Source organism: Danio rerio, chromosome 6 (assembly GCF_049306965.1).
Source record: "Danio rerio strain Tuebingen ecotype United States chromosome 6, GRCz12tu, whole genome shotgun sequence".
Classification (NCBI taxonomy): Eukaryota; Metazoa; Chordata; class Actinopteri; order Cypriniformes; family Danionidae; genus Danio; species Danio rerio.
In genome coordinates this window covers 24,525,728-24,586,675 of record NC_133181.1, presented here as the reverse complement: position 1 = coordinate 24,586,675, position 60,948 = coordinate 24,525,728, and the positions used below count along the sequence as shown (strand labels likewise).

The 60,948-nt window shown below is 35.6% G+C and overlaps 5 protein-coding genes, 1 long non-coding RNA gene and 2 other non-coding genes across 29 annotated transcripts; 4 read left to right on the top strand and 4 right to left on the bottom strand.

The window, feature by feature from the left end:
• Positions 1-572: 572 nt before the first annotated feature.
• Positions 573-4,868, bottom strand: rnf135 (ring finger protein 135). Of its 2 annotated transcripts, XM_073954072.1 has the most exons (6): positions 4,503-4,868; positions 4,242-4,322; positions 2,482-2,577; positions 2,277-2,387; positions 1,644-1,752; positions 573-1,556 (listed from the first exon to the last, which is right to left on the bottom strand). In XM_073954072.1, exons 3-6 carry the CDS (start codon positions 2,518-2,520, stop codon positions 1,027-1,029), a joined length of 789 nt encoding a protein of 262 aa, XP_073810173.1. In that variant the 5' UTR covers positions 2,521-2,577; positions 4,242-4,322; positions 4,503-4,868; the 3' UTR covers positions 573-1,026. The 2 variants fall into 2 exon arrangements, with proteins under 2 accessions (XP_073810173.1, XP_021327436.3); XM_021471761.3 differs by lacking the exon at positions 4,242-4,322.
• Positions 4,869-4,923: 55 nt separating this feature from the next.
• tefm (transcription elongation factor, mitochondrial) lies at positions 4,924-12,619 on the top strand. Of its 10 annotated transcripts, none has more exons than XM_073953107.1 (6): positions 4,924-5,041; positions 6,851-7,323; positions 7,406-7,523; positions 9,445-11,521; positions 11,861-12,226; positions 12,334-12,619. In XM_073953107.1, the coding sequence occupies exons 1-4, from the start codon at positions 5,026-5,028 to the stop codon at positions 9,477-9,479; spliced, it is 642 nt and encodes a 213-aa protein (XP_073809208.1). In that variant the 5' UTR covers positions 4,924-5,025; the 3' UTR covers positions 9,480-11,521; positions 11,861-12,226; positions 12,334-12,619.
• atad5b (ATPase family AAA domain containing 5b) lies at positions 9,964-20,446 on the bottom strand. Of its 7 annotated transcripts, none has more exons than XR_012407174.1 (15): positions 19,648-20,446; positions 19,106-19,256; positions 18,612-18,990; positions 16,593-16,678; positions 16,344-16,489; positions 16,100-16,265; positions 15,841-16,023; positions 15,510-15,631; positions 15,304-15,397; positions 15,170-15,234; positions 14,909-15,094; positions 11,719-12,487; positions 11,575-11,609; positions 11,312-11,464; positions 9,964-10,988 (listed from the first exon to the last, which is right to left on the bottom strand). XR_012407174.1 is itself a non-coding variant. In XM_073952582.1 (14 exons), exons 1-14 carry the CDS (start codon positions 20,296-20,298, stop codon positions 10,916-10,918), a joined length of 3,183 nt encoding a protein of 1,060 aa, XP_073808683.1. In that variant the 5' UTR covers positions 20,299-20,446; the 3' UTR covers positions 9,964-10,915.
• A 212-nt stretch (positions 20,447-20,658) lies between these two features.
• Positions 20,659-33,290, bottom strand: suz12b (SUZ12 polycomb repressive complex 2 subunit b). Of its 4 annotated transcripts, XR_012407381.1 has the most exons (17): positions 32,669-33,290; positions 32,283-32,329; positions 32,131-32,195; positions 31,946-32,014; positions 29,134-29,183; positions 28,945-29,030; positions 28,446-28,677; positions 27,122-27,230; positions 26,938-27,043; positions 26,591-26,765; positions 26,184-26,220; positions 26,018-26,103; positions 25,746-25,889; positions 25,409-25,566; positions 24,197-24,395; positions 22,144-22,223; positions 20,659-21,981 (listed from the first exon to the last, which is right to left on the bottom strand). XR_012407381.1 is itself a non-coding variant. In XM_068221748.1 (16 exons), exons 1-16 carry the CDS (start codon positions 32,811-32,813, stop codon positions 21,687-21,689), a joined length of 2,046 nt encoding a protein of 681 aa, XP_068077849.1. In that variant the 5' UTR covers positions 32,814-33,290; the 3' UTR covers positions 20,659-21,686. The 4 variants fall into 4 exon arrangements, 3 of the variants coding, with proteins under 3 accessions (XP_068077849.1, XP_073809159.1, NP_001076293.2); XM_068221748.1 differs by lacking the exon at positions 26,184-26,220; NM_001082824.2 differs by lacking the exon at positions 26,184-26,220 and having other exon boundaries at positions 21,198-21,981; positions 26,018-26,106; positions 32,669-33,268.
• A 511-nt stretch (positions 33,291-33,801) lies between these two features.
• Positions 33,802-40,757, top strand: utp6 (UTP6 small subunit processome component). 3 transcript variants are annotated; one of them, NM_001111207.1, is given in 19 exon segments: positions 33,802-33,996; positions 34,093-34,177; positions 34,262-34,303; positions 34,422-34,514; positions 34,615-34,662; positions 34,808-34,871; positions 34,999-35,117; positions 35,211-35,288; positions 35,378-35,459; positions 35,538-35,619; positions 35,725-35,900; positions 36,028-36,107; positions 38,428-38,505; positions 38,619-38,798; positions 39,659-39,739; positions 39,926-40,035; positions 40,141-40,207; positions 40,301-40,373; positions 40,464-40,757. In NM_001111207.1, coding segments are annotated over 19 exon segments (1,785 nt in total). In that variant the 5' UTR covers positions 33,802-33,904; the 3' UTR covers positions 40,619-40,757.
• Positions 40,758-41,253: 496 nt separating this feature from the next.
• Positions 41,254-44,336, bottom strand: si:dkey-10p5.10. Its single transcript, NR_170261.1, has 2 exons — positions 44,186-44,336; positions 41,254-41,995 (listed from the first exon to the last, which is right to left on the bottom strand). It is a non-coding gene; the product is annotated as a si:dkey-10p5.10 (long non-coding RNA).
• Positions 44,337-47,132: 2,796 nt separating this feature from the next.
• mir193a-2 (microRNA 193a-2) lies at positions 47,133-47,230 on the top strand. Its single transcript, NR_039219.1, has one exon. It is a non-coding gene; the product is annotated as a microRNA 193a-2 (primary transcript).
• Positions 47,231-48,790: 1,560 nt separating this feature from the next.
• On the top strand, positions 48,791-48,889 carry dre-mir-365-3 (microRNA 365-3). Its single transcript, NR_034209.1, has one exon. It is a non-coding gene; the product is annotated as a microRNA 365-3 (primary transcript).
• Positions 48,890-60,948: the final 12,059 nt, after the last annotated feature.

The window sequence follows — 60,948 nt, the reverse complement described above, 5'->3', positions numbered from 1 at the left end:
ACTCTTTAAAAGATCCTGGTTTTATTATAAACTTTATTCTATTATCACACAAATTTCACATACACAGAAAAGCAAACCTCTCTTTATGGTGCTAGACAAAGAAATTAAAATTCATATAAAAGTGATTTAAAAAAATCGTCTAAAAACAGAAAAGCAACTAAAACAGTTCATTTACAGTTGAAGTCAAAATTATTAGCCCCCCTTTTATTTTTTTAAAATTCCTAAATATTTCCTAAATTATGTTTAACAGAGCAAGGAAATTTTCACAGTATGTCTAATAATATTTCTTCTTTTAGAGAAAGTCTTATTTGTTTTATTTCAGCAAGAATAAAAGTAGTTTGTAATTTTTTAAAAAACATTTTAAGGTCAAAATTATTAGCCCTTTTAAACTAGATTTTATTCGATAGTCTGCAGAACAAACCATCATTATACAGTTACTTGCCTAATTACCCTTACCTGCCTAGTTAACCTAATTAACCTAGTTAACCTAGCCTTTAAAGGCCACTTTAAACTGAATAGAAGCGTCTCGAAAAATATCTAGTAAAATATCATTTACTGTCATCATGGCAAAAAATAAAATAAATCAGTTATTAGAAATTAGTTATTAAAATTATTATGTTAAGAAATGTGTTGAAAAAAGCTTTTCGATAAACAGAAATTGGGGAAAAAAATAAACAGGGGGGCTAATAATTAGGCAAGTTATTGTATAATGATGGTTTGTTCTGTACACTGTCAAAAAAATAGCTTAAAGGGGCTAATAACTTTGACCTTAAAATGGTTTTTAAAATATAAAAAACTGCATTTATTCTAGCCCAAATTAAACAAATACTTTCTCCAGAAGAAAAAAAATATTATCAGACATACTGTGAAAATGTCCTTGCTTTAATAAACATAATTTGGCAAATTTAAAAAAAAAATCAAAAAATCAAAGAGGGGCTAATAATTCTGATTTCAACAAAATATTCTGAAATAACGGAGTGCATAACTACTACAAACTATTCCAATCTATTATCCTTTATCCAACATTCAATGTTTAGGAAAGGATAAGGTGTTTTGTGTTAACCCATACAGCCAGAAGACAGGTCTGACAGGGTGAGAAAAACTGACCTTAAAACAGTGCAATTCAAGCAGGTTATCACACAAACTCTGAAAGTACAGCTTTCCTTTAGCCATGTCCAGAATTACTCGCACATTACTAGGAACACGATGCTTAACAGAAGTCTTTAAATCATTGTGCCAAGCACCCAGTTGCCCGCTGCTCCACTCCAAACACCAAGATGAGGAAGTTCTTCCCAACCTATCCCTACGCATCAGACTGGAATATGCCACCCCAACAGCCCATCCAGTGCAGTGTGTTGTGTCCACATCCCAATAAAAGCATCCTCCTCCTAATTCCTGATTCGCCATCCACTGACAGGCATCGAAACGACCATGCGTAGTTCTTCCTTGGTGCCCCAGGCGTGTTGCCAAACTGCGTTTCTCTGGACAAAAAATGAGCCGCTTGTTTCCCAGTTCAGGACAGAAGGAAAGATCAACAAACTTTGCAGGAAGAGCAGCTGGAAGAAAGAGCATATATGATATCATAATTTAAATATCATAAAGATACAAATGCAAGAAAATGACAGTTAGAACACAAACCTTACCCTCAGCTCTGCTGCTCTGCTGCTGAGCTTCTGCACTAGGAGTTAGATGAGCATCTTCAAGAGTGTTTGAATTTTCTGGATCCACCTCTACAAACTCCAGTGAACCTTCCTAGGGCAGTACATGGTTTTGATAAGAAGCCCATTTCCATGAAAGTGAAAGTCACTGTATGTTTCTCAGCATTTTTTCATTACAGCAATTAAAAAAAAAACCCCGCCTTAATCCCTTACCAAAACATGGACTTTTATTTAATGCTATACATAAAATCACCTTACTTACTGATATACATTACTGAAATTACTGTGCAGAGATTACTCACAAAAATATGGATAGAATAAAAGAGGCATTTAGCTAATTAAAGGACAATCGAGGAACTTTTTGCCTGTCAATCATTTAGCACCATCCCATCAGAGATTTTCATCCAATCAAAGAGTGACATGTATTTATGAATTATTCTCAATTATTTAAAAAAATTGATATTTTTTTTTATAAAAAATTGATAATATGTCAGCAACAGCTTAAATTCACCTTAAATATAACCATCGAAGAAGTAAGTTGTAAGCAAATATCAGTAAAGTATTCGAAAAAGGAACTTAAGAAGAGCCTCAGTTACAGTGGTAATTATCTTCAGATACCTCCTCCGACTGTTCCTGTGATGTCAGACTATAAATTCTGTCAGCATAGCAGCTTGAAGTAGGATAACTGTCTATAGATGATCCATCCATCTGAACAGTATCACACCCATCCTGAGAATGATTCAAAATGATTTATTATTTTCTAAACGTGTATTTCCCGTTGTATACAAACTGTATGCACATTTTCATGTGGTAAAAACATTACCTTGTAATCCTTCTTTGAGTCTAGTTCTTCTGAAAGCATGTCTTCTGTTTTTCTGATCTCAGCTTTTAACCAATCCAGACGTTTTATTAGACTGTCCTAATGAGCAGGTGAGAATAGCACAGTGTACATGTCAATAATAACTTGGTATATTCCAAAATATAATACATAACTAATAACCAGTCTTAAGGTTTACCGTGGTTTGGATAAGTCAATGTTTTAAAACCGACAAATTTTTCTGTTATACCGTTCTTAAGGTATAACAAACACACACACACACACATATATTATTTACCCCAGATAAATAAAGGGACTTAGCTGAAAAGTAAATGAATGAATGAATGAATAATTATCTCCAGCAGAAAAAGAACCTCTACATCAAAAGCTACTGGTCTAAAAATTTTAAATGTTTTGTAAAATAAAATATATTGTGTTCAATGGGGGATAAAAGTTTTTTTTTTTTACCCAGACATTAAAAATAACTTTTTTTCCGAGAAGTAATCACAATACCATGAAACCGTATTATTTCTATCCAAGGTTATCATACCATCAGAATCATATACAGACCCATACCTATTTTAAATGAACAGGCACACTTTCTATGTTCTATTCTATGTTGCTTTTTTGTCTTATTTGTGTTAAGAGAGGGTTTCCCAGCATAGTCTTTTGACTGGTATTATCTGGCTTTTAAGGTAGGGATCAAACTTGTATATAAAAAGGAAAATGTATAAAAGAAAGAAAGAATTATCTTTTTGCTGATAACCAGAATGTATCAACTCAGATCTGTATCACCTTTCAGACTAGACAGATTGATTACTGTGGTAGTATTTCTTTTCTAAAGGTGGCAAATGAGGAGATCTTCCAGTTATTTCCCTTTGTGTTCAGAAAACCAAACAAATGCATACAAGATTTAAACAGCATGAGGAAATGATGGCAGAATTGTAATTTTTGGGTGAACGATTACTTTAGAATTTGCTTTGAAATTCTACAGCAACTGTTAAACTGCAGTAATCTGATGTAATATGTATTTGCTGATACTAAGTAATTCAATATATGATGACAATGAACATGCACATTAATATTGTGGGGCCAAAAAATGTTGTGAATAATTACTAATATTTAAACTTTTAAAGTGCTTTTTAGAATATTCACAATGTTTTTGCAGTGGTTTTCATATTAGTGAAATGATAGAAAACATAATTGGTTATCTTTATAGTTCAAATATATATAAAAAAAAGTTTAACATGTAAATCTTTTGGCCTACTACTTGCTGAAATATTTTGACTGTTTATAGGCATGTTGTTCACTGATACCGTGTAATAAGGCTCAGTAATCGTAGTTGTAAGTAATGATACTTTATCGTAAAGTGTTATCTATTGTGCTTCATATTCATGCATACACTTTATAAACATTTTCTGATTATACCTTTTGAAGTAACCTTTTTTTTTTTTACATCTAACAGTGTTTACAGAATTTACAGTGTGAAAATTTGATACTAAGCTTAATAACTGTAACTATACAGATGAATACATTATTTCGACAGCATCCTACAATTAAATCACAGTAATGGCATATTTACTGTAAGTCAAATTATATGGCTGTCATTTCAGTTATTTATTTTATAAATGATACAATAACTTGCTTTTAAAATAACTATGAACCAACTAACTAAACTAACTACTTTTGATAGTAATTTACTGTAAAACAACTCACTGTGAAAGTAATTCAACTAGTAGCCTTTAAGTTGCGGTTAAATAATTTACAGTGTAAGGCAGGGGTCACCAATCTCAGTGCTGAAGGGCCAGTGTTCCTGCAGAGTTTAGCTTCAACTCACTTGAACACACCTGCTTGGAAGTTTCAAGAATACCTTGTAAGTTTGATTATGGTTTAGATAAATTCTGCAGGGCAGTGGCCCATTTGGTGACACTGGTATATTAGACTAGCAGTTATTTCAATCATCATTTTTTTGCTTCATTATTAGGCTGTTTGAGATAAACTTTTAAAGATTAAAACCATGAACTTGCCACTTTTGTAATTGCTCTCCCAGCATGTTGGGTTTTATGATCTTGGTCTGTTTCAGCCAGAATATCCCAGAATGTCCAACCACCAAGCTCCTGTAACTCCAGAATGTCGCATAGAGTAAAATTAATCTCTAATGCACTGCTGTTTATTTCTTTCCGGCAATGTGGACAATCTCTTTTCACGCTTTTAGCCCAGCATTCTTTTATGCACGTGTGACAATAGTTATGGCCACAAACTAGTGTAACGGGTTTTGTGAAAATATTAAAACATATTTCGCATTTAAGATTATTCGCGACAAACTTCACAATATCCTCATATAATGGCGACATCACGTCAAAAATTCTTCTCGGGATCGAAAGTGAAACTCCAGGCAGGCCGTTTTGTCCCGTCTTGTATATAGTCGGAACCAGTTACAAACGCCATGTTTCCACACGAGAACGCAACCTCGGGCCACTGAAGGCAACAACCCAACGAGCGTAAGGCATACCCATATGTAAAGCGAACACTAGTGTGTGGCGATTAAATATGTGGATCGTGAAAGGTATTCTGTCCTCTGTCGTTCTCAAAGGTAACAGCAGATGCAAGCATAGATGCAAGTAATAGCTTTTTGAATAGTTCTATATGAATAATCTTGCTCGTATATTCTGTCATTGTTTTCTAATCTGCCAACCTGCTTGAGTTTATTTCTCAACTTTAGATAATATATACCTAACAATGTTGTTAATGTTGGATATACATAACGTTAGTAGGGAAAGAATACAAGGACCATCAAGTCTTATTTTATCTTCAGCACAAGCAAGAAACTCATGCAGGGTTGAAAATTGGAGGTTAAGGAAATGGAGTTTTCTGCAAACTTTGCAACATTGGCCTTGTATTTCTGTTTATTACTGTATAGCTACTTTCTATCGGTATGATATCTTACGATATAATATGTACTCTACAGTGACACAATAGCTCTCTAAAAAATTTTCGGATACAATTTCGATTCCAGCAGATCAATATCAGTTTTAAGATATTGTCATTTTTATGAACTGACAAAGTCGTCCACAACATCAAGGGTAACACTTTACAATAACAGTATATAAATAATGATGTGATAATATGTAAACTAAACATTGCTGTATTATGAACTACTGATTAGTCTATGCATGTGCTAATCATGAACTAACTTTAACTACGTCACATACCTTAATTACTTGTTAGTGTATGATTGTACCACATAAGTATGCTTAATTTAACCATCATGAACTCTTATCGGATTTTATCGTGACTTTACCATTCTACTAACTTCTCATGAACTCCTTATGCACATCCATCTAGTTCATTTACAGTGAATAACAATAGAAAAGTGTTGTCAACATGAACCATATGACATGAACAGTTTAAACAGGAGTTTGTGAGTAGTTAATAGTGATGTGCCCCTCCTAGTAAAGTCATGATTGGGGACAGACAGAAGTTTTTTCTATTCTATTCTATTAATTTTTTGCTATTTCTTCGCAGAATTTTGTTAAAAATCTGCGGATTTATGCAGAATGATTTTGGGAGTATCATAAATAAAACCCTACTATATGAACTACAAAGTAATATCTTTTGTACTTGTATTTAATGTTTACAATGCAAATTATATTAGATCCACTTTATTTGGTAAACAAAGCAAGTATTCTATATATCTACTAAAAGACAGAAAATATTACTTTACAAACTATATTGTAAATAAATTAAATGAACATGTTCATATTAGTCAATAATTGTGCTAAAATTAATTTGAAAATTGAATAAATATAAATGTACACACATTTTACACAAGCAAATAAACAGAATCAATGATGGGCTAGAAACCTGCGTGCGCAGATTCCGTGTGGGCCCAGTCATGACATAACTATACATTAACAGCTCATGAGTTCATGTTGGTTACATTTAGCTTAAACTCAAATGTTAATTAACAACATGTACTAACAAGAAATTAAGGTAGACATTATTCACACATGAACTCTTGTGACTTATGTTGTAGTTAAAGTTATTTCATAATTTAGTGCATGTATTAACTCATTATTAATTCATAATAAAGTATTTTTTGGTTTACATTTTAATACATCATTATTCGTGTTATTGTAGTGTTACCAAAAACAAAGTACAGAAAAATGCGTCTTTAAAAATATGGAGGTATCCGCTTATTATGCAAATAATCAATACATCATATCGTTAGTCATTTGATCAATCCATATTAATGTATTTTTACACCCATACAGCAATCTATAGAACAAAATGCAATATGTGTGATGTGATATGTTGATGGTTTTGTCTTGTACGCTTGTTTGATTAAATCCATTAAATGTTTGATTGATTGCAGGACATTACAGTCTGTTCAGTCGTCCTCCTCCAAGCTCCTTGCCTGACTATGCACTCCGATTCTTGCACTTCACCTGTTGTAGAAGTAGCAAAATAATGTTTTCAGAGTTTGATAGCTCGAATGCATCCATTTCCCCTGAATTGAGACAAGAAAATGCCAAAGCCCTGGACTCATGTTACACTGAAGAGCAACGTGCAGTCATCCTCCAGCGTCTCAATACAGCCACAGAGTCAGAACTGGAACAGGTTAAATTGCTGCGAGGACGGAAATCGGTGAACATTGTCAAGTACAGGACCAGACATGGACCATTCAGCAGTCTGGAGAGTGTCATTAACGTGCCCTTACTGAAATACAAGAGCGCCATCATGGTGTTCGACTCCATTCTTAATCCAGATAACAAAAGGAAGAGGAACAAGGGGAAAGTCCATCTGGCTAAATTTATAAAACCAGATGTTAATCGAGCTCACTTGGAGGTAGGGCAAATTTGTGTTTAGAACTTCTTCTGTGAATGAACTATGTATGTTGTGCTATGTTTTGTTCTTGGATATCTTGCAGGATGCAAGCTCTATCATATCCATTGTTTGTGGCACAAACAAAATTGCTTGGGCCCACATGGACCGGGCAAGAACTGTCCTCGACTGGCAGCAAGCAGAGTGCCAGAGTTTTATGAAAGGCACGTATCTGGCATCTGATTATTTGGAAGATGTAAGTTTCTAATATTAATTGAGTTTAAATATTTAGTTCTGAGAAGGTAAACCTGCAATCCTTGAGGATTGAAGAACTTGAATTAGTGATTGATATTTAAAACGATTTAATTGTGTGTGTTTTGCAATAAAACTAAAAGTAATGAGAAATCCTTTCCTTTATTAAAGTCTCCAAGAAATCAAAACTAACCCTACAATTTAGTTAGCTCACTTTGCCAGTTTTGTGTGTGAACAATTCATCGGTGCATTTCATTAAGAAAACTGTTTGCCCTTCTATTCTTTAATTGAAATCTCAAAATGCACTTCCTGTTTGTTTTCAGTTAAATTATCAGATTACTTGATTTTGAGGTAATGGGTGTGCTAACATACTTAACCACACTGGTTCAACTGTCAGTTTTGACAACAAACCGATATGGTGAGCAGGAGGAGTCTGTTAGGTTGTAATAACTTATCTAAAGCCTCTTTCCTGATCTTTCTGAATGAAAGGCCTTCTTTACAGCATACAATAAGCCTGCGGTAGAAAAAAAATCCACCTCCACTGTTTGGTCATTTACAACTCACAATATAAAATAAATAACGAACGAAGCTTCCGGTTCATGGAGACTTTAAGGTCACGTCTTGGAAAATAAAAAATAAACAAATTGTAAGATGGAGTCTTGGTTCTGTGCATCAGTTTTATGTGGACAAAAAAATTGCATTAGATCTTGCTTCAACAGAGAAATCAAATATTGACTCTTCTGACATTTTGATGTTAAAAAAATGCATGAAAATGATCTGTGATTGAATAATTTTTAATAATGTGCTTTCATTAAAGGGTTAGAAGTATGTCCTTATCCTCACACTAGACCAATCTTGTATTTGTTTTTTGTTTGTTTGTTTACTGCAGAACACAATTTTTTTTGATAAACATTTTAGGTTCAGTTTTTTTCAAAATTGTATCCATTTTGATCGTAATTTCCCATCTTGATAAACAAATAATTAGAATTATATGTGCCAAAATGTCTAAGTCAGGAATGTCAAACTCAATTCCTGGAGGGCTGCAGCCCTGAACAGTTTAGTTCCAACCCTAATTAAACATACCTGATCAAACTAATTGAGTCTTTCAAGCTTGTTTGAAACCTTCAGGTAAAGCTGCGGTCACACTGGTCTTTTCCCCATAGACTTCTATTCATACGCGCGTGAATGCGTCAGACTAGAAACACAGGTTCATGCGTTAAGTTTTGCAGTCAGCTGTGGTGCAAAGTTCAAGCTTGGTGAACTTTTTTTTTTTTTTTTTTAAGCTTGTGAACTCTGACCTGCGAAATCGCATCACTTGACTGCGTGAGACCAATCGAGGATCAAAACATGACCTCTCTGGACAGAAATTTAAATCACTCACTTTTTTAATGTCTAATAATCTTGTTTAATCCCGCCCCTTTTCGTAGTGCCTTACAACCAAATTTCGCACAAACACTTGTGTGACCGCAGCTTAAATGTGTTGGAGCAGCGTTGGAACGGTTTTCCAGGAATTTAATTTGACATTCCATGTCTAAGTGGTCAAACTTTATTTTGATGGTCCATTTGTTGAATTTAAGTTACATTGCATCTACATGACAACTAATTCTCATTAGGTTATAAGTAGACTGTTAGGTGGGGTTAGGGTTGGGTTTAAAGTTATTCTAAGTTGACATGTACCTGCAAAATTTCTTATAGTGAGTGAAATGTCTGTTGGAGCAGTATCAACATATTAAGCAGACAGTCTATGCACGAATACTCAAATGGACCATCAAAATAGTGTTACCTCAAGAGTTGTGGTTTACCTTGTCATAATATTGATTTCTACTTCTATTTAGTGAATGTGCACTGGGATAACCTCTTAAAATTACCGTGTATATTCTTTGTCTACTCTAGATTTCTTCAGTTATTTCAAGCTTTCCTGCTGCTGACTTCTTTTTAGTGGAAAAGCCAAGTATCTCTCCTCAGAATACATCTTTATTTCCAGTCATGGTCCATCTCCGCACAGTAGAGGCCATGCTATTTGCTTTACTCTCTCAAGCCAGGGAACCAGGAAGCCCCCCTAAAGTCCTTAACATGATGCGCATATCCGTTGGTCGCCATTTTGACCTAATGGTGGGAGACTGTCGGACAAGTGGAGCTGAGACACTGAGAAAGATGATGACGGATTCGGTGATGAAGCGAGACCCACGTGTTCTTTTCCCTCATGACCTGGTTTTAAAGCACAGGAACTCCTTTCAGATGAGTAGTAGGAATAAAGGGGAAGAGATGTGTGATGCTCTACTGCAAGCTGTTGCATTTTTTGAGCTCCTGCAGGAGTGAATCACCACCAGATGACTGTTTGACTTATTTTGGACTTGATCAGCTGAGTGCTAGGAAGTTCCTTCAGCCATTGAGTAAAACATTACGCAATACTTTTCTAATTCATTACCCAAGACTTTATTGATTTACCCGGGTGTTAAACTGGAACATAGTCAGGCTTTAAACGTTAAATGGCAACAACATGGTATTTTACATGTCATTACAGCCCTATTCAAAGGTGGCACTTAGTTTTATACAACAAGCCTAACTGTCTTTTTCTATTAAGAGACCTTGCTCTGGGTTGGAAGCTAAATGTTTATCTTAAGGGTGCTAATTTAAACCCCACAAAGATTAAGCTGTCATCGTTGGAAATTTGAGAAAGGCCCTTAACCCTTTGTTGCTGCTTAAAGGGAATGTGTACTGCCCCTTGGATTAAAGTATCTGTTCAAAGTCATTTTATTTAATTCATGAGAATATAAATAGAGCTGCAGTGTTTAAACATTGAATACTCAATACTCAACACCAACAAACAAACATCCAAGAGTTTACATACAAACACAAACATATATGGACAAGGTCGACACCTGACTAATGAGGATTGTAATGACCTCACGTTCTAAATACAAGGAGGAGTTGATTTTACCTTTTGCAGCTATTACACGTTCTACTCTTCATTTTTAGGCTTTCCTCAAGATATCTGAAATGGGGTTAGATGGATGCAACTGGCCTGCCCCATAACAAAAGCGAGTAACCCTGTTGTAACTTGTATGTTTTTATAATTATGCACACATTCAACTAAATCGCTTTAAAAGCAATGGGGTTACTCACTTTAAAGCAAACTCAACTGTTTTCCAGTGTATAGGATGTGCTCTTTGCGGAAAACAAAAACAGTTAATAGTTTCATCATTTGGCTTTTTGTAAACACAAAGATGCCATAAACAGTCTTTTACAAGTCTTTAAATAAAATATTTCTGAAACATAAAAAACTGAAAGTTCACATCCCTTTAACTATACAGAAAACCACGCAAAAGTTGAAGAAAATTTACTGCACCAGCTCAGTCACACATCAAGGGAAATCCACTGCCATAAGTTCTAAAGTGCTTCTGGGTAGGTGAAGGCTTGAGAGGTAGTGTGAACGTCTGACAGGACAAAGAGAGAGAGAAGAAAAAGAAAACATTGCTTGAACAAATACACAATTGTAAAAAAGAAATAAAATCACTTATTTATAACAAAGCACCAGCCCTCAACATGGTCTCCTTTGAAAACATTAGTTAATGCATTGGATAACATGCGCTAACAGTGAACAATATTATTTAAAAACAAATCTTGCATAGTGAAAAAACATTGATTCATACAAAATATTATGTATTTGCAATATTTTCCTATGAAAAGAAGTGCACAAAATACAACTGTACACTTACTTGGCTGTATAATAACCATGCATGATGATAAAAAAAAATACCTAATCGAGTGCTGTCCTTTAATTCTCTCTGATCGACAGATTGATCGCAGAGTGGGCAGGTAGTCCATGAAAAAAGCACGCTTATTACGAAGACAACAGATCTTTCTGCTGGAATTCAGTATGGATGCTAACTCCCTGTGCTTCTGGGCAACCCTGTAACAAGAGTCAAAAATCAGATACCACAAGAACTTAACCACAGCATAAATAAAGGTAAAAGAGATAGTTCACCCAAAAATGAAAACACATTTTTTTGCCCATCGTACATTTGATTTAAACCTGGATGAGTTTCTTTCTCCTGCTGAACACAAAAGGAGAAATGATGGAAACAAAAGTTTTTTTTATATAAATATAATTTTTGTTTAGCAGCAGAAAGAAACAGGTGGGATGAGGAAATGACAACAGCTTACATTTTAAGTGAATTATACGTATACAGACAAACCTAGGTTCACAGAATTTGCAGTGACACGTTGCGAGGTATTTTTGGCCAAATGGCTGAGAAAAGGAAGCCATCACTTGCTCCCATCTCTCTGAAGACATCTTCTCTCTCAGTCTTGCAGCTTCTGTCCAGATTCCAGAGAGTTCAGTCTGGCAGCGATGGAAACTCAAAACTTCCACAAAAGCCAGTAGCTGGGAGGAATTCTCAAAATATTGTCTGATTTGCTCTTCTCTTTGCAAGTCTAACAAACTATCCTTCAGTGTGGCGCCCATCCAACCAAGAGCTTCTGTTTTACAAAGTTCAGTTCTACTGAGAGATGGTTTTTGTAAGCAAGCATCCACAAAAGACATGTTGTCGAAAAAACTTCCAATGCACAACACATGCTGAAATATGAGTGATTTGCTTTGTCCACGAGCACGAGGTTCAGAAGCCAATTTGTTAGTTTGCTTCGAGGGATCTGAAGCCTTGACTGAATATGGGTAAGAAATAGTTTTTGGCCTGTGTGTTTTTCCCCTGCAGGCTGATTTTCTCTCATGTACATTTGAGGAAGTCTGTAACATTAAGCCTTCTGACTTCTCTCCTTTAGTATTGGGATTTGAAAACTCTTGCAGATAAAAAGATTGAGACGAGAATTTGGGTGAAAAAAGACTTCCGATGATAAAGTACAGTAGACCAGCTCCGGTTTTCTCTGCCAGGATCTCCAAACATCTGCTATTTTTCAGCTCAGTCCATGATCTACACTGTTGAGTTTAAGACAGAATGCACAAATCAATTTTTATTTATGAATCTCTGCAACTGAATATCATTATCATCACCAACACACTTGGAGACTGCTGGTTTGATTTGAAAAAAAATTAAATCAGTCAAAATACAAGACTAACTGTGTTCAATTTTTTTTTATCTTTTGGAAAAAGTTTAGATATGCTGATAAAATAAAAAGTACACAAAGTCACTGAGACAAAAATCCACATCACCCCAGTAAATCAATATCTATTACCAATCAATTTGAGTCATAGTACATCCGGTTTATGCTTGATGATATCAAGTTAATGTCATGATGTACAAACAAGATGCATACAGTAATTGTGAAAATGTCATTTACTTGAGTTTGTAAATAATGGAAATCATTTTTGGGTGGTCTATCCATTTAAAATTGAAATAATGGCCAACCACAGTTAACACAGATATATATATATATATATATATATATATATATATATATATATATATATATATATATATATATATATATATATATATATATATATATATATATATATATTAGGGCTGGGCGATTTAGCAAACAAAAAAAATGTAGGTTTTTTATAAAGTTTGACCGATTCACGATTTCGATTTTTTTTTTTACTACTAGTCTTCTCAAAACATTACAACAACATGACTGAAGTAACATTCAAGTAACTTGAAAAACCATCTGGTTAAGGAACATTGTATTTTTAATAGCCATGTCATACAAAAATCGGTCAAGGTGTAAATAAATGTAAAACAAATTCACGAGTTAAATAGTGTTGCTGAAGATTTGAATAAGAAATATTTGTGTAAATATTGCACTTGCAGGAATACAGAGGTATTTTTTTGCAAGTTTTGCTGAGCCTAGGAAAGATTGGCTGTCAGCTCGGCTTTGACTTTGTCTTCTGATTAAATGACAGGTTGTAAGGATGCTGCATTTTTCTTAAAAAGAGACAGTGGAAGTAAAGGACTGAACATGGAAACTGTAAAGCCTAATTTAACCCAATGTGTGAAGTTGTGGATGTATAGCAGGAGCAAATAAAAGCACCAGATGTGTGTCTAATATAAAATAATATATTTAATATTATTATATTTAATATTAATTGTAATTTTTCCCCCTTTTAAATACCGATCATTTGACGCGCTTAGCTCCACTCTCTGTATTATGCTGCCTGATCTGGTTTTCAATTAGGTCCGCTAAAAAATGTCATGGGGGCTGGTACTTTCATTTTCACTGCTACAGGCCCTCACCTCTGCTCGTGTTCAAACCAAAAGATCGGTGCAGTTTTTCACATGGCAGGATTTTACGTCCTTCATACATGTTGAGATCGAGTTTATCGACTTGATGAGGGAATGTCTTGACAATCCACACAGGGGTGCAACAAGTAAAATCCTACATGACTTCACGCTTTAACAGGCAGTCAAGCAGGTCACACACCAGAAGCGCCGCGACACGGCGCGCACATGACAGTTTAAACTATCACACACCAAACGCACACATTCGCATGATATTTAACATGAAACTAATCAGATGGCGCTCTGTGGGCCGGCTGAAATATGAACTGCTTCATGAATCTTGGCTGGTCGGCGCTGGTGTGTGTATAGAAACCTGTTTAAAATTCTAAAATCCATGCCGCTGCGTGGTGCTGCGCGGCGCGTCGCCGAGAAGCGCTTCTGGTGTGCTTCCTGCTTCATACAGAGAGTGAACCCAAGCGCATTGGTGCCATTATAATGTATTAAATATATATATATATATTTTTAAATCGCGATTTCCCGATTTGATTCAAAATTAAATCGTCTTAAAACGTAAATACGAATTAATCGAAAAAAATCTGAAAAATCGCCCAGCCCTAAAATATACATGTATATATATATATATATATATATATACATACAGTACTCCAGAAATATAAGTACACGCCTCACAAATCTATATTTTAAATTCATATTTTAATAGGAGGCTATACAATATTATATTTGTGCATATACATTAGATTAGTCAAAGCTGAAGCCAAATCTGTTGAAGTCAGAATTATTAACCCCCTTTTGATTTTTTTTAATATTTCCCAAATTATGTTTAACAGAACAAGGAAATTTTCACAGTATGTCTGATATTGTTTTCTTATGGAAAAAGTCTATTTGTTATATTTCAGCTAGAATAAAAGCAGTTTTTAATTTCTTATGAATCATTTTAATGTCAAACGTATTAGCCCCTTTAAGCAAATTGTTTTTTTCTGCATACTCAACAGAACAAACCGTCGTTATACAATAACTTGCCTAATTACCCAAACCTGCCTAGTTAACCTAATTACCCTAGTTAAGCCTTTAAATGTCATTTTAAGCTGTATAGAAGTGCCTTGAAAAATATCTAGTCAAATATTATTAAAACGTCAACAGATGTCAATTCAACTCACTTTGAGTGTGTTCTGGAGAATTTGCAGTTCTGTGCTCCCTCCACCACTACAGACCCAGAGCTGAAGCTGGAGAATACTCTGCCTGATGTCCCCCTTATTCTGACACAGCAGAAAGGCCATGTATTCTGGATCAGTTTTCATGTTCTCCACCGCACACAAACACTGCAGATAGCTCCTGATGGTTTGCTGAGTTAAAAAAATATAGAATTACTTCATCAGAATGTGATATGCTTAGATTACTGTTCAAATGCATGTTCTCACCAGTGAAGGAGTGCGGAAATGGATTTCGTCAAAATGCCCCTTAAGTCTTGCTCCAAATAATGGGTCTACGAGTAAGCAAGATTTTAGCAAACCAATATGTTTCGTTGCATATAGTGCCATTACAAGTTGCTTACCGTTGGTTGTCAGAATTATGGGTCTTTTGCTTGTGCTCATAAAAGTCTTAATAGCTGTAAGAAATCCAACATCTTCCGGGAAAATAACATCAACCTGGGGAGCACATTTATCATCAAAAAGTAGAACGGGGTAAATCATATAATAATTCATTTATTCAAATCATGAAGCATGTTATCTGATCAGTTTAACAACAACGACTTTTTACCTCCTCAAACAGTATTAGTGACACAGGGATTGCACGGCTCTGATTTTTAGAGGCTGACTCTTTGCCTCTTTCACTTTTACACCCAGATCCCGATTTCTGAAGTCTATCTGGTTCAACAGTAGCTGTAATTAGATTTGGAATTATTAATAATAAATAATGAAATAACTTAACTGCCGCAATATGTTTATAAAAAGCATCCATCCATGGTTTTACTGAATGCATCATTACACAAGTGCAAAGTTATTTAATCTATCTTAAATATATGTAAGTGAACTATTTCTTAAATGGCATCTTTATCCACATACTTTTTAAACAAGCCACAAGCACTTACCATGCTTACAGCGTTCTGGACCATCAGATGTTTTAACTAGAGATTTTTTGCTACTCAACTTGAAGAAGCGAGTGAGCTTTACTGGTTGTGGATTTCTGATGTTATGGGAATCACTTCGACAAACTGAAGTCTCCTTAGATGGTGAAGTAGTAACTTTTCTATGTGCTTCCTTGCCTGTGGAAGCTGAAGATAAAATCAATCCTTTCAGATTCAATCTATCTAATTAGCTATAGCCTTTTTATCAAGGAAAATCACTCACAAACTGGAGCAGGTTTGATTTGGCTTTGGTTAATGACCCCAGATTCAGATTCGACAGCTGAGGGTTTAATACTCTCAAGGTCCATCTGATGAGACTGAGTCGCTTCTGTCAGCTGAGAAAGGAGGAGTCGACCACAGCGCAGGGCTGAACTGTTCACTTCAAATACCTGTGAGAAACACGTCATTAAAGCTAGTTGTAATAGACAGTCAGTGAGCTGCAAAAGAGAAAACACTACAATATTTACCTTGAATCCCAGCTCTTGTGCACAGGCATACACGGCAGCTGTTTTGCCAACTCCTGAAGGACCAGTAATGAGCACAGTGTTACAAAGCTCCTTCACTTGGTCTATGGATACAGCATCACCCACAAAATCACCACAGTCCCAGGACTCTACAGGTATAGAAATGTTTAGAAACATTTGTCAGTAACAAGAAAATAGAGGCTTAAAACTTGCCATATTATATTTTAGTGAAAATATACGCAGGTAAGTCACCAGCAGCTTCTTTTTTCATTCTTCTTTCATCTTGTCGTCTTCTCCTCTCTTCGGTGTCTGCTCTTGTTTTCCATTCTTTTAGCCAGCTGTGATTGGCGAAATGAAAAAAGGTTTTGTTTTTTGTTCCAGTTTGTTACATTTGACTTCATGTGTTTGTTTATCTTTTTGTTGCATTCCTTGTAAAGTGTCCTTAAACTCTGGAAAGGCGCTAAATAAATACAAATTATTATTATTATATGTTTCAGGTGTTTATTTCTTTTAATTTTGATGATTTGGATGACAACTAATGAAAACCCCATTTTCAATATCTCAGAAGATTTGAATATTGTGAAAAAACCACCATGTACAGACGTATCCGAGACAGGTTTTAACAGCATTAGAAGTATCTCGCATAGGCTAAAGACTGGAATGCTGCTGAGTGCTCCAAGTTATGTTTTCTGATGAAAAAACATTTTGCATTTCCTTTGGAAAACAGGATCCCAGAGTCTGGAGGAAGAGAGAAGAGGCACACAACAATTCATGTTGGTTGAGGTCCAGTGTAAAGTTTCTACAGTCAGTGATGATTTGGGGTGCCATGTCATCTGCTGGTGTTGCTCCACTGTGTTTTCTGCGGTCCAAGATTAACACAGCCATATAGCAGGACGTTTTGGAGCACTTCATGCTTCCTGCTGCTAACCAACTTCATTGAGATGCAGATTTCCTTTTCCAACAGGTCACCTGCACACAGTACTGAGTTCTTGGTCCAAGGACCATGGTATCCCGTTTCTTAATTGGCCAGCAAACTCTCCTGACCTTAACACCATAAAAAATGTATGGCGTATCGTGAAGAGCAAGAAGTGATATGCCAGAACCAACAATGCAGAAGAGCTGAAGGCCATTATTAGAGCAACCCGGGCTCTCATATCACCCGAGCAGTGCCACAGACTGATCGACTCCATGTCACACCACATCGATGCAGTAATTCAGGCAAAAGCAACCCAACTAAGTATGGAGTGCTGTGTGCATGCTCACACTTTTCAGTTGGCCAAGATTTCTAAAAATCCTTGCTTTGTATTGGTCTTAAGTTATATTCCAATTTTCTAATACAGAATTTGGAGTTTTCATTATGTGTCATCAAAATTAACAGAAATAAACACTTGAAATGTGTAAGTCTTTGTGGAATTAATGTAAACAATATACAAGTTTTTCGTCTTGAATAAAATTATTGAAATACATTGTAATGAATGGCGACGCAGTGGCCCAGTAGGTGCTGCTGTCGCCTTACAGCAAGAAGGTCGCTGGTTTGAGCCTCGGCTGGGTCAGTTGGCATTTCTGTGTGGAGTTTGCATGTTCTCCCTGCGTTCGTGTGGGTTTCCTCCGGGTGCTCCGGTTTCCCCCACAGTCCAAAGACATGTGGTACAGTTGAATTGGGTAGGCTAAATTGTCCGTAGTGAATGAGTGTGTGTGGATGTTACATGCTGGATCAGTTGGTGGTTCATTACGCTGTGGCAACCCCGGATTAATAAAGGGACTAAGCCGAAAAGAAAATGAATGGATGAATGATCGTAATGAATTAGTTTCTCCATTTCTTTATTAAGCATATGTGATTGTCTTGAGGAATCTATACTTATTTAGTATTTTATATTTCTTTTAATCTTGTTCATGCTAAGCACTTTGAACAACCACTCTGTATGAAATGTGCTATGTAAATAAATTTAGCAAATCCATTTAGCAAAATCTAATATTTTTAATATTTAAAAGTTATGTATTTATTTTTTAGCTAAATTGTTTAATTAGTACATTTACAATTACCCTGCTTCTCTGAATTTATTTAAATTGGACCGTTAAATTCATCTAAAAATGAAAAGTAGTTTAATTACAGTAACTATGTTCTTTTGTAACTAATTAAACCCAACATTATGCAAATTGTGGATACATGTTTGTGTGTTGTATGAAAAAGAATGATTAAATTAAACTTATTTTTTTTGGTTAACATTCCATGTTACTATAGGCTGTAATATTACAGTGATTCATTTTTACCTGTGCAATTGCCGTACAGATGCAGAGTTTCCAATGACTTCACTTGACTGCTGAGGTTGATATTTATCTGTCCAAAGAACATCATCCACTCTTAGCCTTTGGTTCTGATAAACAGAGTCATTTTGTACTGGTTCAGTGACTATAGCACAGAATGTAGTTTGTTGCTGTCTGCACTTTGTTCGACTCAGTCGGTTTGTGTACTTTGAATGAGGGTTGACCAAAACATCAGAAAATAGCTCAAAATCCTTAATGGCAAATCTAATTCCTTTGTTCATTCTGTAACGTTTGTATGTCCTGTACTGATCCTCCAGCTCCAGCTTTCTCTTCCTCTGAACACAATAATCTGAATGATGCTTGTAATTTTCAGACATTTCTGCTTCTAAAAAAATAAAGGCAGATTTCAGCAAGGAGTTGCGTAAGACTGTTTGTCCTGATGATCATTATTTTAAACAAAAAACAACCATTTATATTCATTTGCAAATATAATTGCCTACCTAAAGCAGAGCTCTCCTCCATAGATGAAGTTCCCTTCTTCAGAAGAAGGGTGAAAAACCTTTGGACAGGAAACTGCAAATTGAGTTTTTGAATGTCTTTCAGCAACTCACAGCTATTTTCACTGGGAATTTCCTTTCTCCAGCTCAACCTCTGCCAAAAAACAACAATAAAAAAACAGCACTGTACAAAGAACAATAAATTAATAGTTCAATTTAAATCCTACAAGAGTGAAACCTGATCTTTTTGACTTGAAGACCAACCAATCTGTTGTGTTGAAATAGGTAATGCTGTCAGAATAAATTCTTAGCATCTTTTACACAGTAGAGGGTATTAAAATGTAAAAATATATGATTACATAATAAAATTATTAACTACATTATTTTAACATGCAAATTTAAGTTGTAATGTAACGTGTTGGACAATAAAACAGCCATGTAAAATAAAACACTTTTAGAAGATATTCCAAAAATAAAGAGTTGATGCACAATACTGTGAGAAAATTATATTGTTACACCAGTGTGACATCTTTAAGCTAACCCACCATTTCTTTGACGGTTCTGACGTTGGGTGGTTCTCTACATGAAGACGTGCTGTTGTTTGAGGACCTCAAGTTTTGGATAGGATCATGTTTTGAGGTCTCTTGGATTTGGCCAATGTTCATTTTTGGCTGATCTATCAAGTGGTCCCCATCATCTATCTCTGTTTGTAAAAATCTGGTCAACCCCTCTTTATTAGATCCAAAATGATCAATGGCTGGCTTTAAACTACTGTCACTAGAGGCATGCTCTCTCTTTGCAGGAGTGCAGACGAGCTGCACGCTCATATTATTACTCGTCCTCTTTGATGTCACCTTATTGCTGTTTTGCACTCTTTGAGAAAAGTGTTCTTTCTGAGTCAAGTTGTCTTTATCGTCAGTAGTTCTTACAGCATCTGTAAAAAATGTTCCTTTACAAAAGGTAGTCGATTCGTAGCTCCCAGTTACATGGCTGGGATTGTTCCCGACAATATTATCCGATGTTCTGTACGTTTTTGCTAGTTTCAGTCTGTTACGTTTCGGGTGCATTTGGGTTTGGGGGTTGCCTTCTGATTGTAGGACTCCAGCATGAAAATTCCTTCTGTTGCAGACACTTCCGGAAGAGTTCATTATTTTTACAACAGCCAGAGGAAAGAGCGACGAATCCATTGTTGCCATAAATATTTTAAACTCCGATGTTATTTGTGTTAATTCCAAATATCACATTTCCGGCTAAAGTAACATAAAAGAAACACCGAGCACGAAAGCTCATAACGACGCGAATCGACAGTTCAACCTCGCGCCAAGCGGAAAGATTGCGTTATCCAATCAAATTCCTCCTGTCGTCCGACGTCAACTTCTCGAAGGCGCGGCTTCTTGCCAGCAAAATACGCAAAAAGTCTAGCGCTCTTTAGTCTACAATTAACTATGAATTTAGCTGTAGACTAACTGTTGCTCTACTACAGCGGACAATGCTTTTAAAATATTGAGAATGACTTCGTAATTGATTTCCAAAAGAAACAGAGAATTTAAAACCACTTAAATTGAATATTTACATGTTTAATCTGTAAATAGTTTTCTTGTGTACACCAAACTTGTGCAATTTGCAGAGGAAACCATTTGAATGAGAAATGATGCTGTATCTGATACTTTGGCATGTACAACATATGAAACCTATAATAGCAACAAACTATTATATAACCACATACCCAATAGTAACATAGGTTTACCATCACCTACACGTGACTGAAAACTATTCTGGATCCCCATTCTAAACGGCATAATAGGTTGGTTTACAAAGATTTATGAAACAGGTGGCCTTAACGCAGGTCGATCTTAAGTGTGCATTATATTGCTTATTAATCAGCAAGATAACTGGGGTAAAAGAAACAAAATACAATGAATATACCGTCCCAAAGATCTTCACATTCCACATGAGACAAGGAGCTGTTGAAAGATTGAAATGTATATACTGATTGGTCCATTCTAAAACACATAAAAGCCTTTACATGTTATTAAAAAAAGAAAATGCAAAGTTGTTTAACTTTAAAAGTTAACATCTGAAACCTTGAGACAACCATTCTGAATCTAGAGCCACCAAGTAGTAACACAAGTGCTAAATAGTTACTGAATGCACAGTGGTTTAAAAACAAAGTAATAAGATGTGTACAGAAAACGTAGCCTAACTTATACAGTAACTAACTTCTTCGCATAATGGGTTTTCAGAAACAATTAGTCTACAAGATTACAGAAGAGATAACAATTAATGGGCATGACAGACACCACACAAGAAAAACATGAACAATTTGCATCAAATCAGTCAATAGCACTTGTGTCAGTCAATAACACTAGTAGCTAACTCCCAATTGAAACTTAAATAGGCTCTCTCTTAATAAACAGGCATATGGGCAAATCAAAAAGTCATGTTCCAAGCCACCGAAGCACAGTTGGCTGTGAGTTCTAGACCTCAAACTGATAAAATGATTGCAAAGTATAGAGAAACAGAGTTCTCAATAGAGCTCATTCCTTATGTTCACAATTTTTTTGTAAGCCCGGCTGTCATCAGTCTAAGACTCAAGTTTGGTACATTTGCCATGCAGTGAAAACCCCAGGGACAGTGAGTGACCATTGCAAGTGGCATCCAATGATTCTTGTCCTGCCTCTAATTCAGGAAATGACTCCTCTATCTCCTTCAAACGGGCCATGGCCTGATCAATGGTTGCTATGGTGACTAGGTTAAAGTCATGCAGGTTAACCAGATGAAGGAGAAAGTTCCGACACAGATTCCTGCGAATGATGTGCGGACCACAAATCTCCACAAACAGCATACTCGCTTGACTCATCTGATTATCAGCAATGAATCTAGAGGGAGAAAAAAAACAATTTTAAAAGAACATCATTGTAATCACTAAAATTGAAAAATTCTTGAAAAACATGGATCAAATAGTTTTGATAATTCTCTGATCAAGGTTTTTAAAACACTTTTAAAGTAAAGAAAATAAAGAATATAAAAATATTTTGTACCCATTCTTCATAACGTGAAGATTCCACAACTTCATTACTTCTTTCTCTCCTTCATTCACATCTGTGAATTCTTCAATTTGCTACATGTAAAACAAAGCATACCAATGTCAGTGCAATCCTAATGCATAAACTCAATCTAAGGAATATAAACTTACATTATCCAGACCCATACACACTGCATTTGGAAAGTACCCGCAGCACTTTAATTTTTCATATCTTACATTGTTATATTAACATAACAGAGCTCAATCTAAATAGATTAAATGTTCATTTACACTGTCGTTTAGCAGATGCTTTTATACAAAAAGACATACAAATTCTACAAACAATACGCCTAATGACAATGTGAAAACAAATTAGTCTGAAATCTTTGCAAATGAATTAAAAAAAGGTAATTTCTTCAACTTGTTGCTCTTCACTAGGTCGACCTTTAACAGTGACATATACACTGATCTAAATACTAAAAAAAAAAAAACAGTTATACTAAACTGAAATTATTCCGTTTTAACATAACTAGAACTACTCCAGCATTCTACACCACACTCCTGTCTTCCTGACTAGCTGGAATGTTCCACAATTTGATGTCTCTATTCTACACCTATTCTTGTCTCAATACAAATTTTTTTAAAAACTTTTATGGTCCACTTCAATTGTTGACTACTGGATTTGGCAGTTGACAGAGGCAGAACAAAATTCAGAGATTATTATATTTTTGGTAAAACAATTTTTCCTGAAAAATTGGTTTTATTCATGTAGTCAAGTATGTTTGAAAAATACTCAATCACTACTCAATAAGGTATTTTAGTTTTCAGTTTTACAAAGAGTGATTTCTGAGTATGTGGACTTAAATGTAGCACTTGTGTGATACAATGTTGCTATTTAAAATGATACAATTAATGTTATTTGCTTGGAAAGTTGAAACAACAGGAAACCTAGTTCACATGGCCATCAGAAAATTTAGGTTTGCAGGAGACTGTAAACACACACTCAGAAATTGTGAGAAAGAAACGTAAGTGAGTACTGTTAGATGCACATATGCTGTTCATCGCTCTGTCCCTATAAAAAACAGAAAAATCAACAAACATTCATCATATCTCAGTTTGTTCAGTAAATGACTCTTTAAATGTTAAATAAAAGAAAGGTTTCTTAGTAGGTTTGTCATTGGTTTCATTCTTTGTAGTTTGTCCACAATAGCTAAACAGTATCCTTCAGATTCAAAGAGTGACAAAATCCCTTCAAAACAGTTGAAAAGAGGTTTTTTGTTATAAATAATAATAATGATGCTCTCAATTATCTGAATCTCGATAAAAATCAACAAAGTACAATTCTAGAAAACAAATTAGATTCAAGATCTAGCTTAGTTTATCTAATGATCTTTCATTTTTTAATTTCTTCATAGATCAAATGGGCAGTGCTACCTTCAACAGGTGATTGACCTATGCAGTGAAATTCCATGATTTAATTGGGTAAATTTTACCACAATGCAATTAAACACATTTAAATTAAATTCATTTTGTATTCTATATTAATAGAGCTTACATTTTTATCTAACATGTAAGTTTCATTCCTAAATTGCACCTTCCTCTGGGTGCTCCAGTTTACCCCAGTTCAAAAACATGTGTTACAGGTAAACTGAATAAAATAAATTGGCCATAGTGTATTAGTGTGTATGTGAAAGAAAGAGTATATATGCGTTTTCCAGCAATAGAGGTTCAAAAGTTAATGTACTCTCAGTGCTGGGTTGTGGCTGAAAGGTCATCTGCTGCATAGAACATATGTAATTGAAAGTTCTATACACTGTGGCGACCCCTGTATTTGTGCAATTTAGACCTGGGTTACACAAAGATTTCAAAGAGAAGTATTACCTGTTGTCATTCCGTGCACTAATAATGAAAATACTGTATTTAAGCTATAAAGCCAAATGAGACTAATATAAGAAAAGCACTTTCTGGATGCACCGTAAATAAGAGGAAATTTTCATTCTATTCAAAGAAAATGCATATCTAAAGTACTACGTTGCTGAAAATACTGCTTGTTTAAGCAGATGACTAACCGTGGTAGTCTTTTCTTGGAGCCACTCTGGGTCTCTCTCGTCTTCACTGTCCACCTCCATCTCTTGAGGACGGAGGGGCATGCAGCTGTCGCTGTGAAAATACAGACGATTATGCCCGCTCACATAGGTCCGCTGTTGCTCCGGCTCACCGTCCTCTGACTCCAAAAACTCAGACAGACTTGGCTTGGTTCGCTTGGGCCTATATGAAAGCAGCAGATTAAACGTTTCTGACATCACAAACAGGGACTGTTATGTTTATCCAAGTAAAATGGCTTTTTAAGAATGAAAAAATAACTGTATATGCAACTGTGAATGCTCTTTCAATCAACTGTAAATCACATGCATCATTTCTAAAAACCTTTTATAAAAACTACTGCCAATTTACACAGTTTAGATTCTATTGTGACTTTACAACTAATGCTGAGTTCAGCCCTGATTTTGACTTGCCGACAGGTTTTGAGAAATCGCAGACAAATGTCTGAAATAACAGGCAAATCGGTGCTCGTTCACGTGTATAACAATCACACAGTATGAACTATCAAGGACGTGATATGAGAGAATTGCCTATGAGTCGCAGACACCCGTGAGATATTTCAATTCAAATCATGCTGTGTGAAATTTGTTCTGATTGAACATAACATCCACGATCACCTACACCCAATGAGATGGTAGCAATCATTAGTACGGGTACCTGCAAGCTAGCGGGAGACTAGAGAAGTTAAAAGCAATCATTTTCAGTTTATTAATTGGACCCAAGAAATGGACGAAAAACTAATGTAAATTTAGCAGGAGTACTGTGTCTGTCTGAAAAAAGTTGAAGAGAAATTGTTGATTCTCTTCAAAAGCCAGGTAAGCAACACAAGTTTTTAAAGCTAAAGCCTTCTTTTTTCATTATGTAATTATTAAGGAAAGATATATTACGTGACCTTGCGTTATTTCCATGTCACTTCTTGCGTTTATTTGGTTGTGAGACAGTTTAGACTAAGTTGTCTGTGATTCTTCCTATTTTAAAGTCATGCAGTGTGAACTCTCCTGCTGCCGATCCATCCTACAGTGTAAACACAGCACTGACAGAACGCTAACCCACATAGTCATGCAGTATGAAAACATCCGTGACACGACTACTTTGAAAATCATGCAGTCTGAACTTGGCATAAGCGAATATTAAAATGACCCTATATTCGACAAAAAACATAAATTGCAGTTTCATACCGGCAAACAAGTATGTGGGTAACAGCCGTCCTCTTAACAGGTCCATTGCGGCTGAAGGCAAATCCAGGCTGGCTGTGAATGTCTTGAGGATTGCCAACATATGAGCCATCATAGCACTCGTTTATTGACACGTCTATTCGAGCACCTTTAGGGTGAGGCTGGAAAGGAGAAGATTGAAAAGCAGCAGAGACACCATCAACAACACGTTTATATAAGAAAACCTTTACAGGAACAAAAACTAGGAGATCATATAGAACTACACAAGGAAGGCTAGAAGTCATACGAACAACTGATGAAATGCATATATTTGAAATGAAGGCAGAAACGATGTTCTCACCACATAGTTAAAAATGAATCTACTGTGAGAGAGTTTGAGGTGTTTCAGCAGGCTGTAGAGTTTACGGCAGTTGAGTGTGCACCAGGGACAGTGCAGGTCATCTCTGGCCTCCGTTTGCTGACGGGTGTTATTGTTGTACAGAAACTGTGGACACACAGAAACACCCACATGTCATAAACAAAGTAGTTGCTTTTGTTGGTTCTCCAGTAAACCTTTAGGTGATCTCTATTTGGATCTCTATGCACAAAAGAACCATTAGAAAGGGTTTCTACCTGGTAAAAAATGCGCAATTTCTGTCGGGGTTCACAGGGGGAATGTTCTATCCTGGATTGCATGCTGGTGCTCACTGACTCCTTCACTGCTGAAAAAAAAATTGCAGGTCCCGTGAAGTGCTTTGAAATGTGCATTATTTTATTCAATGTTTGACGTATTCTCAACTGAAAAGGGAAGAGAGGGTGAGAGAGTAGCTCCTCCCCTATTTAAAAAACAGAAACAAAAGCATTTTGTTTTTATCACCACTTTATGCACGTGAGAGTGGTTAAGCTCAAGTGCATCAAATGTAAAGCTAATGAGAAGCATCTTGAAAAGGGTGGGGCATGTCAAACAAAAGAGAGCATTTGATTGGCTAAAATTTGATGAGAAACTAAGGCATGAGGAAACGTAGATAAAACATTGATCCATTTAGGTGGAAGTGACGAACTAAACTAAAATACTGATACTAACATTTAAAAAACATTATTTTAATTTCACTGGACCAATAAACTAGAACAATGGAAAATTGATGTAAATCCTTTTTAGTGGAATCAGACACTTTACCAAGATCGGCCGGTTATTTGCTTTCTTACCAACAGGTGCAGGTCGAAGAGTGCTAATTCTGCTCTCTGTGGTGCTGGTGTCAGAATTGCGGGTTGAGAGAGGTTTAGCCACAGGGGCCGTTGAAGGGTCACTGGGGTCAGCTGTCCAACGAAGAGTGAACTGCAAAGTGGGTCCCTGAGAGAAGGTCTCAAATGGGGGCAACCTCTTCAAAACACAAGACCAACATTGCTTGAAATCTATACATTTGCTAAAGTAAAAGATTTACCATTAGGAAAAAATAGAACACATACATGAAAGCTACCAAAAAAACTCTTAAAATATTAAATCTAAAAAAAAAAAAACAAAGTAAACATTATTTTCAGCACACATAAGCAACCTTTCCATCCAGTATGGTCTCCCATGTAGCCCTCTTCTTGCTGACTGGACAGTCCTCAATTTGTTGCATGGAAACCTCATACTCTCCATCCAGTAGCTGCAAGCGTCTGATGGAACATTATTTTTAAATAGTGTTTTATGGCACATCTACATTAAAGGCTTTAAAAGACACTGTAAATACCTACCGGTTTTTATCAAAAACAGTCATCTGAGCAACAAATGTTTCTGTGGTCTCTCCATCACCTCGCAGGGATGAGTTTCTCTTCCTTCTAGGTGGGATTTCATCTTTTACATCTACAAATAAAAACAGATTTAGTTGCATTTAGGTCTGGCTGAGCATTAGTGACATTGTGGCTATGACAACTGCAGTAGGCAATGCTCAATAAACTATTTTTGACAATTGTAGAGTGCTGAATGTATTGCTGTTCGCATCAATTCAAGCATCAAGATGGACACACAACAGAAAAGGTCTGATATCAGATTTTCAGAAACAAACATGGTACTCCTTCAATTATCATGTCTCCCCATGTTATGTGGTTGGAAAAATTGACAGTTCCCCTAAAAATGAAAATATTAGCCCAGGTGTCTGGGGTTGGAACCAAAATTTGCAGGACACTGGCCCTTCAGGACTGAGTGTAAACACCCCTGGGATAAAGGGAAAGTTAATATAGATACTAAAAATTTTGTTTCAACCCTTTATGTCTTGCAACTGTAGAACATGTATATTTCTAACAATATTTGTATCTTATTCATATGCTGAAAAAAATATTTACTACAGAATGAAGAGATGTATCCAGGTTTGGGGCTAAGAACAAAGATGACAGTTGAGGCAAGTTCTGCAGGACACTGGACCTCCAGGACCAAGTTTAGACACCCCTGGTTTAACCTTACACATTTTATTTAGAGCATTTTATACTTATCAACTGATCATCAACGCTGTGGTTTTTTTTTTTTTGAGACTGGTGCCGAAATAAAGCAAGTAGATAAAAACCCTTACTAAGAGGCTATAAAAATATTACAGGACTTGGGTTATTACAAAAGACAAATTAATGAAAAACAGCTCATGATGTTTCTATCTCTGTTCATCGCTGGTTACTGGTGCAGTCAAGGGAGGTATTTAGGTAAGCTAACGTTAGACCTCCTGCTGTCAGATGATGTGTAGTTGATGCAGGCACACGCTTTCAAGATTATTTTCATTTCATGCCTTCTGTGGTGTGAATATTATGTTAAATCTGTGTTTGATATTGGGCTCTTTAAAAAAGTAGACCGAGTAGTAGGGTGAGAGCAAAGGACAGAACGGAAGAAATTATATGTGTAAGGGCAACAGAATATTATTGTTCCCTTAATCATTCTGACATTTCATTCATGCATACCTTGCAAACATGCGTGTTCAGGCATTTAAATGGCAAAGAAATTCGTGTTATCATTTGATCTGGTACATAACAGTTGCATGGGTATCAATGCAGTATTGATTCCTGGTTTTGATACCCAAACCTAACTGCCACTCACCAATATTCTCGTCTGCCTCACAGCTGATGAAGCCATTGGGGTCTCTTTTGCCTGTGTGAGACACCCTGAAGAGAAGAGAATAGGATTTGACCATGTGACTGTTACTGGGCTCAAACTCATTGCTAGACACCAGCAGGGAGGGGAAGGCACCAGGCTTGGTTTGGCTGAGATCCGGGTTCAAAGGCACCTGCTTTTTTCCCGTAGGCACTTGCTTTATAGGACAGCTGACATCCTGAGAGGGCAAATTGACCATTATTCATTTAAAATAATGATTACCTTCATTATGTATTGAAAATAAAACTAATATAATTATCATATAGTAGTCAACATTTGAAGCGGATCATCACCTTTCATCAAAGATGTGCTAAAAGTGTTGAACACACATTCTTGTCCTGGGAAATCTTTAATTAACTTCAAATGCTGACTACTGTATATCAGCATACTTTATTTCTCCACTTGTACATTTTAATAGAATACATTTAAATATAAAGGAGCTCACCTTACGCTTTTTGTGACAGACTTTGACAAGTAGCACCTCAAGTGAAACTGAGTTTTGTTCATTTTCTGAGTTTTGACATGGCTTAACTGTTAATGGAACAACATTTTATCAGAATCCTAAAAATAATGCTTGAATATGTGAAAATGGATGTTCAGCCACACTGACACATTTTCGACAGTTCAGACTCACCGTTCTTGTGAAAAAATCCAGTGAATGTCAGTTGCAGATGTGAGGTCAAACTAAAAAAAAATAAACCATTAAAATCATCATTTGTAACTGAATAATGCCATGACTACATTACGTTTGGTATACAGTTATCTATGAGATAAAACCCTCTAGAACACAATCAAAACATTTGAACTTCATCTATCAATTCAGTTAAAGAGCCCATATTATGGGTTTTTGAAAATTCCCCTCCATGTAGTGTGTAACACAGCTCTAAGTGAAGTAAAGTATCCAGATAAGGCTTAAATCTGTAAGAATACAGTGTTTAAAACGGTTGATTCATCTATAAAAGAGTCGACTCATAGTGCTTCAAACGAGTCGCCTTGATACTGATTCATTAGGTGTTTCGCCATGACGTACGAACGAAACCAAGTTATTCACGTGCACGCGCAAACCCGGGAGATTTCAAACCTGAGGCCCCGCCCTCTGACGCAGAAACCCAGACACACACACACACACACACCCACAAACACACGCACACACAAACATGCCGGTCAATTGAAGTCACACTGCAGATGGATACATTGAGTCTCTACCCAAAGATGAAACCTCAGCATTATAGCCAAGCAGTTGGAAACTACTGGAAACTTCTGGAAACTACATGCTACAAAGAATACTTCATCAGCGTTTGTTAAAGGAAGGATCAGTAAAGAGTAACTTAATGCTGGACGTCAGGATGGATTTTTCTTCCTCCATTTCTCAAGTGTAAGTATGTGCGATTAAAGTTGCCTCGTTTACTCTAGCTTGCAAATGTATTTAGTTGTGATTTGTTACTTGTAACCGAGTGTACTGTATCAGGTTAACTGGCTATATTCTCTTATCGCGTGCAAAGTCACGTTAAAAACGCGACACGTGCTGCTTTGTTAACGGAGCTCCGTGGACGAGGAGAAGTGTGTGTGTCTGTGTGTGCGTGTGCGCGCGCTGTCGTCCGGAGGTGTGTGTGTTTGTGTGTGTGTGTGCGCGCGCGCGCGCGTTGTCGTCCGGAGCAGGGTTAAGTGTGTGTGTGTGTGTGTGTCTGTGAAAAGAGCAGAGTGAGAAGCTAGGAGATCTCCTCAACTGTTTTTGGAGTTTTTGCTCAATAAAATAGTTAGTCGTCTGAATTTTCAAGTCCATAGTCTGTATTTACATTGACCCACTGGCAGCTAAAATCCACGCCTACACTATCGAGCGTGCATGAACTGTGATTACTTTTATATTGCTCATTAGCTGTTTGGCCTTTTACTCTCTGACTGAAGGCAGTCGACCAATCGCAACAGGCTGTCATTGGTCCAATCAGCGCAGATTAGCTTCGCGCTAAGGAGGGGTTTGGGAACAAATGAATTACTGGACGATTCATACGGGAGTCGCTGGGATAATTAGGTAAAAATAAATGCAGATTATAAGACCATGAAAGTGTTTTTTTGACCTTGCATGCATATTAAACTGTTGTTGGAGACCCTTACAACCAAGATATGACCCTATTTCATGTATAATATGGGCTCTTTAAGGGACTTCCGAGAGGAAAAAAAATAACGCTCAGCGCACTAGACTAATCTACCAGATGCAACGACCCAACAAAATAAAATGCAAACTTACTAGCCTAATGTGAGTAATTTATATAACCTGATATAAAAAAAAATAAATAAAAATGAATAAACCTCTGAATGCATGCTCATTGAAAATTAAACATCATGTCAGGAGTCCCCTTTTTAACAATCATTGAGTTTACTTTCACTGTAACTGTATAAAATAGTGTAAGTTATGTTATTATTATCATAAAAGTCTTGTATGGAATTATAAATAGAACTTGTGAAATTTGATCTTTAAATGACAAGTTTCTTCTTTAGCATTTTTATATCCTATAATTATAATTATAATAAGGTTAAATAGGTTACTAACCTTCAACTTCAACCAATTTTAATTGTAAATCCATTCTTTTTGTGAAAAAAATATGGTTTTTTTTTAAAGGCCATATTGCCAGGCCCTAGTTTGGGGTGACTGCAGTCTAATTTTGAGGTAATGTCACATGTACGACTGCAGTACACAAGTACAACTCAGTATAGCTATTGACCTAAGCAGCAAAACAAGTTATTCATCCAGGTATAACAAAAAATACCTATATTGCTTCATTGTGTGTGTGTGTGTGTGTGTGTGTGTGTGTGTGTGTGTGTGTGTGTTATGAGTAAACAATGTTTTAAACAAAATTGAACTGCAAAGGTATGCTGGTTAAGGTAACAGATAGAAGATTAATTAGCTTTCATTTAATTCAACAAAATTAATAAACACATGACCACGGCAACATATGGTTTATCCGAGTTCTTCTTACATAATTTTCCTGATAAAGTATGATGCAATGCCTTTGTCACTACTTGTTAGAATGTTATTATGAAATATGTTGCATGCTTTATTCTGTGAAAGAAAGACATCATTTTGCAGTTTTGAGTCAATGGGCCATAGGTCACTGAGAATCTACACAAACAGCAATCGATATCACAGATTGATTATTTGCAATTTGACTAAATCGCATGCTATATTTTGAATAGCTATGACTGTGTAGTAAAGGCTGCTCAGACTCACAACACGTGCTGGAAAACTACAGCTCATTACAGAGCTGGCTTTTTAGACAAATGCACACAACAATCGCATGTGATTTTTTATTCAGCCCTAGTGTATGTGTAGTTTTAAATGTTAAACGTGTAATGATTTAAAATCTTAAATTATTTAAAAAGTTGTGTAGTTCACATCTTTAAACTCATATTTGTGTGAGACCACAGCATGCATAGTAGAAGAGCAATACCTCGGAGACTCAGGCTCTCCTTTCATTTTCTCCACACTGGACAGCAAGTCGTCAACTTTAAATGATTTCCTGAATAAAACCCAGTTTATTTATTAAACACGCTTTACAAACACACAAGTTATTAAAATACGGCACACCTATTCTGATTTTCTGATGTCAACCATTAATATATTAATAAAACCCACCTTTTGGCATTTGTTCGTGAGTTTCTATGTGACATGAAGGTGAGGGTCCTGTGAAGCAATACAGGCTGTGAAAGTACAAGAAAAAAATATATCAACAATCAGAGCCACCACACAATAATGTGAATTAAATCTACTGAAAAAAAAATACGTACAGTTATCAGATTCCTTGTTCGCAGAAACCTGTATATTTGAGTCGGTTCTGAAATGAAACATGCAGAAAATATATCATATACTTTTATTTTCAACATTTTCTCTACAAAAACTGCCTATCTGTTGCTTTACAAATCTCATTTACACTTAACTTTTTAGTTTTGCATACATTGGTAAATTTCTTGTTACTATTTTTAACAATAAACACTGCCTCATGTACACACTCATAGGAACACAACAGTGATAGATCCAAGGATGCATCCACACCACATCTAGTAGCAGTAACACACAACAGCACGTTGTCATGAACTGGGTGTGTCAATGGAACGTTAATAGGAAAAGCTAATGAATTTACTTAACGTGTTAAATGAAACAGCTGTTGACTTACTCTCAAAGGCCTGCAGAAAGAGCTCATGGTCGGCCTGCAACTGTTCAATCTTAGGTTTCTTGAGTGAGCTCACGCCAGAAGATGGGTATACAGCACCATTGGCTTTAGAGTTCATCACCTGAGCCGAATATTTCTGAGGAGCCATGATAATATACTAACAACTAATGGGAAGTCCAAAACGCATCAAAACAACACCAGGCGAAAAGATTATCTGCACATTAATGACAGACAGTCGCCCTCGCCCCTTTGACCAGCTCTCTACCATCACCTAAACATCAGCTACTTGTGGTTTAGTTTCTTTGACAAGTGCATGTTTGAATGTGGCTCAAATGAGTAAACCATACGAGTTGTAAATATGTTTACTGATGTATGCCCTCGATCTGGTCACTGATCCTCAACAGATTAGCACGTTAGCTTGCGGTCCTTAAGAGCGACGAAAACACAGTTCAACGACACCGGGTAATCCATACACACAGGCAGAAGTTCACGTTCCAATTTGAACAAAGGTTATGGATTATTGAATACTTATTTTCTACCGAAATTGTATTTATTTTGACGGGAAACCCGACCAAGTGACGGATACGGATACTTGTGTATCGCCCGAGCCCTTGAGGAGAGTGCCGCGAAAACCCGCCCACTGCAATGTTTTAGCCAATCAGAGATGCCGTCTGGTAAAATCGAAGTTTTTTATTGGATAGACTTATTTTGATAGACGTGAGATTAAGATTGGTAGAGGAGACAAATTGCCGCCAAGAATGTTTTGGTTCTGGGGAGAGGATCGGTCACGGTGCAGTAGCACGGGTTACAGCCTGAATACAGTCATAAACATACAGCAGTCAACACTTGAAGTAAATCAAAAAAGTTTATCAATATTGAAAACAAGAATGTGTTGTTTAATAGTTTTAGGGCAACTTTGAAAGATTTGAACCCCTTCCAAGATTTACTCCTGCATGCATGTTTTATATATGTGCGTGAGGTACTAAGTAAGTTAAAGGAACCTTAAGTTAAGGAAAAACAAATGTATTAATGTTCTGAATTATAACGTTCCCATAAAACTATTTTTTTAAATAAAAACCGTGGAACCAAAATTCAAGTGCAGAATTCATGTCGGATTTTTTAACCGATGAACATCCGGATGTAGAGCATTTGACAACTTCCTGTCCACACGTGTTTTGGGATGTAATTGCGCTGTGCATCTTAAGTATTTTGTAAAGCGTCCCATAACCTGTTTTAGAAATGGCAGACATTGTACAACAACGATTAGAGGACAGAATACCAGGGCTTGAACAACTGGAGAGAGTCGGTTTGTTTACCAATAAAGAAGTCAAGTGAGTATATCACTCGTGTTCATGCGAACAGAAAAGATGGATTGAAATGGTGCTTCTGTAGAGAGAAAGTTTCCTCAAAAAGGGCTTTTGTTTCAGGTCCATGTTGAAAAGATCTACTGCACTTGAATATAAGCTACACCGAGCAATTCAGTGTAAAGATGACTTCATTACATACATACAGGTCAGTATTAACAAATAGCTTTTTGCACTTTAATGTAAGAAATCAGCACATTATGACCTTGTTTTTTTATCCTTGTAAAATCAGTTCGAAATAAACACTCTTGAACTTATCAAGAAGAGGAGAGCGGTGAGTTGAAATCTGTTCTGTTATTTATTTATTTTGAAATCTGCTTCTTTCAGTAATCAGAACAGCAGACCTAACTAACTTGTGTTACTTTAAGTGAGATGTACTGTTCTGCTTTCAGAGAATTGGTTACCATTTTAAACGTGAAGAAATTGAGTATCCCATCATTCAGGGCATAAACAGTGTTTTCAGAAGGGCGACAAGCAAATGGCAGGTTGGGCAATAAGAAATGATAACCTCAGTTTTAGATTCATTGTGATGGTCAGTTTTTGATTCAAATGTATTTTTGATTCCATTAAATGCTTCTCCTGTAGGAAGATGTGCAACTCTGGCTTTCTCATGTTGCCTTTAATAAGAAATGGGTATGTGCTTTTGTTATTAAATGCAAAAAACCTTATCAATTTTAAAGAAATAAAAATAGAAAGAAAGAAAGAAATAATAACGCAAATGTGTTTGTCTTTAAAAAAAAATCCTAATCTTTTTTTTTTTTTTTTGTCTTTCAACAAGGGCTCAAAGACTCAGCTCAGCAAGATTTTGTTATCTATGTTAGCTATCCATCCTGACAAACCAGGTAAACTTAAGTAAATTAGAAGTTTAGGGGTTGGGTTTACTGTCAATCATTAATATTATTGTAGTTTAGATGTATAAGCAGCTTTATACACATGGCTAGAAATAAAGTTTTTGGCGTTTTCTTGCAGCTCTGTGGATAATGGCTGCTAAATGTGAAATGGAGGACAGGAACTCCTCAGAGAGTGCCCGGCATCTTTTCCTCCGTGCCCTTCGCTTTCATCCAGAAAATAAGAAAGTCTACCTGGAGGTGAGGCAACATTATTTTTAAGCAACCAATGCTATAAACATTACACTTTGAATCTCATATATACATAAAACAAACCATTGTATGTGTGTACAGTATTTCCGGATGGAGCTCATGCATGCTGAGAAGATGAGGAAACAGCAACAGGAACTGGAGCAAGCTAAAATAGATGTGGTAGGTTAAAAAGGTGTACATCTGGAGTCCTTGCCTTTTTGAAAATAAAATGCATATTTTAATTCATAAAACATCTTTTCTAAATTCAGGGGGAATATCAGTTTTCTCCAGAAATCTTGAGTGGAAAACTTGCTGAAGTGATATACAGAGATGCTGCACAGAAAATTAAAGGTTGGCTAAATTTCCACATAACTGTTTAATAGTATCAGCTGTGTGTTGTTATAATGTGCTTATTTGTCTTGTCATCAGGGGCCGAATTCGTCTTGTCCCTGCTACAGATCGCTGCCATCTTTGACTTCACAAAGGACCTACAAGACAAGATCCTGCAAGAGTACTGAGCCGTTTCCCCTTTTGCCTTTTTACGTCTATATTGGCAATATGCAATCATGAAAATTTCTTTCTCAGACAACATGACATTGGAATTCTCTCTGTTCAGTCTGCAGAGTCAATATAGCGATGATTGCCTGATGTGGGATTTCATGGCCAAGCGTGAGCTGGATTCTGCTGGTGCTCCAGAGCTGCAGTCTGCGAAAGGAAGAGCTTCTGATACAGACCGCAGGGAAGAGCGCTGCTGCTTAGTTTATGAGGAGGCTCTAAAGAGCTTAAATTCTGGTAATTATAATGCAACAGGGACTTGTTCAGAATTTGCATATAAAAATGCTCAGTTAGAATTCAGGGATGGAAGAAGAGTATATTTTATTGTTCTATGCATATTAATGTGCTATTTATTCTTTTGTAGAGGCCATGTGGACATGCTATGTCACATTTTGTTTTGAGAGATATAAGAGAAAGACAAATGTCACTGAACTCAAGGAAAAGGTAACAAATCTGGTATTTTATTTATTTGTTTACAAAGTAATACCCAGGCTCTGTTTTTCGTTCCCAACTTAAAAGATCTAAGACAGGATTGTCCAAGTTCTGTCCTGGAGGGCCAGTGTCCTGCATAGTTTAGCTCCAATTTCCTTCAAAACACTTGCTTGGAAGTTTTAGTTTACCTAGAAAGAGCTTGATTAGCTTGTTAAGTTGTGGTTAATTGAGGTTGGGACTAAAATATGCAGGACACTGGCCCTCCAGGACCGAGTCTAAGAGAATTCGGCAGATCCTGGATCTTTTAATCTTGATCACTGATCTCTGACTAATTTGTTTAATTAATCAAGTTTGTGAATCAGATAAAAAAATTTGGATGAATTGATCTGAGACTACTCTATGAGCTTGTGTTTGTTGTAGTAAATGAACAGTGTATTAATGGTATGCAAGAGCTGTCTACGTTTGGTGGCTTTACAAATTTTTTTTATGTCAACAATTTAGCAATTTAACTTTTTTACATTAGAGAGGATTTTCTTCAGGATGGTATCAAGTTTCAAAATTTTGTGGTTTAAGGCATAACCAGTTATTTAATTTAGCATTTTAATTTTTGAGATGTGTCTGCATCTACTGTGCTCCATCAAAGCATCAGCATATTAGCTCTCAACATTACTGTTAATTATGCTGTAAATTATGTAAGTATTCAATTACAAAAAAAAGAAAGCGAAATGTCTCATGAGAATATTGTTTGTTTTTTTATCGTATACTCTTAGAAATAGCACTAAACAGGTAGAGTGACTTTTCCAAGTGTGAGTTTACATCTAAAAGGACCATGTTGCTGTCTTGCTAAGTACCTAAAGTGTACATATTAGTCACTTAAAAAGTAGAAACGTGCTCTCTTTGAACCCATTGAAATGGTACCACCCTGTGACCTTGTTAATATCTTATATTGCGAAGAGTAGATTACATAAGTTTAAACAAACATTTATTTCTGATTTATTTCCAAAAAATATCTATTTTCCCCTATTTGTTACAGTACTCTGAGAACATATCAGCAGTTGGTAAAATACATTCTTTCAGTATCACCTACGCTTGAAATGTTTATATGAAATAAGAGTGCTCCTGGAAGAACTATACTGTCCTGGATTGTGCCAAATTGTCAATAATAGGATCCAGCTTACTGAGTAATAAATGTATAAAGAATGGACCCCGATTTTGCAGATTAAATTCACAGCAAACACATCTTTTTAGTAGGTTTGTCATCAGGCCAATTAGTAAGCAACAGTTAAAGGTACAGAAGGTGATCTTCCACAATGCTAACAGCTTAGCATAAATCTCTGAATCACAGTCGCTCCCCTCCCATCTAGAGCCACGCCTCCTGAAACACGAGCACCGCAAAAGAACCCTGTCTTATGTGTTAAAAGCCACTAGTGCTTGTCCGGTGGCGTGCAAGCCAAACTGACATGCTATTTCAGAGCAAATATTTAGAGTTGCAAGGTAAACAATATAGGGAGAGGCAAGGCGGAATAGCGGTATTTACTTGTGTTTTGTTGTTAAACTAATCAAAATCCTTATCAGTCTTATCAGTCTTTCACCGAAAGATTATAGTAGCTGAACAACACTTCTGTGAAGATATAACCCATTTGTAAGAACAACATCTAACATTACATCAGCTTTGCGTGAAGCTGAAACAGTTTTAAAACAGAACATTACCTGTCTAAGAGAAATCCTTCAGACATGGTGTCATTCTCTCTCCAGCGTGCAAAGTTAACTCCAATATTGATTCAGGTTTTTAAAAAGTTTTGCTTTAGCATGTTTTTACCGATTGCGCACGCGCTCTCTCTTTCGTGAACGTGCGGCGGTTGGCAGAGCTGCGTACAAACGGCTGCGCAGTTGTTCAAATCTGCATTTGCTGACAGACAGATTAGGCTACTTATCGGAATTATGAGATGCCGGTCCGACTCTATTTAATTGGATGAACATTTTTTGTTTTATGCCTTACCCAAAATATAAAAATACATATAAATACATTTAAATCATTTACTGTAATCATCACTGTTAGACTGTGAAAATACTTTCAACCAGCACAACAAAAAATGCTTCTAAAGACAATCACCTATTGCACCAGTGCATACCAATGAAGTGTAGACGATTAGCTCAATTTTTAATTGAAGGAAAGAAATTGTTATAGAGTTAAAAATAAATCAATTATTCATGTTTTATTTTAGATCATTCACAGAAGTGGGTTGGTATTTGTCAGTTTTATTTTTAGGTTGTCATGTTGTTTTGAATTCAGAGTTTAGGTCTTTAATTTATTGTAACTCTTCTTTGTCAGAGAAAGGAACGATTACTCCGAGTCCTACAAAGTGCTCACGATGCACAGCTTTTGCAGGAGACTTTCTACAAGAACTGGGTAATGCAGTCAACAGTTGTCATAGAAATACCTTTTTCTTACCCACCCTTTATGCAGCAGTGAGTTAAAATGGTGTTTGTAATGTAGGCCACTTTCATCCCCTCAAAACACAGCTCCAGGTCCTGCTGTCATCGGGGGATACAATAACTGCTACCCAGATCGCCACCACAGCAGCCCAGCGATTCAGCCAATCAGTGGAAATGTGGAGCTTCAGCCTCCAGACATTGGTCCATCTGAAAAGTCCAGAGGCGGGACCTTTATTTCAGGAAGCTCTAAAACACATCAGTCTCAAGGTAGAAGTTGTGCCACAGCTGACTCTAAGTGGGACATCGTACTGCAATAACTGACTTGCTCTAATTAGTCAACGTTAATAAATTGTCTTCTGTAGTTATTTGGATTTTTTTTTTCTTTAGTGGGCTATAGCAAAGCAATACAAGTAACCCTTAAATGTAGCTTAGTGACTTTTACAATTTATCATTCAACACATTCCCTGGAAATCAAACTCCACAGCTTGTTGCTGCTAGCACTACACTCTACTCTTTGAGCTACAGTAACGTTATTGCCAAAAATATAACTAGTAAAAGTTTTTCCTCTGCTTTGAAAATTCAGTCCTGCACGTTTATTATCCAAAGCACTGTTTAGTAAATCAGCTAGTGAGAAGTTGCCACGTGTACAGGATTATGAGTCCTGTTGTTGTATAACTCCACAAAGACGTCCAATCACAGTGTAACATGAGGCTATCCAGATTTTTCTTATGCCTTGTGATGCTGTGCATGAATAATGGCTATAAAAAAACTATTTCAGCCAAGTATTAAAAAAAAGGCTTTACAAGTTACAGTTAAATGTATCATACGTAATAAAATATTGTTCGGTGGAGTCGATGCTCATTTTTTTTCATCAATTATATTATCAACTGTAATTGAATCTTATAAGTTCTCCATCAAGTGTGACTTTTTTGGGGGGGAAAACTTAAAAACCTTTTCTTAAATTCCATTCTTATGTCATTTTAGATAAAAGTGTGAAATATGAATGTATGTATAATTAATGACAAAGAAAATATTTAATAATAGTTGCAATCCTTATAGTTGTAATCCTGGTCATATCTGAAGATCAGACCCTATTATGTCTAACCATCTGTATATATGTTCAACAGGAAAGTCTGGCAATATGGCAGATGCAGGCTGATTGGAGTATGGCCTCGCAAACGCCAAAAGAAACGGAAGCATTCTTTCAGGTGGGACATGATATAAAAGTTTTTTTTTCTACAAAACTCCTGCAAGATGAGTCAACAATGTTGAAAATATTTCTGTCTGTCTATGCGTGTTATTTACCAAATTTATATTGATATGATTTGCATCTTAGTAGTACACAAATAATAATGCATCACATTATTTGGTTTCACCTAATCCTATATTTGCAGAAAGGGATCTTGTCCCCAGTTCCTGCAGTGTCAGCTGCCATAAAGGAAAAATACCTTGAATGGTCATACAAAACTGGTGGTTACAAAAGGGCCAGAAAAACCTTCGTAAGGTACACATTAAAATGGCAGAGAGGCTGAGGAAACAAGCAAAATGCTTTTGTCATTTTTCTGATTTAATGGAATTATTTTCATCACATATTATCTTTTTTTTTCAGCTTACATGAACACAGACCCTTTACTAAGGAATTCTTCCTGCAGATGATTCAGATTGAGAAAGAGCAGGTGAATTGATGTAGCACTTGTGGGATATTTTATGTATAGTAGCCTGTTAGGTAATCTCTAACATTTTACACTTTTATTTAATAACATACTCAGGAGACTCCAAAGATGAGTAACCTTAGAGATTGCTACGAGCGAGTGCTTCGTGAGTTTGGCTCTTCAGATGAAAGTGAGTGTGATTGATTGATTTGCTTTTAGCCTTTTAAATCCCTTTCATGTTTTCACATATTTCACTGAACAAGGAAAATAATTTGTTTAGGTCTCTGGATTGACTACATTAAGGAAGAGTTGGGAAGGCATGGTAACCCAGAGAACTGCGGAAAAATCCACTGGAGGGCTGTTAAGACCCTTGATGGAGAAAGTGTTGAGCGTTTTACCACTCTGTACACATTGCTGCAGACTGGCAACATTTAAATTCTGTATGATTCTTTAATACATAGCTGTGTTCATGTCTGGAGCACAAATGCTGGATTAGTAAAGGCAAACCTAAAACTTCTTTGGTGCATAAATTTGTACTTTCCTGTACCTTCAGAAATAAACATTTTATCTTGTTGTTGTTGTCTTGAAATACTTTGTATTGTGGTACATCCTGGCTTTCATCAACACACCAAGCAAATGCAAACAATCAAACTCGAAACGGCAGTGAAATTGTGTAAGCTGTAGAAGGTAGCATCAATTCAGTCAGAATAATCTGAATTTTAGACTAAATAGATCAGGGATGAGTAAACTTGATCCTGGAGGACCAGAAAAGTTGCTCCAACATTAATCAAACACATCTGAACAAACTAATCAGTGACTTGCAGAAGTCAGTGGAGCAGAACTTTGAAGGATACCGGCCTGCCAGGATCAAGTTTGCCCATGCTTAATCCAGACAATTGGCTGTTATTGAACAGATGACCCATTTTATTTTCCTTCAGTAAATAAATTGTAAGAGTAAAAATTAAATAAAGAAAAAACACATTGTGCTTTACTGATTTCACAATTAAATGTCAAAGTACTAAGCCTGACACCTACAAGTAGTCAAATATATCATGAATAAGGACACTTTATGAATTTAATCTGTCACTGATTTATTTTATTAACAAATAACAATTGATTTGGTAAAAGGTTGTGTGAGATGTTAGCATGAAGCTGTCCTTAGCCATTCAGTTAAATATGGTTTTAAAGTCCCATGTACTAAAGCTGACTCCATTTACAACAGCAGCAAACAGGTTAAATTGCCTGCTGATCCAGTGGTTATTTTTTGTGTTTGTGTAGCTTTCACCAGCTTACATTTAAAACCTTAAACAGGTACAATCCCTGAATCCTTCCTTTTGCCATAATGGAAAATAGTAGCATTTTTTGTTTTGTTTTTACCAGATCACATTGACTTCAAAGTCATAAAAATTAGGGAGAATCAGAAAAGTTAAGTCATGGATTAGGTAAAAGACAAGCTTTAAAGAAGATGTTAAAATCCCTTTTAGGTGAGCTTGACACAAACATGTTACCATGGTCTCCCCTGTTGTCTATGTGGCTTTGTAAAAGTCCTGAGTCAGTGCTTCCTTAGCAGAATATAGGTGAAAAGTGCTACAAGTCCAGCAGACAGCAGGCCGATGACACACTGGTGGATGGTTATGGCACTCTCCAGTGAGTGGATGCGTTCCTCCATAGCACTCGTGTGGATGTAGTCATAGATTGAAGCCCCGATGCTCCACACTGCCCAAACTGCATCCACCAATGCCCTCATTGTGGGAGACACCATTGAGTGTGCGGCTTCCCCACAGTGTGGGATCCTCACTCACCTGCCTCCCCCTGAGAGACGGAATCACAAGAAGAAACGAGCTGATCATAGATAGCAGAATAATGTTTTGATTTGAGAAAAACAATACAAGGGTGCATGCTAAAATTGAAATGTTTGACATGAACACAGATAGCATGAGGCAACACGGTGGTGCAGTGGGAAGCACAATAGCCTCACAGCAAAAAGATCGCTGGTTTGAGCCACGGCTGGGTCAGTTGACATTTCTGTGTGGAGTTTGCATGTTTTAGTGTTGGTGTGGATTTCTTCCGGGTGCTCCGGTTTTCCCCACAAGTCCAAAGACATGCGGTATAGGTAAATTAGGTTAGACAAATTGGCCGTAGTGTATGTATGTGGGTGTGTATGGGTGTTTCCCAGTGATGGGTTGAAGCCGGAAGGACATCCGCTGCGTAAAACGTATGCTGGATAAGTTGGCAGTTTATTCCACTATGGTCATCTCAGGTTAATAAAGGGAATAAGCCAAAAAGAAAATGAATGAATGAGCAGTTAGCATGAGAGGTAGGGCTGCACAATATTAGAAAAATCGGACATTGCCATATTCTGTTTTTCTGCGCTATACAATTCTCCCCAGATGAGATGAATAGCTTTATTCAATAATTTAGATTGATTGAGATGGCATTCTTTATGTAGTACATCTGCATAATATAAAATAAATTACAATGATATATAAATTTAACAAAGCAAAGATAAAATTGCAACAAATAAAATGGATTTATGGGGACTACCTGAATAATGTTCAGGTACTGAAACAATAAGAAAATTCGAATGTAAAATTATAAACTCTTTACTGTATCAATCATTAAAAAAACATTTTATTAAAGTTTTAAACGATACTATTTTATTGTAAATACATGCTTTAAACTCCTGAAATTCTCAAACAGTCAAAGTACTTAAAATAATTTGCTCTATTATGGATAAACTGCACTTGCTCTTCAAAGCTCATCGCCTGTTCTGAAGTGTCTGATCAACTATATAACCAACTCAAGATTGCACATCCTGCGATGTGACACTGCGATATCTGAAATGATATACTGTGCAGACCTAATACGAGAAGACCAACACAGCTGACACACTACAGTTTTCAAGCATCTCTTAACCTTACTAACTCCTCACTGTTTACTAGAGAGATTACAGTGTGTTTAGGACAACATTTGAGCCTTTGCCTATCAATCCGTTTAAAAGGAACTGTAAACTACATATATTGTACACATGTTGTATGGACCCTCCCTCATTTATTTTTAATCATATTATTATTATTATTTTTATTATCCACACAATGGAAGTAAACTTATAACATAACTATTTGGTAACTAAACATTCCATCTTCAATCTTGTGTTTTACAGTTAATCAACTTACAGGGAACATAATTTTATATTGAAATGCATTTGAGAAAGGACACGAGGTTGTATATTTTTGCATCACAACAAATAAAGACACTGTTAATTCTAGCTACACTATTATTTTGTGACTGTAGAATGAGACTATAATGTCATTATAAGAGCAGCTGCACAATTGTTTTCGGTTAATTTGCATTTTTAAAATAGTTAATGAAACAAATAACACGTCTTTGCTGTTGGTGCGTTCATTACCTTTCTTATATAAATACACAATAGCAATATGCATTCTGCGTCACCCAAAGAAATCTTGCAAATGAAAAGAGATGATGTTTGATTATATTGTGTTAGTGGCTATTATAGCGTAATAGTGTTTTATACTGTTACTGTATGTACACATGACTGAGCCCAGGTAGGCTACATCAGGCAACTCTTCATATTTACAAGTATAACGAAGTGTGAGCCATTCGTGTTTACATAGCGTGACATGGCATCTTTCACAACAATATCAACGTTTTAACCTTAATTTTAAACACAATAGAGTAATACTGTCGACGTAATCATCAATTTAAAATAGCCACGAGAGACAGCAAGTTACAACAACTTTGCACTGATTTACAGGCCATTTTCTGCCTATAAGGCCAGGCATATATCTCTCAATTGGCAAAATCCCCATCCATGCTGCTTTGAATTCAATATATGTGATCTAGTATTAGAGAGGTTCTGGTGGAGGCATAAAAAGACATTTTATAAATGATGAACGGCGTCAGACATGCACAGGCAAACATAATCATCAGCTGACATCCCTGCTTGCACAAACAACGCGATAAACAATCATGGAGACTCACCGAAGGATCGTCGATGTTAGCCGAATAACCAACGCAATGTGAACAATCATTCGTACACAATATTCTGTAAAAATATAACAGACCATTTGACAAAAATACACGATCTTCTGCCGCAAGCCCGACCGGGCTGGCGTGATGACGACATGTGGAGGGCGTGTCTTCTTTTGAGAATCAATTAATAAATCAGTGGACAAACGATAAATGTCACTAAATATAATGGGGGTCAGGGACAAGATCGAGGGAAGGATCAGCCGCAGAAAGTTAAAGAAGATTTGCAAACGCAAATGTTCTATTTAAATACAATATTATATATATATATATAGGCTTAAATATCTTGGCGTTGTAATCCCTAAAACTAGACTGGATGAATGGTTGCAAAGGGAAATCTCTATTTTTGAAAGTTTTATTAACAAAAGGGGAATCTTTTTCCATGTGTTTACTCTGTTCCCTTCCCATTTCAATGAGTTGAATTTTCATTTTATTTGGAAGAGGAAAGTTCGTTTTGTTGAAAAAGGAACAATATTAGAAAATTATAAATACGTCTGCAGTCCATAGATTTTGATTGTATGAATGGCATAGATTAAATAACTCATTCATCAAAAACTAAAAATGTTTCGCTAGTGATAATAGTTTCTGCTTCTATATCCAGAAATAATCTATAAATAATATTTTCAAAAGTGAACTCTATAACCTTGTGATTTTTCAATACAGAAACTCCCTGTCAAATTATCAGAATTTCATGATCAGGTTTTTTTATGCTGGAAATTAATTTACAAACATAAATTTTTCCCACATAATAAAATTTGGAACAATATGTACATTTTTAGAAACAAAGAGAACAAAGAGGGTGAGGTTCTGAGTCACAGAAATGTTTGTGAAAAATCTAACTTTGAATGGGATCATGCACTATAACAGGATATTGAAATCTATTCCGTAGGCATTTGTAATGATGTTTAATGTGGTCGCCATTATAAATGACACTTCATCGTGTTGATAAATGGACAAGATTTTATTCAGAGTGAAATACCTAATAAAATAAGATCATTGAACTCAAGATAAATTTCCATTACAAGCTAGTAGAAATAATGTGTATTTTTTCCCCAAGAGCTCTAATATTGGATTAAGAACTATGTTTCTTTCTTTCCCCATACCTCCCAGAGCTAAGAAGTACACTTTAAAAGATTCAATGATATTTTCCCATCTTCAGAGTTTCTTAGACATAGATTTAATTTTGATCACAATAATTGTACATTTTGTGAGGTTGACATTGAAACGACTGCACATTTATTATTTCACTGTTTATTAACCTTCTACTCTGATTCATTTGAGTGGCTAAAAGTTTCTCTCAAGTTGTCTCCAAGTTTTCTAAAAATAATATTTTATTTGGTTTATAAGGGGAAGATGTTAATATTAATTTTGTATTAAATAATATTTAAATTCAGAAATTTTATATTCATAAATGCAAGTGCCTTAAAACAAAACTATTGTTTTGGTTTTCCTAAATTAATTTTGGTAATACTGTAGCCTACATCTTTAAAGTTGGTGAAATCAAAAATTAGGAAGAAGACTGTTTAGTTAAAACAATCTTTTCATAGAAGACCCTGTCGTGTAGGCTAATTATTATTATTATTATAAGGCTGTTATTATTATTATTTGTGTTCTGTTCTGTAAATGTAGGTAAAAGTTGTTAGTGGAATTTGCCTTATTGTATTTGTGTTATAATGTAATAAAAATTAACAATGGTCTTTGGATATATCAGGCGTGACCACAGGGAGCCGCTCGATCCACATCCATTCTCTACCTCACCCCTTCTTTGCAGCTGAGATGAGAACTCAAAATAATATACAAAAAAAAAAAAAAAACTATATATATAATGCCTATATAATGTGGAATAAATTCTGATTTTGAGAAATTCGTTAAAAACAAATAAACATTGCAATTGATTGAGTGTGTCAATTGTTTCACAGTAGAGATGGTTTATTAATAATATTAGTATAAATGAGTGCTTGTTCTAGGTCAGGGAATTTGTTTTAATGAAGTCCTCTGCACACACACGCAAGACGTCGATCCAGTTCTGGGAGGTCCAGGGCCCGGATGCTTACATGCATACTACGATGAAGGACTGTCACTGGCTTATGGATATGAATTAGGAGTAACGCTATCCGCTTATTCAAAACAGTATCTTAACTAAAGAAACAAATTTTCACTAAGATATGTGAATGGACATTCTAGGGTTACTAAGCAACGTCAGACGTTATTAATTTTCATGAAGTAGGCCTTCATCATAGTAGGACTTTCTGCAAGACACAATGCCGCATGTGATCAAAGGAACCAGTTGGTGGCGCTTTAGCGCAACATGATGTACACTGCAAATATGATCTGCCTACAGAAGTCAGATGGATAATTCATTAATAACGAGCACATGGGGTCGCTCTGGTTAAATCAGTGTACATGAAGAATTTCAAAAGCTTGCGTATTAACAAGGCTCACTGTGTCACCGCGTAATATTGACTTTTTCCCTTCGTCCACTTTTGCGCAAAGAGAGAGTGTTGTAAGCGGTCCCTGTGGATATACTGTGTCTTCATGAAGAGTTGAGCGCAAATAGGGGGCGGGTGATGATAATGTGTGAAGAGTGGCAGCAACTTCTCACTACGCGGCAACATTTTCCATTCTTCTTCAGACGATATTCCTCTTCTTTCTAAAGCAGCTCCACGGAGGAAGGTTGGTGCTGGTGTACATGGTGGAAATGACAGGTAAAAAGTGATAACCTGGACAGTCGAATAGGCTCGTCACTGGACGCGTCGCGTCGTTGTTTCTCATGTCACATGCATGGGTTGGTCGCGTTTCTGAGTTATGCAGTCGATTAATTGCAAATGCGAGTGATTAGCACATATTATACACTTTTAGCGCACGATCACCCATCCTAAAGCAGAATTCAGTAACACTTGAGAGTGTGTCAGAGGCTGGGTCTTTGCGGGCAAGGTGAGTTTTCCTTTCATTCAACTGGCCTACAAAGTCCCAGTTTTCGGCCCATGTGACCATCTCTGTCAATTGACCGTGCTGAATGCGCGCGCGAGTGTAGGGTGTGTGTGTGTGTGTGTGTGTGTGTATGTGTGTGTGTGGCCTTTAACCTATCTGTATTAATAATAAAGTGGAATCGGATAGAATAAAAAAAATCTATTCTGTGATTTTAAAATAACGTTAATTAATTTCCGTTCTTAACTAAAAACTTTAAAAAAATATATATTTTTCTTTGTTTTATTTACATTTTATAGCTAAAATGTGCTATTTAGATGCTATTAATAGATTAAAAGTAAATACAGTAGAAAATGAAACGGTCTATCTATAGCTTCACAATATCTGCTACATTTATCTTACAAAAGTACTACTAAGCATAACAAAATAAAGCAAAAATAAATAAATCGGAATGATTTCCTTTGAATGCTTGTGCTTGTATTAGCCAAAACATTTGTGATCTTATATGTAATATGATTGTCCTAAAAGTGTTTTTATAGAAAGTACAGCTATAAATTATACTGTCTTCTTGTTTAGTAAAATAAACTGCATACAATACAGCTCAATTTTTTGTAACACCTAAAGATTTATGGAGTACATCATTTATGCAGATAAAAAAAACTTAATTGAGTTTTTGATAATTTAACGAAAGACACTGACTTCAATGACAATTCAAAATAAATATAAAAGCAAGTACTAGTTTTTGTGAAAGAAGTATGTCAGTTTTCATTAAAGAGTTTACTGTACAGGGAGTGGCGGGTTACAGCTTTGTTAGTGTGTATGGATTCTGGGATAGCTACCAAGCATGTCTGATATAGTTTGTCATATTAAGAAGATCTCAAAGCTGCCTGCCAATAGTTTTCCATTTCCCGATGGATTTGTATATATTGTTCTGGCTGTCACACATCTAGACAGTTGCAAAGGCCTAACCATTGTAAACTAATCTCTTCCAAACAGTACACATGGAAAACATGAAAGAGTAATTTAAAATAGGTAAAAGTTCTTTAGATGCTATCATTTTAGTGTAATACAAGCAGTACGGAGGATTAAAATATAACCAAAGTGCATACAGGATAAAACATACATTTGTTTTTACCAATCATTTCACAAAATACTTCATATTTAATTTTTTTCAAAAATTCCAGTCATGACTGCGTCTTTTCTAACAGCTTTTAATGATCATTTAACTGAAACACAGTGGTATTTGCATTAACTGGTTTGCTTTGAATTTTATTAAAAAGTTTTCCTTTGCATAATTTGAATAGAACAAGAAGGCAACTCAAACTTCTGTGTCATCAAATATCCGCCTAAGTGATGAAGAGATGTCTAAGCTGTAAATGGCATTGCTGCTTTCCAAGAGTTTTATACTTTCTAGCTAAAAAGAAAAGTGGCGTAGTAAAACAGTTTGGCAATTGAAATCAATTGTCATTTAATGCTTTCTAATAATAAGGGTCTGACATTATGCTTGGCCTTTGTCCAGGGAAAGGAGGGATATTATACTCCAGGCTGACCTTTAGTTTAGATTCCTTTGAGTCTATGATATAACTTTAAATGTTAGAGCAGTAAATCTGGACAAAGAAACTGCAAAAAAAGTCAGCAAGAAAAGTGAGGGACTTTTAGGGGCAGCTGTGTTATACTGACCCAGTCATAATGCCCCTAAAAATCCTTATTGCTCTTGCAGTGCTCAACAATTCGCTGCTTTTAAATCAGTCCTAACTCCAGTGTTTATAGAATCTGAAATTTGTTACTACTATTGATTTTTTTCAGGTACTAAACTAGTATGGTACTTTCAATGCTTGATATCTGTTGCACAGTCCAAACATAGCTGCTTTGCTCATTCACATTACATTTTGAAACATTGGCGCTGGGCCATCAGTTGGGGAATTTTTAATGTGAATGGGGAAATACCAATGACATTGCCCAGAATGTATGCGAATTGTTCTCCTGTTGTTAGTTTCGTATTGGTAGAGAGAGTGACAGGTAGAAAGTAGCAGCAGAGTAGCAGAAACAGAAATAGTGAGTGAGGTAAAGGGTGGGAAAGAAAGAAAGAGACAAGCTGATGACTCAGGCTCATACGCTTCATATGTAGGGAGGGAGGGAGGGAGGGAGGGAGAAATGACTCATCAGAGCATGTGGAATCTCATACGGCTATCACAGGATCGAGGTTCTCTCTTCCTCCTCACTGTAGCCTGACTGTCTGAGTTTGGTGAAGACTGCCCACTCTGTCTGTCTCCAGCAACAACCTGCGTCCACAGGGACAGCCGATTCTGGGGCAGCCAGGCCTCCAGAGCTGCTGGTTTTCAGTTTAAAAAATACAAAATCTTAGGATCTGTGCATATTACCATATTAAATCAGCTGAATTATGTGTTTAGTGTACTGTCAATCGATTAAAAAAATAACTAATTAATAACACTGTTTTTTTTTTTTTTACTTAACCACGGTTAATCACGATTAATCACATTTTAAAGACTGAATCTTGTAATTTTGGCTATTCAAATGTAAAATTAATGTAAACGCAAGACAATAACTAATTGAATTCAAAATATAATTGTTTATTAGAATTTTTATTTAACTTGTAACACATATTTCTTCATGTAAACAACATACCCACAATAAACCGTCAAGGTCCTGGCTTGACAGCCATATTTATTACAGAAATTAAAACACAGGCATGTCAGTGCCATTTGAATTTCAAAACAATCAATGCCAACAAAGAAAAAAATGATTTCCAAGTTGGATTCTAAGTGGATTGCAAAAAATGCCCAAATACAGGCATTGCAAATATAGAAAATTATAATGACAATAAAGAATTGGATACAAACAATTGTACTCATTGTAAAGTTGTATTGCTGTGAGTTAAGAACATTAATTATAAAGGAAAAACAATTTTGCTTAGTCCTCCTTTACATTCAGCCAGTTGCTAAAACAGTCCAGTCTGTTGACATTATCGGGGGACAATGTGGACCTTTTCTTTTGAATGATGTGAGCTGTAACTTTTTAATTTAGTGGCTAAGGACAGCGACGTTTAGGCAGGTTTGTTGCTAAGAAACGTGCACGCGCACAGACACACACACTCACATGACAGGGCAGCCGGAGCAACTCGCTTCAGATTCAACACGCATGATCGCGTTCATCAAACTTGCTTAAACTAAGCGTTCTAAAGAATAGCTATATTTCACAAGGGTTCTGAAACATCAACGCGAAGCACACACATGCGTTTAAGGTGGAAACACGTCAAAATAAAACATTGGAGGGCGCATGCTAAAAGGCAGAGGAATGCGCTGTTTTTGACTTCATCTGGCACTTTCTAAGTACATTGACATGGACGCCAACACTCCAATTTTAACATGATTAAGATAATACTTGCTTTAAGAATGTGGTTAAGTTGGTTTTGTTTTCAATATTCCTGACACATTCAGTGATAGATGGCAATAACTCATGTAAACAGCAATTTTTGATTAACTTAAGGACCACAGAGTCATGAAATTAGGAGGTTTTTCCTTCCGTTCGCCATGCGGTATCAAATTCCATTAAAACAGAAGTCGAAAGTTAAAAATGAAACACCCGAAATTGCATGAAACTCTGGAAGAAATGCTGCATAGACTGGTAATGTGACATTAATTGTTTTAAACTGAAACTTGCCTTCAAAAAGTGCTTCCTTGGTATATTCTATATTTATTTGCATGTTGAACACATGTCGACCACAACAGGAAATAAAAAAACTGCAACTGCGTTAATTGCGTAAATTTTTGTTTAGCGTGTTAAATATTTCTAATAAATCGAATTTCTAATTTTGACAGCACTAGTTTATTGATAATAAAACAGCATGTGTATCTATGTACTGTCTAAAAAATTGAGACCAAAACACTAAATGTATGTACAGTGATGATCAAGAAGCTGGTGTTAAAGTGTCTGAAAGCCTATTTACCTTACTGTCTGTAGCAAAAACATTTTTTAGTTTTTGTGTATGGAAGTACCTCCTGCAGCTGATTTTATGATGATCAACAAAACAGAGTATGCTTTATTAGGGCTGGGCTATTAATCATCTGTTAGAACCTATAGTCGATCTAATTATTCCAGGTCAATTTTTTCAATTACTTTCCCTACCATGTGTGGAGTCACATGACCCCACTCTATTTATACTTATCCTTCAAGTCACTTTGGTATGGTCCGGCGCAGCCTCTGCGTGGTCGCATTACCCCTCGCCGTGGCTACTAACAAGTTTAACTTGTCGTAGTGCAAGCTCTGTGATTGGTCGTGTTGACGAGCGTGGGCATTGCTGATAGCCAGAGGAGAGCAGTGAGCCTTTTGGAGCAAGTGTTCACAAGTGTGGAGTGCTGTGGTGGAGCTCCAGATGGAAACTTTTGTTTAAAAATATTAATTTACATTAAATAATTTTTTTACAGAAGATACAAGAAATGCTGCCTATTTTCTACTTTTAATATGAAAACATTGAAAATAATTTATTTTGTTTTTAAAAGTGCGTTATTTATTTACATTTTTCTATAAGAAAAAAGTGATTGTACGGTTTAGGCAATGTGAGTTTTAATTTCAGTTGTTCAACGCTAGGGGCAACGCGGTGGCGCAGTGGGTAGCGCTGCCGCCTCACAGCAAGAACATTGCTGGTTTGAGCCCCGGCTGGGTCAGTTGGCATTTCTGTGTGGAGTTTGCATGGATTTTCTCCAGGTACTCCGGTTTTCCTCACAAGTCCAAAGACATGCGCTATAGGTGAATTAAGTAAGCTAAAATTGTCCATAGTGTATGAGTGTATTGGTGTTTCCCAGTGATGGGTTGCTGCTGGAAGGGCATCCATTGCATAAAACCTATGCTGGATAAGTTAAGTTGGCGGTTCATTCTGCTGTGGCGACCCTAGATTAATGAAGGGACTAAGCCGAAATAAAAATGAATGAATGTTCAACACTGATGTTCAATAAATAACCATAGGTAGTAGATAGTGTTTCTTTTAATTATTTTAAAATCAAGTAATGTATCCCTTATTCAAAAGTCTCTCACTCGTAATGTGATTTACTGTACAAAACTTGTCCTATATATATATTTGTCATATATATATATATATATATATATATATATATATATATATATATATATATATATATATATATATATATATATATATATACAGTTGAAGTCAGAATTATTAGGCCCCCTTTCAATTTATTTTTCACAGTATGTCAATATTTTTTCTTCTGGAGAAAGTCTTATTTGTTTTATTTCAGCTAGAATAAAAGCAGTTCCTAATTTTTTTTAAGTCATTTTAAGGTCAAAATTATATGCCCCTTTAAGCTATATATTTTTTCGATCAATCATCGTTGTACAATTACTTACCTAATTACCGTAACCTGCTTGGTTAACCTAATTAACTTAGTTCAACCTTTAAATGTCACTTTAAGCTGTATAGAAGTGTCTTGAAAATATCTAGTAAAATATTAAAGATAAAAGAAATCAGTTATTAAAAATGAGTTAATAAAACTATTATGCTTAGAAATGTGTTAAAAATCATTAAATATTAAATATTATATAAAATATTAATATAATTTAAAGGTGAATGAAAATAAATTTGCAATGCTTTCTTAATTGTTAAAGTGAGGTAAAAATAAAATGCAGATAAGAATAATGTTTTTAAAAATATTCAGGCCCTTTTAGTAGGCTAGTATGATAAAAAATATATATATATTTTTGCAGGATTTGCAGCATGTTTTCTATTTGTGTATACATTTTTAGGATTTGCAACATGTGCTGTTAAACCGATGAAGATTTTGCTGGTGTTTTTTCTATTTGCATGTGTTTTGTTATGTTGGAGTGTGTTAAGCTCTCTTGGCCACTGCAGTCATGGTTAAATTCAATTCAAGTTTATTTGTATACAGTAATGATCATTCCAAAAGACCTTACAAAAGTGTTAAAGGATGATCCACTGAAGTGCAGCCCCAACAACCCCAACCAAAGCAAGCCAAAGGTGACAACGACTCAGCGGTCACACAATTGTAAGCACAGGGTAATGGGATCTCATAAGCAACAATTATTAATAAGATAAATTAGGCTGCATTCAAAACAATGATCAGATTAAGGTGTATTAGGAGACACAATCAGAATTAGATTGTTAACTGTTTATGCAATTATATTCTCCTCCTCAAGTCGGGCAAAGTTTGTTTGCCATTGCATATCAAGACAAATAAGCAGGTGAATGTGTGAACATTATACAGTATGTGACCCTGGACCATAAAACCAGTCATAAGTGGCTCTTTTTTATACATCATCAGAAAGTTGGACAAAGCTTGCACTGATGTTTATTTGTTAGCATATAACAATTTTCAATAATATTTAAATAGATCAAAATTGATCATTTTGATCCAAATTGTATTTTTGTATATTTTGTGCTAAAAATATACACTACCGATCAAAAGTTTATGGTCAAGTTTACGTTTTTTTTCACGTTTTTTTTTTCTTGTGTTTTAAGGAAATTAACTTCAGACTAAGCCGAAAATAAAATGATTCAATGAATTATGTTCATCTAGGTGGCATTTATTAATTGTAAAAGAATTGTTAAATTGTTAAATATTTATTACAATTTTAAATACCTGCTTTCGTATTAAATGTAGTTTCAAAAGAAATTATTATTTCAGGCATTATAGCTTTTCATTACTATTACAATAATTATACAAATAATAATATTAAATATTACAGTGATTTCTGAAGAATCATGTGACTCTGAACACAGGAGTAATGAAGCTGAAAATTCATCATTAAAATTACTGGAATAAATTATTAAATTAAATTATAAACTACTTTTGAACAGTTTTTTATATTGCAATAATATTTCACAATTTGTACTGTATTTTTGATGAAGTGGTGAGCAGGATAAATCATTTAAAAAGCCTACTGACCTCAGACTTTTGACCATTAGTGTACCTGTGCAACAGTTTGCTTTTGTGCTATTTGTGTTTGATTGTTATTACTTTACATTTTACCTTTTAAAATGTTTTGCAGAATAGCTTCATAGAAATAGTTTTGAAGTGATAAAATATAAGAACTTTCCCATAGTTTATAGATTTATAGTGGCTACTGTATGTGTATCTACTGTATCTGTCAATCAAAAGTTTGAAACATTTGTTCTTGTATCGCTAATGCGCACTAAGGTTACATTTTGGCTGTATGGATATTTAGAATGCTATAAAAGATGTAAAAGACATCTATTAAACATTTTCATTTTGAACTGTCTGTTTATTAATTAATCAATTTCTAATTACATTTTAAAAAGTGTTAAAATAGGTATAAAATGTAAACAGTAAACTAAATAGTGATAGAGACATAGAGAAAATATTACACACTATTCCTTCTATGCTAATGAAAGACTAGAGCCATTCCAAGCAAAGGATGGGTCCTCCTGGCATGGCAGAATTCATCACAGCTCCAATACACAACTCTGCCATTTGTCTTATAGTAACCATTTACACAATTTATCTGCTTGTAATTTTCCTTCATATAACTTTGTCATGTTTGATATCATTGTTTATGACTTCAGCATTGTAATGATGTAATAATCAGAGACATTGACATTTCAATATACAATCTATTTTCTATTGTTTAGTCATGGCCTAAGGACAGTATGTTAATGTTATTCTCCCCCACTTTATCTCCTCAACTTTGCTTTCATGTTCAGCTGGTTTTGGGAGTTGGTTTGCAATAATGTTGGATAATGCTTTGCTGAAGGTAATATAAAAGTTAACTGTGTATCTGACTTTTTCTCTGCTTCTCCCGCACACCGGTTCATAGCCTATGCTAACAAAGGCAGTTTCACTGTTTTTGTTAAACAGCAGTTCATATGTTACAGTACAGTTGTTCTCTATACAGTATGTTAGTCTGTCTGTTTATTTAAACATGTAACTTAATAAACAACTCTGCCTGCTTTAAGGCATTGAGATTCTGTCTCTTTATCAATGATGATAACAATTTGAATCTGAATTTGAGTCAGATTAATTATAATGGAGTCAGATAAATAAATGATTTAAAAATGGCATCCTTCAACTGCTTTCTGCTTCCGATTATTGGTTCATAATAGCAGCGTAAGCTTCAATCCTTACATTAGTACATAGTGTAAAATATGCACAATACCCAGTGTTTAGTTTCTCAAATAAATATAGTAATAAAACATTTGTTTTTTTGATGAATATTAATAATATTTATATGAATTGTTATATAAATGATTATAAACTTTTGATCTTTTTTACACGTAAATTTGTGCATAGATTAATAACATGCATTCATCTGCGATACAAAAGGGCAAGTTAAAGCCCTGATTGAAGCTGCTTGTTCTCACGTTTGTGAAGGTAACAGCACACGTTCAGTGTACAGGTAAATCTGAGGGTTGATGAGTCACTCCTGGAATAGGACACACCCTATTAACAAGTGTCAACTCCAAATATCTCCTTAGGTTCTGTGGTAATGTGGGTGTGGGATCCAAAAAAGCTGGGCCACATACAAACATTTAGAGGCAATGTGCAAACAAAATGTAGTAACGCAGTAGTAACCCCCACCTCCAACACTCCTCATCCCTTTCAGGCTAAACTGGCTTGCCTGACCTGCTTTCTTTTTGTGAACCACCCTCCAAAATAAATGTTGGAAAACGCAGAGTTGAATACCCTCCATGCACAGCAAATATGAGGTCAATGGATCAATTATTGTAAGAAGGTTTTATCTTTAAAAATTATATGTGCAATCGATTTGATAATAAGCATAATTTAAGGTCAATGGTTTTATCTCTTCTATGAGTAGACATCTTTTTAAACAGCATGAAAGAATTTAGGATGTTTATAACTTAATATTTTAGTGCGCTGCCATTATGTAACAATTTATGTATTAGCATTTCTCAGTATGACTGAATATATGGAGATAAGGTTAAATAAACAGCTCATTGAAATCCCAGTCTTGACTCTTGACATGCAACATTTTTGAATTTCCATGATTATATGTTCATAATTCAATGTGACAGCTATTGTAAAAAGTATATACATTAAAAAAATATCTAGGTAGTTATTACAGTTAATAATAATAATAACAACAATAATAATAAAGAACAACGTGTATTGTCCATTACATGTTTGTAATGCAATAAATACAATTAAACCAGATTATGTTACTTCTTCCTTCTAGAGCTTTTGTTGGTGCTGAGCGAATCATAGTTTTTTGGCTGTTTAGTCACTGTGATTTGTAACTAATTGCCATGGATTTATACACAATAAAACCAGGCTTAACTTGTATCATTAAAAAGCTAATTTCACATTAGGGCAATTCAATTAATTTTCATATTGCTGATATATGGATGGTTTGGTTCATCAGGAAACTTCCAGTGTTTCAGTTGAGATTTTGCTAGAATTGATAGTTCTAATAGACAACTGAATCTACATTATTATTTGTATTTTTATTGTAATTTTTATTGTAAATTGTAACGATCATCATAATATTGTCTGGAATTAGATATACATTCCAACAAGAAAAAAATATTATATAAAATAAATATTTAATATATATTTATCTTTTTCTGATGTAGATGCATTTACTGTAGATACACAAAATATATTTCCTGAAAAAAAAACTGCATGGCTGATATTGAAAGGATTGATTGTGCAAATAGAGAAATTTAAGCATTTTCACTTTATAAAGTGTTATAAAGTAAGACTATGTATGATCAAAATGAATACAACATTTTTTTTTTTTTGCTAAAATTTCTTTAACAATAGCATTAGATGTACCATGCTAAATTTATTAAAAATGTATTTATTTGTTCAATCAATTTGCTTTGTAGGCCTACTGAATTGCACTGTTTTGCCCGGCATAAATTTTATGCTCATTCTGTATTGATAGCTTATTAATTTCAATAATTTTAGCAATAAATGATATTTATATGCACTTTAGTAGTCGTGCTAGTTAGGGTTGGGTATTGTTTTGGTTTATTTAAATTGCCGCTATTAAATTGATACTTTTAAAACGGTACTGGTGCTAAAACAGTGCCTGAACCAATTCTTTTGAGCTACTTAAATATGGGGAATGACTCTAGAAATATTTTTTGATTGACAGTTTAAAGTATACATCAATTCATACTTTGTATATTTAAATTGAATTGCAATAAATTATTTCTTTTGATCATTTGTTTGTTTGCATGAATTTAAGATTTGCATCATGCAATTAACATTACATTAGCTTACTACTGACCTGTGGAAGGGAATTCATCAAAATCAGGGAACAACCCCCTTGCTCGCAATTTTTGTAAAGCATCTGCTTCACGTTGCTGTCAGACTTCTTGCTTGTAAAAAATAGCCATACTATAAAACGCTTAGTTTAAGCAAATCTGATGAATGCGATCATGCTAAATCTAAAGAAGTCGCTCGCTGGTTGCGCTGTACTGCGCGCGTTGCCTACGTGCGTGCATTATATAAGCAATAAGAGCAAATGCTTAACATCGCCGACTGTGTCCATATTCCTCAAAGTTGTTTCGAATTAAATCTTTAGAAATGGTGTGACAAAACGCACACCTATCTGTGTCTTTGATGTACCCCTTGATGCTTCTTACGTTCTTGTCCCAGCACCAGTGACACTGAAATTAGGCACCGATTCGGTTTGGTGCAAACTGTACCCAATCCTGTTGCTAGTCTTATAAACTAATATGCATTCATTTGCATTCATTCACCAAATTTCTTTATGAGTAAAACTGAGCTGCTTTATATTCTGTATTGTGCCTATAGGTCTGATGGACCATTACAAGTCTGATCCATCTTATTATGATGTTATAATATGTGTCTATAATTTGATGTAATAGTTTGTGATAATAATAGTATTTGTTGCATCATATCTTGCATATGTATCTGTTAGAAGTCTTGAGACTCAAACAGGCTTTGGCTGAATGCATGTTGTGATAACGTTAAGGCTGAATTATACTTTTGCATGAAGGAATCCTCGTTACTCATGACACATGTCTTGCACATAGCCATGCATTTATAGTTCTGCATTCTGTTTGTGTTGCTTTGACAATAAAACTTCCGAAAACCTAGCTGGAAATGGGGGTGCTATGTTTCTTTGTTCTTCTGTGTTAAGATTCTTCATGGGTGTTTTGTTTACACCAGAAATACCTGTAACACTAACTTATTGTACAAGTAGCTCAAACTCACTCATTTAGATGTGGGGTCCAGTGAAAGTGCAACTTTAATCGTAATGTAAACTCAAAACAAAAGTATTCATCTGTATCTCTTCCACAGGACTCAACACTTGTTAAACACTCATGCCTACTCACTCCTTTCCCATGGCTGTCTTTGCAACATGAAGGGTATTTAACTGCAGAGGCTGCGTCAGACTTCCATGAGCACTTGATGAAAAAGTATAAACTGGCCTTTACATGACAAGAGTCACACACTGAGAATTGCAGCACTGTGTCTAAAGGCAGGATTGTAAGGGCCTACTCACACTATACTATCCGAACCATGATCTTTTGAGAAGTGGGAGTGCTTTCGGGCTGAGTCGGGCTCAGGCACGCTTCACTTGGCCAGCGCGGATCACTGGGGTTGCGCTTGTGTGTGAGTGCAAAACGCACATAAGCCAGAAACTGAAAGCGAGACGTGACTTTTAAGGGACCGTTTCATATGGATTAACTAATCATTCTTACTGTACAGTGAACGTAAACTGTCCCAGTTAGTTAAAGACGCAAACCCCTCACTGCATGACAGCTGCGCACCTTCAGCAAACCTCCTAGTTCCTACAGCACGAGTACTTTTACGACCGCAATGTGTGGACATCTTTCCATTTTGGCACTTTGCTTTCGTGTCCTACACCTGGCAACAGCCATATGCAAAACAGCAACTTGATGTTGCAAGCTTAATAGGGTTCCAACGCAATCCCACTGCAATTCGTAACTTTTTGATTTAGTGGATAATTCATATGAATCGTACGATCTAACTCGTAAAATTTAGTACGATGTACTCATCACCCAATGCCGATTGGGGCTAGGGGTGGGGTTGAGTGCCATGCCTTCTTTTTAAAATTGTATATTTTTGTACGACTGAACTCGTAAGAATTCGTACGAATTAGCCACTAAACTGACAAAACGTAAAATATTTACATTTCCTTGTGAGATCAGGCTGGGGGTTCAGAAGGAAAAAAGACAGTGTGAATACAAGCCAACTGAGAAGGTGGTAAAGGGGGACAATTGAACTTGGGTATGGTCCAGACAATTGAACCAAGTGTAAAAGCGCCTTTAGAGTCTGTCTTTTCATATAAATTGTTTTGTGTCTCTTATTTCTGTTTTCCAGGAGGAGCTTGTAGATTTGTCGGGCGACCCCGAAGCCTACCATGATTTGTAATTAGTTCTAAAGCAGGTCTCAGGCTTGCTCTCACCCTCCTCATTGCCTTATCTATTGCAGCTATGATTCGGTTCCCAGTACATCTCCTTCCAGAAGGCAAATTTATGCCTTGTCTTCCCTTATCTTACTGACTTCTGCCCAACATGTTTTGATTGCCTTAAGACAGGGGTTTTCAAACTTTTTCAGCTGAGGGCCCCTTTGTGTAGGGCCAATTCTTTCGGGGACCCCCAAAAAATAAAATTGATGCCACCCCCTCAAATTAACAACTGTACTTATTTTTTTTATTATTCAATACATATATATTATTATATATTATTCAATAAATTTATATTATTCATTATCTGGATTAATTTTTGTAAGATGTTAGTTGAGTTGACATGGTTTTAGTGCTTCAATCTATTGATCAAATCTTGATGCGCATTACTCATTGTGGTCTGCTCTCACTGGATTATTCCATCAAGCCATATTTTGTGTACGAGTCGTCACTTTACACAGTTTTTATGCCATTTTTATGCTTTTTTCAGCCTATGCACAGCTAGACTCTTCTGTATTTACCCTTACAGCTGAGAGTCTAAATGTATCTAAAGATTTAAAGCTTTAAAGTTTTAAAGAGTTTTGTCATTCATCAGCCTGTTAACAGTTGACTGTACTGTTGTAATACTACAATGGAGGCTGTAGTGGTTCAGTGTGTTTTGTTTATTTTAATTCCTTTTTTTTTTGTGCACATCATAATGTACTCAGATCGACAATCCTGACTTACACTGATAAAAAATAATTTCCTAAATGCAATCTAGAATTGGGTATTCAAGTTCAAAGAGCCACAAGTTTTACTTTGCATAATTTTAGAAGCTTTGCTGACTTTAAAATGTTCATACCAGTGTGTTCTATTAATAATACTGAACATTACATTTAAATTAGTTACACAAATATGTGAAAAAGTGGAACAAAAATGCATTTATATTCAGAGTATTAAAATTTGATCAGGTATGTTGAGCTCCATTAAATACAGAGCACTAATACATTTTAATATTTAATAATTATTAGCCCTATAACATAACACAAACAGATACACTATAATTTTTAAAGGCTATAGTGGTTTTACTCAGTGTGTATACAATTTAGTTTTTTTAATCATCCAGTTATGAACCAATGTGAGTAAGAGGTCCACTGCAGAGCTTATCCAGCTGTCATTAGTGTAACAGGAGTGAAACTGAGCACTCGCTGATGTGATGACAGCTCCATTCATTCTTATTGCAGCACTTTTTGCTTTACAATTTTAATATGTTTGTTTGCCATGCTGCAAAGTCTGATATTTGTACAATGCAAAGTGTAAAAGCCTGTCGTGCTGTGGACGAGGTGCAATGTTGTGACGTGTCTTTAAAA

Excerpts from the sequence above, each read along its gene's own strand:
- atad5b (XM_073952582.1), bottom strand. The coding sequence starts at position 20,298 with ATGGCAACAATGGATTCGTCGCTCTTTCCTCTGGCTGTTGTAAAAATA. Across the intron at positions 15,632-15,840 it reads TCCAGAACGCTGTAAGCATG|CTACTGTTGAACCAGATAGA; the intron begins GTAAGTGCTTGT and ends ATCTAATTACAG. Across the intron at positions 15,235-15,303 it reads CATAATTCTGACAACCAACG|ACCCATTATTTGGAGCAAGA; the intron begins GTAAGCAACTTG and ends GCTTACTCGTAG.
- utp6 (XM_073952704.1), top strand. The coding sequence starts at position 33,905 with ATGGCAGACATTGTACAACAACGATTAGAGGACAGAATACCAGGGCTT. Across the intron at positions 34,872-34,998 it reads TATCCATCCTGACAAACCAG|CTCTGTGGATAATGGCTGCT; the intron begins GTAAACTTAAGT and ends GTTTTCTTGCAG. Across the intron at positions 35,118-35,210 it reads ATAAGAAAGTCTACCTGGAG|TATTTCCGGATGGAGCTCAT; the intron begins GTGAGGCAACAT and ends ATGTGTGTACAG.
- tefm (XM_073953102.1), top strand. The coding sequence starts at position 5,026 with ATGTGGATCGTGAAAGGTATTCTGTCCTCTGTCGTTCTCAAAG. Across the intron at positions 7,324-7,405 it reads TTAATCGAGCTCACTTGGAG|GATGCAAGCTCTATCATATC; the intron begins GTAGGGCAAATT and ends GATATCTTGCAG. Across the intron at positions 7,556-9,444 it reads CATCTGATTATTTGGAAGAT|ATTTCTTCAGTTATTTCAAG; the intron begins GTAAGTTTCTAA and ends TGTCTACTCTAG.
- suz12b (NM_001082824.2), bottom strand. The coding sequence starts at position 32,813 with ATGGCTCCTCAGAAATATTCGGCTCAGGTGATGAACTCTAAAGCCAAT. Across the intron at positions 25,567-25,745 it reads GATTCATTTTTAACTATGTG|CCTCACCCTAAAGGTGCTCG; the intron begins GTGAGAACATCG and ends TCTCCTTTCCAG. Across the intron at positions 24,396-25,408 it reads ACCCACATACTTGTTTGCCG|GCCCAAGCGAACCAAGCCAA; the intron begins GTATGAAACTGC and ends GCTTTCATATAG.
- rnf135 (XM_021471761.3), bottom strand. The coding sequence starts at position 4,829 with ATGTCGCCATTATATGAGGATATTGTGAAGTTTGTCGCGAATAATCTT. Across the intron at positions 2,388-2,481 it reads ACTCAAAGAAGGATTACAAG|GATGGGTGTGATACTGTTCA; the intron begins GTAATGTTTTTA and ends AATCATTCTCAG. Across the intron at positions 1,753-2,276 it reads CACAGGAACAGTCGGAGGAG|GAAGGTTCACTGGAGTTTGT; the intron begins GTATCTGAAGAT and ends GTACTGCCCTAG.